The sequence below is a fragment of the Triticum aestivum genome, chromosome 2A (assembly GCF_018294505.1).
Source record: "Triticum aestivum cultivar Chinese Spring chromosome 2A, IWGSC CS RefSeq v2.1, whole genome shotgun sequence".
Classification (NCBI taxonomy): Eukaryota; Viridiplantae; Streptophyta; class Magnoliopsida; order Poales; family Poaceae; genus Triticum; species Triticum aestivum.
This window is the reverse complement of record NC_057797.1, coordinates 67,851,285-67,922,319: the sequence shown is the minus strand read 5'-3', so window position 1 is coordinate 67,922,319 and position 71,035 is coordinate 67,851,285. Positions and strand designations below refer to the sequence as shown.

The window sequence follows — 71,035 nt, the reverse complement described above, 5'->3', positions numbered from 1 at the left end:
GCTAGTGGCTGCAATAACCTATTTTTTAAAACTAGGCCACAATAACCATGGGCTAATATTTACTGTAGTGACACTGGGCCTCCTACTGGCCGTAGAAACAGTGGGCCTTCTACGGGCCGTAGAAACAATGGGCCTTCTGCGGGCCGTATTATCAATGGGCCTTATACGGGCCGTATAATCGATTGGCCAAACATGGGCCAAATAGACCGCATTATGGCCGTAAACGGGCTAGAGTTGAAATTGTCCGTTCATGGGCCGACCATAGCGGGTCATCGTTAATAGGCCGTATTTGATGACGCTATGAAATCGGCCCAACGTATTAATGGACCACAAAATGGGCCGACTGTAACCACGGGCTGAATTTGGCCCATAAGAAGAAAATGACAGTAACGGGTCATAAGTAAACGAATGCTGGAAATGAGCCCAAGAATAAATGAGCTCTGAGAAGGCCGAAAGATAACATGGGCTGGAAACGGCCCAACGGAATAACGGGCCGTTAATGGGTATAAAGTAATACACTGTTCATTACGGGTCAGTTTCACCACGGGCCGTTAATGGGTGTAAAGTGATACACTGTTCATTACGGGCTAGTTTCACCACGGGCCGTTAGTAGGCCAAGAGTTACATAGGGCCTCATATGGGCCGAAAGACATCATGGGCCATACATGGGCCAGAAGTGAAAACAGGCTGGAATCATATTGGATGGCCCAGATGACGCTACTGGGCCTAATTCAGATAGGGCGTAACGGGCCTTGGGTTAGCGGGCTGTAAATGGGCTATATTCGAACAGGCCGTTAACAGGCTTTCCATGGGCCGGCCCGCCAGCTTTTGACCAAGTCAAATGGGCTGGCCTTTTCACAAGAATGGGCCTCTGTTGGGCCGTGCCACATGTCGACGTATCATAGGCGCCTTCCGTCCAATGAGTGGTTGACATCTGTCCCAACGATGAGCCGACATGTGTTTCCTCCAGCCAATGATGATTTTGCACATGGAAAATCCCCGTTGGTCGGGGCTGTTAATGGGTTATCGGATCCAAAACCCGACCTGATAGCTTAACGGCATTCCGTCACAGTGGATGCCACGTGTCGGTCACCCTTGACGAAAGCTCTTCTGTGACGCGTGATTTATCGTCATGGAAGTGGACACTTCCGTGATGATAATTTTGGTAATGTCATGGAACACTTCTACGACAGCACAGGTATGACTATCTTGATTCTGTCATAAATTTGTCATGGATGTACATGCATGACAAAAAAAGCGACCTACTGTGACAAACACGTATCATCACGGAAGTGTATTTTTTTGTGGTGCTCCTGAATGTTTTCGGGGTATATGGGTATATATAGGAGGAAGAAGTACGTTAGTGGAGCTGCGAGGGGCCCACAAGGGTGGGGGGCGCACCCCCCTGCCTCGTGGCCTCCTCGCTTCTTTCTTGACGGCTACTCCAAGTCTCCTGGATCACGTTTGTTCCAAAAATAACTCTCCCGAAGGTTTCATTTCGATATTCCTTTTCTGCGAAACACTGAAATAGGCAAAAAAACAATTTGCATTGGGCCTTTGGTTAGTAGGTTAGTCCCAAAAATAATATAAAAGTGTAAATTAAAGCCCATTAAACATCCAAAACAGATAATATAATAGCATGGAACAATAAAAAAGTATAGATACGTTGGAAACGTATCAAGCATCCCCAAGCTTAATTCCTGCTCGTCCTCGAGAAGGTAAATGATAAAAATAGAATTGTTTGATGTGGAATGCTACCTAGCATAATTCTCGATGTAATTTTCTTTATTGTGGCATGATTGTTCAGATCCGAAAGATTCAAGACAAAAGTTTAATATTGACATAAAAATAATAATACTTCAATCATACTAATAAAGCAATCATGTCTTCTCAAAATAACATGGCCAAAGAAAGTTATCCCTACAAAATCATATAGTCTGGCTATGCTCTATCTTCACCACACAGAGTATTTAAATCATGCACAACCCCGATGACAAGCCAAGCAATTGTTTCATACTTTTGGTGTTCTCAAACTTTTTCAATCTTCAGGCAATATATGAGCATGAGCCATGGACATAGCACTACATGTGGAATAGAATGGTGGTTGTGGAGAAGACAAAAAGGAGAAGATAGTATCACACCAACTAGGCGTATCAACGAGCTATAGAGATGCCCATCAATAGATATCAATGTGAGTGAGTAGGAATTGCCATGCAACGGATGCACTAGAGCTATAAGTGTATGAAAGCTCAAAAATAAACTAAGTGGGTGTGCATCCAACTTGCTTGCTCATGAAGACCTAGGGCATTTTGAGGAAGACCGTCATTGGAATACACAAGCCAAGTTGTATAATCAAAGATTCCCACTAGTATATGAAAGTGACTACATAGGAGACTATCTATGATGAAGATCATGGTGCTACTTTGAAGCACAAGTGTGGTAAAAGGATAGTAACATTGTCCCTTCTCTCTTTTTCTCTCATTTTTTTATTTGGGCCTTCTCCTTTTTTATCGCCTCTTTTTTTCTTTTTTTCTTTTTTTCTTTTTCGTCCGGAGTCTCATCCCGACTTGTGGGGGAATCATAGTCTCCATCATCCTTTCCTCACTTGGGACAATGCTCTAATAATGATGATCATCACACTTTTATTTACTTACAACTCAAAAATTACAACTCGATACTAGAACAAAATATGAATCAAGAGTGACATGTATGTGAATGCCTTCGGCGGCGTACCGGGATGTGCAATGAATCAAGAGTGACATGCATGAAAGAATTATGAACGTGGCTTTGCCACAAATACGATGTCAACTACATGATCATGCAAAGCAATATGACAATGATGAAGCGTGTCATAATAAACGGAACGGTGGTAAGTTGCATGGCAATATATCTCGGAATGGCTATGGAAATGCCATAATAGGTAGGTATGGTGGCTGTTTTGAGGAAAGTATATGGTGGGTTTATGGTGCCGACAAAAGTTGCGCGGTACTAGAGAGGCTAACAATGGTGGAAGGGTGAGAGTGTGTATAATCCATGGACTCAACATTAGTCATAAAGAAATCACATACTTATTGCAAAAATCTATTAGTTATCAAAACAAAGTACTACGCGCATGCTCCTAGGGGGATAGATTGGTAGGAAAAGACCATCGCTCGTCCCCGACCGCCACCCATAAGGAAGACAATCAATAAATAAATCATGCTCCGACTTCATCACATAACGGTTCACCATACGTGCATGCTATGGGAATCACAAACTTTAACACAAGTATTTCTCAAATTCACAACTACTTAACTAGCATGACTCTAATATCACCATCTTCATATCTCAAAACAATCATCAAGTATCAAACTTCTCATAGTATTAAATGCACTTTTATGATAGTTTTTATTATACCCATCCTGGATGCCTATCATATTAGGACTAATTTTATAACCAAAGCAAATTACCATGCTGTTATAAAGGAATCTAAAAATAATATAAGTGAATCATGAGAGATCAATAATTTCTATAAAATAAAACCACCACCGTGCTCTAAAAAGATATAAGTGAAGCACTAGAGCAAAATTATCTAGCTCAAAAGATATAAGTGAAGCACATAGAGTATTCTAATAAATTACAATTCATGTGTGTATCTCCCAAAAGGTGTGTATAGCAAGGATGATTGTGGTAAACTAAAAAGAAAAGACTCAAATCATACAAGACGCTCCAAGCAAAACACATATCATGTGGTGAATAAAAATATAGCATCAACTAAAGTTACCGATGGACGAAGACGAAAGAGGGGATGCCTTCCGGGGCATCCCCAAGCTTAGGCTTTTGGTTGTCCTTTAATTTTACCTTGGGGTTCCTTGGGCCTCCCAAAGCTTAGGCTCTTGCCACTCCTTGTTCCAAAATCCATCAAATCTTTACCCAAAACTTGAAAACTTCACAACACAAAACTTCAACAGAAAATCTCATGAACTCCGTTAGTATAAGAAAACAAACCACCACTTCAAGGTACTGTAATGAACTCATTCTTTATTTATATTGGTGTTAAACCTACTGTATTCCAAATTCTCCATGGTTCATACCCCCCGATACTAGCCATAGATTCATCAAAATAAGCAAACAACACACGAAAAACAGAATCTGTCAAAAACAGAACAGTCTGTAGTAATCTGTAGGTTTTGTATACTTATGTAACCCCAAAAATTCTGAAATAAATTGGTGGATGTGACGAATTTGTCTATTAATCATCTGCAAAAATAATCAACCTAATCTCACTCTCCAGTAAAAAAATGGCAGCAAATCTCGTGAGCGCTAAAGTTTCTGTTTTTACAGCAAGATTGCAAAAACTCCCCCCACGTCTTCCCAAAGATTCTACTTGGCACAAACACTAATTAAAAGCATAAAACCACATCTAAACAGAAGCTAGATGAATTATTTATTACTAAATAGAACCAAAAAGCAAGAAACAAAAATAAAATTGGGTTGCCTCCCAACAAGCGCTATCGTTTAACACCCCTAGCTAGGCATAAAAACAAGAATAGATCTAGGTATTGTCATCTTTGGTATGCAATCCATAATCTAGGAAAGTGTTCCATGCCTTTCCTTAACGGAAATTGGAATCTAATGTTTACTTATTTCTTATCAATAATTGCACCAATCGTTCTAAGGAAAGGTCTACCAAGAATAATAGGACATGTGGGATTGCAATCTATGTCAAGAACAATGAAATCTACGGGCACATAATTCCTATTTGCAACAATAAGAACATCATTAATCCTTCCCATGGGTTTCTTAATAGCGGAATCCACAAGATGCAAGTTTAAGGAATAATCATCAAATTCACGGAAACCTAACACATCACACAAAGTTTTTGGAATCGTGGAAACACTAGCACCCAAATCACATAAAGCAAAGCATTCATGATCTTTAATCTTAATTTTAATAGTAGTTTCCCACTCATCATAAAGTTTTCTAGGGATAGAAACTTCTAATTCAAGCTTTTCTTCATAATATTGCATTAAAGCATCAACAATATGTTTGGTAAAAGCTTTATTTTGACTATAAGCATGAGGAGAATTTAACACGGATTGCAACAAGGAAATACAATCTATTAAAGAACAATTATCATAATTAAATTCCTTGAAATCCAAAATAGTGGGTTCGTTGTTATGTAAAGTTTTGACCTCTTCAATCCTAATTTTACCAATTTTTGCATCAAGATCTAAAAACTCCGAATCATTGGGACGCCTTTTAACTAAAGTTGACTCATCTTCAGTCCCATCATTATCAAGATTCATATTGCAAAACAAAGATTTAATAGGAGACACATCAATCACTTTTAGATCTCCATCCTTATTATCGTCTAGTTCTTCTGGTTTGGCGGCCATCTTATTAACTAAGGTGACCTGCTTATCCGAAATTTGGGCTATTAATTTTTCAAGATGAGCGAACTGAGATTTCAAACCATAAAATTCTTTAGACATATCATCGAGCTCTTTATTCATGTACCCCATAAAACTTTTTTGTTCTTTAAGCTCGTTTCTGAAGAAATTATTATGCTCAAACTACAAGGACATAAAACTTCTAACATTGTTTTCAATTTCTTCCAACCTTCTAAGCTGAGGATCAACACTTTTTGGTAAAGCCATCGCGGCAAACAATCCAACACACAAGCAAGCAAGAGGCAAGCAAAAAGAGGCGAATGGAAAAGAGGGCGAATAAAACGGCAAGGGTGAAGTGGGGGAGAGGAAAACGAGAGGCAAAAGGCAAATAATGTAATGCGAGGGATAAGAGTTTGTGATGGGTACTTGGTATGTCTTGACTTGATGCAACCTCCCCGGCAACGGCGCCTGAAATCCTTCTTGCTACCTCTTGAGCATGCGTTGGTTTTCCCTTGAAGAGGAAAGGGTGATGCAGCACAGTAGCGTAAGTATTTCCCTCGGTTTTTGAGAACCAAGGTATGAATCCAGTAGGAGCTAACACACAGGTCACCTAGTACCTGCACAAACAAACAAGAACCTCGCAACCAACATGATAAAGGGGTTGTCAATCCCTTCACAGTCACTTACGAGAGTGAGATCTGATAGAGATAATAAGATAATTTTTTTGGTATTTTTATGATATAGATTGGAAAATAAAAATTGCAAAAAATAGAAATAGCAAGTGGATATGAAAATAATATGATGGAAGATAGACCCGAGGGCCATAGCTTTCACTAGTGGCTTCTCTCAAGATAGCATAAGTATTACGGTGGGTGAACAAATTACTGTCGAGCAATTGATAGAAAAGTGCATAGTTATGAGAATATCTATGCATGATCATGTATATAGGCATCACGTCCGCAACAAGTAGACCGAAACGATTCCACATCTACTACTATTACTCCACACATCGACTGCTATCCAGCATGCATCTAGAGTATTAAGTTCATAAGAACAGAGTAACGCATTAGGCAAGATGACATGATGTAGAGGGATAAACTCAAGCAATATGATATAAACCCCATCTTTTTATCCTCGGTGGCAACAATACAATACGTGCCTTGCTGCCCCTGCTGTCACTGGGAAAGGACATCGCAAGATTGAACCCAAAGCTAAGCACTTCTCCCATTGCAAGAAAGATCAATCTAGTAGGCCAAACCAAACTGATAATTTGAATAGACTTTCAAAGATAACCAATCATACATAAAATATTTCAGAGAAGAATCAAATATTGTTCATACATAAACTTGATCATAAACCCACAAGTCATCGGATCTCGACAAACACACCACAAAAAGAATTACATCGAATAGATCTCCAAGAAGATCGAGGAGAACTTTGTATTGAGATCCAAAGAGAGAGAAGAAGCCATCTAGCTAATAACTATGGACCCGAAGGTCTGTGGTAAATTACTCACACATCATCGGAGAGGCTATGGTGTTGATGTAGAAGCCCTCCGTGATTGATTCCCCCTCCGGCGGAGCTCCGGAAAAGGCCCCAAGATGGGATCTCATGGGTATAGAAGGTTGCGGCGGTGGAAATAGTGTTTCGTGGTGCTCCTGGATGTTTTCGGGGTATATGGGTATATATAGGAGGAAGAAGTACGCCAGTGGAGCTGCGATGGTCCCATGAGGGTGGGAGGCACGCCTGCCCCCTTGGGCGCGCCCCCCTGCCTCGTGGCCTCCTTGCTTCTTTCTTGACGGCCACTCCAAGTCTCCTGGATCACGTTTGTTCCAAAAATAACTCTCCCAAAGGTTTCATTCCGTTTGGATTCCGTTTGATATTGCTTTCCTGCGAAACACTGAAATAGGCAAAAAAAACAGCAATTTGCACTGGGCCTTTGGTTAGTAGGTTTATCGCAAAAATAATGTAAAAGTGTAAATTAAAGCCCATTAAACATCCAAAACAGATAATATAATAGCGTGGAACAATCAAAAATTATAGATACGTTGGAGACGTATCACCTCCCAACAAGCGCTATCGTTTAACGCCCCTAGCTAGGTATAAAAATAAGAATAGATCTAGGTATTATCATCTTTGGTAGGCAATTCTTCAATAGAACACTTATAACCCTTAGGAGTTTCCTTCTTTTTATTAATGATCAAACTCCTAGGCAAGAAATCAAGAAAATCAATTGTAGCAAAAGGTTCCTTAATGATAGTGAAAAAGTTGGGGTGAACGCTTATTACTTTAAGATCCGCATTTTCCTTACTAGAAGATTCACCCTTTTTATTTTTAGGCACATACATAAACTTGGCAACTCTAGTAGTGGGAGGATTTGGAGTATTTTTCACGGAAGAAAAGGCAGACCCTAAGTTGGTAATAATATCCTCAAGTTTATCAATTCCTGTGGAATCTTGATCTATTTTTTCATTGACTATGGGTTATTTTTATTTTAAAAAAATCAGAGTAACTCCTACCATAGATCCATATTGGGTAATCTGGTTGCGGATCTTTTTATCCAAATTCTCAATCAACTCTAAAGTGGCAACTTTATTTTTAATAATTTCAAGCCTTTGCATCACATGTTCCAAAGTTAAAATAGTTCCATTAACCAAGAGAGGTGGTCAGCCAAACAAATCTATCATAGCATTATAAGAATCAAAAGTATGGCTACCCAAGAAATTTTGCATTATAGAAAAGCGAGTACTTATGAGAATATCTAGGCATGATCATGTATATAGGCATCACGTCCGCGACAAGTAGACTGAAACGATTCTGCATCTACTATTATTACTCCACACATCGACCGCTATCCAGCATGTATTTAGAGTATTAAGTTCATAAGAACAGAGTAACGCATTAGGCAAGATGACATGATGTAGAGGTATAAAGTTAAGCAATATGATATAAACCCCATCTTTTTATCCTCGATGGCAACAATACAATACGTGCCTTGCTGCCCCTGCTGTCACTGGGAAAGGACACCGCAAGATTGAACCCAAAGCTAAGCACTTCTCCCATTGCAAGAAAGATCAATCTAGTAGTCCAAACCAAACTAATAATTCGAAGAGACTTGCAAAGATACTAAATCATGCATAAAATATTCCAGAGAAGAATCAAATATTGTTCATAGATAATCTTGATCATAAACTCACAATTCATCGGATCTCGACATGCACACCGCAAAAAGAATTACATCGAATAGATCTCCAAGAGAATCGAGGAGAACTTTGTATTGAGATCCAAAGAGAGAGAAGAAGCCATCTAGCTAATAACTATGGACCCGAAGGTCTGTGGTAAACTACTCACACATCATCGGAAAGGCTATGGTGTTGATGTAGAAGCCCTCCGTGATCGATCCCCCCTCTGGCGGAGCGCCGGAAAAGGCCCCAAGATGGGATCTCACGGGTACAGAAGGTTGCGGCAGTGGGAATAGGGTTCCGTGGTGCTCCTGGATGTTTTTGGGGTATATGGGTATACATAGGAGGAAGAAGTACATCGGTGGAGCTGCGAGGGGCCCATGAGGGTGGGGCGCGCCTACCCCCCTGGGCGCGCCCTCCTGCCTCATGGCCTCCTCGCTTCTTTCTTCACGTCCACTCCAAGTCTCCTGGATCATGTTTGTTCCAAAAATAACTCTCCCGAAGGTTTCATTCCGTTTAGATTTTGTTTGATATTCCTTTTTTATGAAACACTGAAATAGGCAAAAAAAATAGCAATTTTCATTAGGCCTTTGGTTAGTAGGTTAGTCCCAAAAATAATATAAAAAGGTAAATTAAAGCCCATTAAACATCCAAAACAGATAATATAATAGCATGGAACAATCAAAAATTATAGATACGTTGGAGACGTATCAGGGCAAAAGGGACGGCGACGGTCGCTCCACCGACATGATGATGTGGTTGTAGATCAGAGCGCGCGAGGGTTTGCTTGGGTCGGCGCTCTGTTGATCTCTGGTCCCGATTGAGAGGCGGACGATGCTCTCCCGGTGGCGGTGGATCTTGGGGTGTGCTCTGCGGCTTCGATGACATCTTCCTCGCGTCGCGGTGCTTGACTGGAGGTGCGGCGGCGATGGTGGACTCCGGCGAGTGCTCCCTGGCTCGATGATGAACTCTCTGGCTCTGTATTTATAGGGGAGCAATCTTACCCGAGGGGCCTAAATCCTGCCGAATTGCGGAGATTTTAGGATCGGACGCGGCGGAGGTGATTCAGTCTAGAGTCGGAGGGGAGGATGGGGATGACGCGTGGGGTCTGGGTGTCAGATTTTAGGATGATCTGACGGTCGCGGCGAGCGTATCGATTCGGGGCGGCTTAACAGGCCTTGCACCTAAATGCTGAGCGGGCCGGAATCAGAGTTTACTGGGCCAGACACTGTTCGGTCCAGAGAAAAATAGGCTTTCCTATTTAACAAATCAACAACCCCCAATCAAAAAATTAATAAGTCAACGTCATCTAAAAAGTCAATGAAAATTGATTTGGCTAAAAAAATTGAATCATGCAAAGTTAGGTGAATCCATTGCTGAGATTAGTCGGAAATGGATATAACTAAGGCCACTAAGCTCGGTAGACTCAAAAAGTTTCATAGTGATCATCTTGACATGTTTCTGCCACCTGATATTGATATCCACCGTGAAGAATTTGTCAGTACGTCTTGCTCTATTTTTAATGTTGTTGCGCCTTCCTCTACATCCCACATTAATGGTGATGATGACCCCCACTTTTGGGTGGAATCCAGTGGAAGGAAAGGTTGTAGAAAATCTCTATCCACCAGCTTAAAATGGTAGTTGGTCTAATCTGGAATGGCAGAGGCTTAAATAAGCCTAAAAATGAGCTCATTACAAATAAAAACCCTAATTCACTGGTTTTCTTGAAACTAAGAAGTAGATTTTTCTAACTCTCGAATCTAAATATTAGATAAACTTGGTGAATTTGAGCGGAATTGGCTTCTTGGTGATTACGCAGCTGAGCGTATCCTAGTTGGCATAAAAATAATGTTTTGAGGTTATTGTGTTTAGTGCTTTGCTTTTCTTATTTCTTGGATGATTAAGTGCAAGTAATATTCAACTACTTGGGGGTTTATTTCTGGTTGTGGTTCTCCTTATGGTGAACATAAACTTGAATTATTAATGAGTTGCATAATGTTGGGGGGGATTTTAACCATGTTAGGCAACATAGGGACAAGAATAATGGTGTAAAAACTTTGGGCTAATTTGTTCAATGATTGGATTAACAAGTTTGACTATATTAAACATAAGAATGTTGGTAGGAGATTTACATGGGCCAATAACTAGGACAACCTCATCATGTCCACCAGAAACAGAGTTTTTATTTCTGCATAGTGGGAAACTTTATTCCCTGTTGTCCAAATGAAAACGATGCCTAGGGTTGGAAGTGATCGTACACCCCTGGTTATTGACACCGGTGCTATCTTACCACATAAAAATAAGCAATTTAGATTTGATAAGCGGTGGTTGCAAATTGGGGGTTTCAAGGATATAGTTTATAAAAACTGGAATGCCCCCTGCAACATCAATACACCAATTGTGAGATGTTAATTCAAAGTGAGGAGGTTGAGGAAGCACCTCAAAGGTGGATTGCTAACTGCGAAGCTGCTAAAACTTGAATTTAAGTAAAAAAAACTTGACTTATACAAGGTATTCCCTTGATATCTTGTCTCCATTAGGCCTAGGTTGATAGATGTCAATATGAACTTGTCGGAGTTCCAGAAGGACCAAAGGAGAAGATACCACCTGGAGGGGAAGGACTACCATGATTGCAAAGGAGATGAAGATGTGGACCCATGATCATAGTGCACCATGATAGAGTTATTGAGCCGCAAGACTAGCCTAGACCGGTAGTGATAGCTGTAGGGTTATCACCTTACAGTTGGGCTTTTTCTTACAAGTTTTGTTAGCACTTGTATAAAGCTTATACTTCAGTTCTTGTAAGTGGAAGATTGTACTATCTTGGCATGTAATGTAACTATGTAATGCAAATGGACCATTCACTGCTACCATCGTACTCCCTCCGTCCGTAAATACTTGTCCTAGAAATAGATAAGATGGATGTATCTATAACTAAAATAAGTCTAGATACAACCATTTCGAGGACAAGTATTTTCGGACGGAGAGAGTACTATTCTGATGGGCATAGTGTTGGTGAAAAGTTGTTTCCTAACGGTATTCCAAAGACTAGCACACTACACTATGTAGTCGTGTGCGAAAGTCTCCACATGGGGTCCCTCCCATATATGTGGGATTTGGGTCACTAAAAGATTTCGCGAGCATGTCTTGCATATCGCGCTCCCTGTGAGGATCCTTGAGCAACATGTTTCGCTTCTCTTATATAGTACCACCTCGCTTATTTACACGCAGTACTACCAATTTATATACGTTAGCAAGCTGAAGTCAACCAGTCATCTTGAGAATTACAAATAAGGAGGGGGCGGGGTGGTAACTAGTGGGCTCGTTTATCCTTACTAAGGAAGGAAAGGAAAGATCTGAGATTCGTGAGAGACATCCATGACGGAATTAACGGGGAGGAAAAGAGTTGGCCCGTTTACCATAGAGACATATATGGTGAAATTAATGGGAAAAAGACCCGATGAAGACCTAATTAAATCGGTGAACCTACATAGACCAATGACGCAACGACATGCTCTTTGCATGCATGATGATCCCTCCTTATTTAGAGGAGGACGTACGTACGTGGGCGAAGACTCGACGAAGACCTGGTTAAATCGGTGAGATGATCCCTCCTTAATTAAATGAGGACATACTTAGGCAAAGACCCGATGAAGACCTGATTAAATCAGTGAAGCTGCATCGAGAGAGACCGACCACTGCAGCCCCATGCTGCACGTATAACATACGTGGGCATTCATATAACATATATTTGCTACCCTTCGATTATATGCTGGACTTAGATTAATTCTCACATATGTAATGCTATTAAGCACTTCCAAGTTTCTTGTGTGTTCTGTCATTTTTATAAGAAGAATCTCATATACTACTTTTAAATAATTTTCTTAGGATATTTATACATCCAATGTGTATTTCTTATCGAGGATAAAACCAAATGTTGCATGTTTTAATACTAGTATATACTAGACGATCGGTGTTGAGCCACTACAATTTCAAATGTATATATACTAATATACTAACCATATGCTTCATTTAGTTCATGTATTGTTGGATTTGCATGTACAATATTTATATATTTTTTGTGACGCACGGGCATTTTTGCTAGTATACGTATAGGATTATATGCTTCTTGTGTTTTTTTTAGATAGATTATGCTTCTTGCATGGACTCCATAATTCCCCCCATCCAATGATCCAAAGCCTTGCATCGGAGTGTTTTGCGTTTTCTTCGCGCTGGGCCTGGCCCATCTATCCGGTCCCTGTGAGCGATCGCCGCTACAGGCAGGCTATGGCGCGATGCATATCACTATATCAGTAGTTCTCAGAGAAAGAAAATATCACTATATCAGTATACTGGAAAGAAAAAAAAAACTCCCCCGCACAAACGGCCTTTGCACAGGGCGAACAAGAACCCTAACCCCCAAATCCTCCAGCCCACTCTCAAATCTGGAGACCTGATCCCTAAATCAGACCATGGATTGACTATGCGGCAGCATGGCTTGAGATCCTGTCGATCCCGGATTTGGCGGGCAGCGGCGGCGAAACGGGGGGAAGCGGCGGCGGCCCGGAAGCTCGCCGGCAGGACAGGACAAGCGGAGGGTTGAGAGTGGCGCCTGAATTACTAGGTATGACATCAAAACTATTTAGCGTGCTATGGGTGGTCTCGTTTCTTCGTTTCCAGTAGTTTTCCTCTAGCCTTAGGAGCTGCGTGGAAGTTACAGATGTATACTCGGAGTCACAGCAATGCAAGTCAAGTGACTCGATGAAACTTCTAAAAGGATTCTCATCAAAACCAAAAAGTTTAAAAGGAGCCTTTAAAATTCTAGTAACAAACCTCCATGGCAGCAAGTAATCGTAGCATGTTTACGAAGATGTTCGCAAATCCTGCCGAAACAACACGCTAACCTCTAGATCCGAAGGAATAATTAACGTGAACGAACCGTAGAGCCTCAGCTTGTGATCTCCTATGTGTCGTGTCGCAGGAACTCATACGCCGGTAGAGATTTTTAACAAGATTTCTCTAAACTCGATAATGGCCGACGGGCCGGAACACGCATAGTGTCTAATTCATCTAAAATATCCTGACTTACAATGTCTCATACCCTGGCTTTATAGAGTAGCCGACTTGACAAAAACTTAGACGACAAGAAACGGCACGTACGTAAAAGCGAACCAAACTCTTATTTATATTAGGTAGTGCAAGCCTTTTGCATCTCGGCCACACCTCAACTAAACAACTCTATCCTAATATATTAGCAACCGACATCATCCCCAAGCTTGCAGGTGGCCCCCATCCAACAGCACAAAGACTCGACAAATCACCTATGGAAATACATCCCCACTTTCTTTCTCTGCGTGGTAGGAATAGGAGTAGATGATTACCAGCCTCTGCCATTTATACCATATAAGTGCAGCAGATAGGTCCTCCACTTTAATTAGTTTGTTTGCAAAATAATAATATCTCCATCCAGCTATCTCTCTCACGTAATCATGCAAAATAATAAAATACCTGTACGGCTTGCCTCCAAATATGTACGTGTAGAATCTGGCCTCTCCACAAGTATTATTATTGTTCTCCTTTATTTCCTGTACTATATATCTCACTTTGGTCCATACCCCTTCCGTTCTGCAAAACATAAACATGCATATATAGAACAGTAGCTCATCTGCGGTCTTGTAGCTCAATCGTAGATTTGTCGGAAGTCGGAACATATACACCGCCAGCTGCGACCTCTAATGGAGCAGCAATAGCTTGGTCCAGACCAGCAGCTTGTGTGTCGTCAATATTTGTACGACTAGAACTATAATTGGTCATGTCATTGTTTGCAACCAATAAGTTTCAAATAGTATTAGCAAGCTTGTTTATGTTGCTATCAATAGCTTGTCCTATTTTGATTTATTCTTTGTTGTTTGGCGTTTTATTCAACTATCTGAGTCACTGTAACTATTGTTCCCAGCTGCCAGCCATAGAACTACTGTTTACAGCCACTTCCATTGTTGGCGCTCCCTGCTTCAGTAGACTGGTATGTTTGTTCTGCCTCTATACTCTTCCTTCCGGCCTTTCATTCTGTCCTGCACTGATATTTGATCTGATTATTTCCGCTTTCCATCTCAACTTGTCAGAATGGCTTGCACACAGATGAAATGCTCCAAGAACGGGGCAACCTCCTCTGCTGACTTTCCAGATGACCTTATCGTCGAGATTCTGTCCCTGCTGCCTGTCAAGTCAGTGTGCCGATTCAAGTGTGTCTCCTCGCTCTGGTACCGCCTCATCTCCCAACACCGCAAGAAGCTGCCCAAGACCCTCTCCGGCTTCTTCTACCCCAAGCACAGGCTCAACGACGAGGGTGATTTGGTAACATTTCCCACTTTTGATGGTATTTTGGGGAACCAAGAGCAGCCATTCTCTGATTCCTCGTTGGCCTTCTTGACGGGATACAGGCAGATTTTGCCAAAGGACTGCTGCAATGGCCTTATTTTCTGCCTCTGCTGGAAGGACTCCCCAATAGACGAAGCCGATTATGTGGTATGCAATCCTGTCACTGAGGAATGGGTAGTCCTGCCTGATGCTGGCCATGAAAGCAATGCATTGGCATATCGTTTGGGTTCCGATGCAGCCATGTCACCCCATTTCCATGTGTTCCAGATCCTAGAGGGTGATGTTGAATATGGATATGTCTCAGGTGTTAATATCTACTCATCGGAGACAGGAGCCTGGAGTTACAAGGAAAATGGTTGGGGCGACAATGAGATTCAGATAGTTGACATGAGAGGTGTCTTTTTCAATGGAATGATGCACTTGCTCACCTATGAGTTTAAGATACTAGCGGTTGACACTGAGGGTAAGACATGGAGGACCATTTCTTTGCTGGAAACTATGATTCTGGGAAACTTTTTGTAGGTCCTCTTGCTTTTATCGGTCAATCCCAAGGGCGATTGTATGTTATAAATACGACAGACAACGATAGCTCCAAATTATCTGTCTGGACTCTTGAGGACTATAATGGTAATGAATGGACCTTTAAGTACAGCATCAGCATTGCACAACTTATTTTGGAGCTTTTTGGGGAGAAGGATCTCAACTTACAACAGGACTATGCTGATCTCATGTTGCAAAGGGACTATGCTTTGATCGCAATCCATCCTGAATGCAATTTGATATTCTTTGTTTGGAGGAGCAAGGATGTGCTAGTGTCATGACATGGACAGTGGTGAAGTTTGTGTTATCTGCAGTCTGAAAAGCCACTTCTCCGACACATTTCCTCCATATCTTCCCTATGTTCCACTTTACTCGCACATTGGCAGACCAAGGGTGGAAGCATGACTCCAGGGTGGGGGCTGACAGTTGTTACCGACAATGATATGGAGTCTTTTACAAGTGTTGGGCCTTCAGTTTATCACAACTAAACCATAGGGCTACAGCTTGGTATAGCTCTTAATGCTTTTCTTTTTTCTCTCTGTGGTTTTTGCTTTTGCTTTGGTTTAGTCCTGATATATCTATGAAATAGTTTCAGTCATTAAGACCCTCTAGTTTGACTTGACTGAAATTATTTACCAAGTCTGCTTGTTTTTGAGTGACCTGATTATATGTGCTACTCATTGGTTTCTTGCCTGCTCATTTCTCTTCCAGTATATCTTATCCATTGAAAAACCTTGAGTTCGATGTATCCTCAGGGAATAATGAAAAAATCTAAACGTATGTAAGAATGAATTGTTGCTTTCTCATGCTAATAGAAATAAGGCAACTTACAATGGAACATATGGACGTTGTAGCCAGGGCCGTCTCCAGGAATTTGGGGCCCCAGTGCAAAATGTGACACGGGGCCCAAAGGTTTGCAGAAAATTGTATAACTAATATAACTAGACATATTTTCACTTAATAATATAGTTTTGAATATGTGTTATTTCGTATAATATTTATCACATAGTAATGCGAAAGAGTAAACGTATATTCTACCGAAAAGCATCATCTGTCTAGTATTTCTTAAACAAAATCTTTAAATCTGTCGAGTCTATTCTCATAAAAGAAAAAATCGATTGAGTCTTTTTTGCAATGAAATATGCTAGTAGTATAGTAGAAAAGCACACACCAAAGAATGGTACTAGAATTAAAAATTAGATTGCGGGTAATGTCTCAAGCCTATTAATTTTGATTAAAATGAAGTACAGGCCTAGTGGAGTAGCACTGCTCTATTTGTAGGGATTGCATTCGGTACGATATGAAAACATCAAAAAAACCAGAATTGTATCAAAAAATATATAACCCTAACTAGTTTCTCGTCCGCATATTTTGAATCCGGGCTTATGGATTACGACTTACTCCCTCCATTCTAAATTACTCGTCGCAGAAATAGATGTATCTAGAACTAAAATACATCTAGATACATCCATACCTGTGACAAGTAATTCGGAACGGAGGGAGTACCTCGGAATATATTCTGGGATGATCAGATGAGACTGCTGCAGCAGGGAAATAGGTGCCCACGTTCGGCCGTACAGCGGACGCGCGGTGGCCGTCCGCCATCTATCGGCAGCTCGTCCCTTCGTAGAAGCAGGTAGACGGCGCCTCCCTATTTCTCTTTGGTGAAGTTGTTTTTTTTTTTCGGAGAGACAAAACTATCTATTTGATCTCGTGCATCCGGCTGGGGGCCTGTTTGCTGCGACTAGTGGAGAACGACGATATTGACTATGGGCCTCACTCGTAAAAAAAGACTATGGGCCTCACCCGTAACGATGAGACTGCGAGTTGCTGCATTCGGCTGCAGTTTTCTTGCGGTAGGATCAGGCGAGCCAGTTAAAAAAGTCAAACATGCAGCGCATGAACCGGATCATATCATGGTTTTTTTCTCTGATCGGGGCCCCTACGATTTGCGGGGCCCTGTGCGATTGCACCGCTTGCACACCCTCCTCGACGGGCCTGGTTGTAGCACGTATGCGTCGAGTTAAAGTATATGCATTAATGGATCTCTCTACAGTTTATCCACAACCCATCAAGGCCGCAATGTGATTTGTGGTTTATGGGAGACAGTGTGATGCCTTTATGAAATGTGCTTCTTGTACGTGAATCCTGAATCCTGGACGCAATTGCCAGGTCCGTATTTCCCATATATGTTGACCGCTACTTATATCAATCTTGGAAGGAACAACTTGAAGTTGTGTTACCTTTGGGAGTTTTTGCCTGACCTTAATGGTGTCCTTGCAAGGCCAGGAGCGTGTATGCCTCCGTTTTTAAAGATCACAGGAAATGGAGTGGGTTGAGTAAAGTCTATTTTAAACCTTGAAGTTGTATTGTATGTGTGGTCGAAATTAAACTGGGATCACTCACTTCTCTCACTTACTATGTGGGCCTACATGTCATATTCATTTCTTCCTACTGAACTTTTTAAATATATGATGAACTTTTTTTAATATACAAATTTTTTATAAAAAACATACTGAACAATTTTCTAAAGAATATTATTAAAATTAATAGGTTTTCAAATATGTAGCTCCTAAGAAATAACAACCATTTTAATTTTAAAAAATAACAACTATTTGGGAGGGGGGGGGGTGAGAAACAACCTAAAAGACTGAAGATTTTTTTTATATCGCTCACGGGCAAATTGTGCCACCAACCTGCTCTTGCTATCAGCCAAGCTTGCGGGTGGTAAATAAGAGCTCTTAAGAATGGGGTCAACTAACCAACGGTATCCCCGGGAGGAGTTCACAGCGGGTACGCATGGGTGAACCGCGTGATATGGCCAACCGCCGTCACATGTCATGCTTTGGGCACATCTGTGGGAGCACAATTTTTTGTCTCCATGCGTTTTTTTAAGATTTTGTTTGTTATTTCATAAATTTTCTCGACAAAAAAGATCCATACTTTTTTTGTGTGTTTTCCTCGCGTGAAGCACACTATGTGTTTTTTCTGATTTTTATTTTTATTTCCATTTTTCCAAAAGAATTAGTTTCTGATTTTTTTGTTTTCTGCTTTTTTCAGAAAAAGGTTTGTCCGAATCTATTAACATGAGATCTAATTTTGAAGATGTCAACGCAAGAAACGCAAGGATAATAATGGTTCATGGTTTGGGCGCAAGATTTAATAGATAAAAAGTTTAGGAAGAATGAATATACAAAAAAAAACCTAGGCTGTGACAAGTGTCGTACATACAGTACACCATTTGTCATCACAAAAAGATGTGAGGATGACATTTGCAAAGAGTATCCTTGACCAATGATTTCACAACAATTACTACAGTTTCTTTTTGACAATCTCGCTAAAGCTTTTTTTTTTTTGAGAAACCGCTAAAGCTTTATTATGTCAGTCACAAGATTTTAGGGCCGAGTTTTCTGCGGGCCGGTCTAATTTGGGCCGAAGCCCGTAGAGCGTCTTCTCCTTGCGTGACGCACTCCCCACAAAATCACAAACGGCCTCATACACACAGGAGACAGGACGAACAAGAACCCTAATCCCCAAATCCTCCAGCCCTCTCTCAAATCTTGAGACCCGATCCCTAAATCGGACCATGGATTGACTATGCGGCAGCATGGATTGAGCTCCTGCCGATCCCGGATGTGGCGGGCAGCGGCGGCGGTCTGGAAGCTCGCCGGCAGGACAGGACAAGCGGAGGTTGAGCAGCGGCGTCTGACTTAATAGGTACGACATCAAAACTACTCCCTCCGTTCCTAAATACAAGTGTTTCTACAGATTTCAATATAGACTACATACGGAGCAAAATGAGTGAATCTACCCTCTAAACTATGTCTATATACATCCTTATGTGGTCCATATTAAAAACTCTAGAAGACTTTATATTTAGGAATGGAGGAAGTACTATTTAGGTTAACTGCTATGGGCGGTCTCATTTCTTTGCAGCTAATACTCCTCCAGCGTTAGGTTCTGCGTCGAAGTAACAGATGTATAGTCACAGTCACAGAAATGCAAGTCAAGTGCCTCAATAAAAATTCTGAAAGGATTCTCAAAAACAAAAACAAAAAAGTTGTAAAAGGAGCCTGTAAAATTCTAACACCGTGTATCCATGTTAATAGTTAGTCGGCTAGACTACGTTTTTGAACTTGTACTTAATGGAGTGGTTGTAGAACAAAGATGTCACATTGTTAACCATGTTGGGCTAGCTTGGTTGCTGCACTGGAGCGATTTGCTTGAGACTCTACGTTTCGTGTTTGGTTGCCACACTGAGATGGCGCTAATTTGGAAATAAACCATTTATTCGTAATTACATTCCCGGAAGGGTTCCTCCTTGAACAAATGTCTCATTTATGGATACACTGGGAGCAAAATTGAAAACCCTAGCTAGTATTTATTCTGGAAAGATAACTGATCAAAGAGACGTAGCTTCACTCAGGCACGTCCGTCAGACTCAGGCGTCCGACTTGCAGCCCACCGTGCCTGGCACTCCATCCTCGAGGCGGTCGTTGGTGAGAATGAAGGAACCGATGAAAACAAAAGACTACCTTTACATTTAGCTTTCACAAAGTGTATTTAAGTCTTGACGTTTTGTCCTCAGGCGTTGTTTGCAACCAGTAAGTTTCAAATAGTATTAGCAAACTTGTTACACGCCGCTATCAATAGCTTGTACTATTTTGATTTATTCTTTGTTGTTTGGCAATTAATTCAACTATCTGAGCCACTGTAACTTTTGTTCCCAGCCGTCAGCCGCAGAACCGCCGTTGATAGCCACTTCCATTGTTGCCGCTCCGTGCTTCAGTAGACTGGTATGCCTGTTCTGCCTCCGTGCTCTTTCTTCCATCCTTTCATTCTGTCCTGCACTGATGTTTGATCTGGTTATTTTCGTTTTCCTTCTCAACTTGTCAGATTGGCTTGCACACAGATGAACCGCTCCAAGAACGGGGCAACCTCTGTTGCTGACCTTACAGATGACCTTATCATCGAGATTCTGTCCCTGCTGCCAGTCAAGTCAGTGTGCCGATTCAAGTGTGTCTCCCGGCTCTGGTACAGCCTCATCTCCCACCCTGAACACCGCAAAAGGCTTCCCCAGACCATCTCCGGCTTCTTCTACCCCAAGCACAGACTCAATGATGAGTATGATGTGATAACATTTCCCACTTTTGATGGTATTTCAAGGGATCAAGAGCAGCTATTCCCTGATTCCTCGTTGCCCTTCTTGACCGCATACAGGCAGATTTTCCCAAAGGACTGCTGCAATGGCCTTATTTTCTGCCTCTGCTGGAAGGACTCCCCAATAGACGAAGCCGATTATGTGGTATGCAATCCTGCCACTGAGGAATGGGTAGTCCTGCCTGATGCTGGCCATAAAAGTGATGCAATAGCCTACCGTTTGGGTTTCGATGGAGCCATGTCACTCCACTTCCATGTGTTCCAGATCCTAGAGGATGATGAGGACTATGGATATATCTCAGGTGTTAATATCTACTCATCAGAGACAGGAGCCTGGAGTTACAAGGAAAATGGTTGGGGCGACAATGAGATTCAGATAGTTGAGATGAGAGGTCTTTTTCAATGGAATGATGCACTTGCTCACACGTGAGTTTAAGATACTAGCAGTTGACACTGAGGGTAAGACATGGAGGACCATTTCTTTGCTGGAAACTATGTGTGATGAAAACATTTATTTAGGTGACCTTGCTTTTATTGGTCAATCTCAAGGGCGACTGTATTATATAAATATGAGAGACAATGATAGCTCCAAATTATCAGTCTGGATTCTTGAGGACTATAATGGTAATGAATGGATCTTTAAGTACAACATCAGCACTTCACAACTTTTCGGGGAGCTTTTGGGGAGAAGGATGTCACGTTACAACGGGACTATGCTGATCTCTTGTTGCAAAGGGACTATGCTTTCATCGCAATCCATCCTGAATGCAATTTGATATTCTTTGTTTGGAGGTGCGAGGATGTGTTACTGTCATATGACATGGACCGTGGTAAAGCTCGTGTTATCTGCAGTCTAAAAGAGCACTCGTATCATACATTTCCTCCATATCTTCCCTATGTTCCATCTTTCTCACGCATTGGCAGACCAAGAGTGGAAGCCTGACCCCAGGGTAGAGGCTGACAGTTGTTACCGACAATTATATGGAATCTTTTACAAGTGTTGGACCTTCAGTTATCACAACTAAACCATGGGGCTACAGCTTTGGTATAGCTCTCCAATGACTCCTCTTTTTTTCCCTCTGCAGTTTTTGCTTTTGCTTTGATTTAGTCCTGATGTATCTATGAAATGATTTCAGCCGTTAAGACCCTGTAATTTGACTTGACTGAGATTATTTACCAAGTCTGCTTTTGCTTTGATTATTTACCAAGTCTGCTTGTTTTGTACTGACCTGATTATATGTGGTAGTCATTGGCTTCTTGCCTGCTCATTTCTTCTTCTCCAGCTTATCATATCCATTGAAAAACCTTGAGTTAATTGTATACTTAAGGAATAATGGAAAGAATGAATCATTGCTTTCTCATGCTAATAAAGATAAGGCAACTTACAATGGAAAAAATGAACGCTCAAGCACAGTATGCGTTGAGTTAAAGTATATGCATTAATAGATACAACAACAACAACAAAGCCTTTAGTCCCAAACAAGTTGGGGTAGGCTAGAGGTGAAACCCATAAGATCTCGCAACCAACTCATGGCTCTGGCACATGGATAGCAAGCTTCCACGCACCCCTGTCCATAGCTAGCTCTTTGTCGATACTCCAATCCTTCAGGTCTCTCTTAACGGACTCCTCCCATGTCAAAATCGGTCGACCCCACCCTCTCTTGACATTCTCCGCACGCTTTAGCCGTCCGCTATGTACTGGAGCTTCTAGAGGCCTGCGCTGAATATGCCCAAACCATCTCAAACGATGTTGGACAAGCTTCTCCTCAATTGGTGCTACCCCAACTCTATCTCGTATATCATCATTCCGGACTCGATCCTTCCTCGTGTGGCCACACATCCATCTCAACATACGCATCTCCGCCACACCTAACTGTTGAACATGTCGCCTTTTAGTCGGCCAACACTCCGCGCCATACAACATTGCGGGTCGAACCGCCGTCCTGTAGAACTTGCCTTCTAGTTTTTGTGGCACTCTCTTGTCACAGAGAATGCCAGAAGCTTGGCGCCACTTCATCCATCCGGCTTTGATTCGATGGTTCACATCTTCATCAATACCCCCATCCTCCTGCAACATTGACCCCAAATACCGAAAGGTGTCCTTCCGAGGTACCACCTGGCCATCAAGGCTAACCTCCTCCTCCTCACAGCTAGTAGTACTGAAACCGCACATCATGTACTCGGTTTTAGTTCTACTAAGCCTAAACCCTTTCGATTCCAAGGTTTGTCTCCATAACTCTAACTTCCTATTTACCCCCGTCCGACTATCGTCAACTAGCACCACATCATCCGCAAAGAGCATACACCATGGGATATCTCCTTGTATACCCCTTGTGACCTCATCCATCACCAATGCAAAAAGATAAGGGCTCAAAGCTGACCCCTGATGCAGTCCTATCTTAATCGGGAAGTCATCGGTGTCGACATCACTTGTTCGAACACTTGTCACAACATTATTGTACATGTCCTTGATGAGGGTAATGTACTTTGCTGGGACTTTGTGTTTCTCCAAGGCCCACCACATGACATTCCGCGGTATCTTATCATAGGCCTTCTCCAAGTCAATGAACACCATATGCAAGTCCTTCTTATGCTCCCTATATCTCTCCATAAGTTGTCGTACCAAGAAAATGGCTTCCATGGTCGACCTCCCAGGCATGAAACCAAACTGATTTTTGGTCACGCTTGTCATTCTTCTTAAGCGGTGCTCAATGACTCTCTCCCATAGCTTCATTGTATGGCTCATCAGCTTAATTCCACGGTAATTAGTACAACTCTGAACATCCCCCTTGTTCTTGAAGATTGGTACTAATATACTCCGTCTCCATTCTTCTGGCATCTTGTTTGCCCGAAAAATGAGGTTGAAAAGCTTGGTTAGCCATACTATCGCTATGTCCCCGAGACCTTTCCACACCTCAATGGGGATACAATCAGGGCCCATCGCCTTGCCTCCTTTCATCCTTTTTAAAGCCTCCTTCACCTCAGACTCCTGGATGCGCCGCACAAAACGCATGCTGGTCTCATCAAAGGAGTCATTCAGTTCAATGGTAGAACTCTCATTCTCCCCATTGAACAGCTTGTCGAAGTACTCCCGCCATCTATGCTTAATCTCTTCGTCCTTCACCAAGAGTTGGCCTGCTCCGTCCTTGATGCATTTGACTTGGCCAATATCCCTCGTCTTCCTCTCCCGGATCTTAGCCATCTTATAGATGTCCCTTTCACCTTCCTTCGTGCCTAACCGTTGGTAGAGGTCCTCATATGCCCGACCCCTTGCTTCACCAACAGCTCGCTTTGCGGCCTTCTTCGCCATCTTGTACTTCTCTATGTTGTCTGCACTCCTATCCAGGTATAGGCGTCTGAAGCAATCTTTCTTCTCTTTAAGCGCCTTCTGGACATCATCATTCCACCACCAGGTATCCTTATCTTCGCTTCTCCTTCCCCTGGACACTCCAAACTCCTCCGAGGCCACCTTACGAATGCAAGTCGCCATCTTCATCCACACATTGTCCGCATCCCCTCCTTCCTCCCAAGGGCCCTCCTTAAATACCCTCTCCTTGAACACCTGAGCTACCTCCCCCTTGAGCTTCCACCACTTCGTTCTAGCGACCTTGGCACGCTTATCCCGCTGGACACGAATCCGAAAGCGGAAGTCAGCAACCACCAGCTTATGCTGGGGTACAACACTCTCCCCAGGTATCACCTTACAGTCTAGGCACGCACGCCTATCTTCTCTTCTCGAGAGGATGAAATCAATCTGGCTAGAGTGTTGGCCACTACTAAAAGTCACCAGATGTGATTCTCTCTTTCTAAAGAGGGTGTTAGCTACAATCATGTTGTAGGCTAGAGCAAAGCTTAAGACATCTTCTCCTTCTTGATTCCTGATGCCATAGCCAAAGCCCCCATGCGCCCCTTCAAAACCTGTGTTAGATGTACCCACGTGGCCATTGAGGTCTCCTCCTATGAAGAGCTTCTCACCAATCGGTACACTCCTAACCATGTCTTCCAAGCCTTCCCAGAACTCCCTCTTGGTGTTCTCATTGTGGCCTACTTGCGGGGCATATGCGCTGATAACATTGAGAACCAAGTCCTCAGCTACCAGCTTGACCAGGATAATCCGGTCCCCACGTCTCCTGACGTCTACCACTCCATACTTGAGGCTCTTGTTGATCAAGATGCCTACGCCATTTCTGTTTGCAGCCGTCCCCGTGTACCACAGCTTGAAGCCGGTATCCTCCACCTCCTTCGCCTTCTGTCCTCTCCATTTGGTTTCTTGGACGCAAAGGATATCAACACCTCTCCTCACTGCTGCATCAACTAGCTCCCGAAGCTTCCCTGTCAGAGACCCTACGTTCCAGCTACCTAAGCGAATCCTCCTAGGCTCGGCTAGCTTCCTTACCCTTCGCACTCGTCGAGTCAAATGCGAAGACCCTTGCTCATTTTCCACTACATCCGGGCGCCGATGTAGCGCGCCACTAAGGATGCGACGACCCGATCCTCGCTCACTTGCCACCGTATCCGGATCAAGATACGGGGCGCCACTTGGGGGGTGACGGCCCGGCCCTTGCCCATTTTTCACCACACCCGGGTTCCGATGTGGCGCGTCGCTGAGAGGGTTACGCCCCAACGAAAATCTTTTGGGTTTCATCTCCATAAGAGTGGCTGAGTTTTTACGTTGGCTCGCCAAGCCTATCACAACCCTCCTCCTTTACCCGGGCTTGGGACCGGCTATGTTGAGACAACATAGGCGGAGTTAAAGTATATGCATTAATAGATCTCTCTACAATTTATCCGCAACCCCTGGAGGCCACAATGCGACTCGTGGCTTATGGAAGAGTGGGAGACAGTTTGATGCCTTTATGAAATGTGCTTCTTATACGTGAATCCTGGACGCAATTGCCATGTCCATATTTTCCATATACATTGACCGCTACTTATACCGATCTTGGTAGGGACAACTTGAAGGTGTGTTACCTGCGAGTTTTTGCCTGACCTTAATGGTGTCTTTGTAAGGCCAGGAGCGTGTATGCCTCCGTTTTTAAAGGTCACATGAAATGAAGTGGGTTGAGTAAAGTCTATTTTAAAGCTTGAAGTTGTATGTATGGTTTACCCCTAAAAAAAATTGTATGTGTGGTCGAAATTAAACCGGGATTACTCACTTCTCTCACTTACTATGTGGGCCTACATGTCATATTCATTTCTTCCTACTGATTTTTTTTAGTATACGATGAACTTCTTTTAATATAGAACAATCTTTTCTATAAAAAACATACTGAACAACTTTGTAAAGAATATTATTAAAATAAATAGGTTTTCAAATATGTAGCTCCTAAAAAACAACAGCCATTTTTTGGGGGGTTGAGAAACAACCTAAAAGACTGAAGATAATTTTTTTTAAATCGCTCACGGGCAAACCGACAACCTAAAAGACTGAAGATAATTTTTAAAAAATCGCTCACGGGCAAACTGTGCCGCCGACCTACTCTTGCTCTTAGCCAAGCTTGCGGATGGTTAATAAGAACTCCTAAGAATGGGGTCAACTAACCAGCGGTACCCCCGGGAGGAGCTCACAACGAGCGCACATGGGCGAACCATGTGGTGCGACCAACCGCCGCCACGTGTCGCGCTTTGGGCGCATTCATGGGAGCACAATTTTTTTTTGTCTCCATGCATTTTTTTGGTTTTTCGGATTTTGTTTGTTATTTCATAGGTTTTCTTGACAAAAAAGATCCATCTTTTTGTGTTCTGTATTTCCCCTCGCGTCAAGCACACCATGTGAAAAGTGCATATGTGCTTCACAACTATGCCTAAAAATTGTCCGCGTTTTTGAAATTTTCAACAAAAAATGTCATGTCCTCAAATTTTGTTTTTTTAATGTTTGTTTTTTATAATATTTCCATTATTTAATTAAATTTCATGATTTCAAATTTTCCCATTTGGAACATACATTGTTTTGTGCTTTGTTCAAAACCGAATAAAAAATGCTTGGAAAATCGGTCCGGGTCTCTACAGTGGCTAGAGTGGAATGGCAGGTCCAGTCGGAGTTTTATGTGGGCTGGTCTAATTTCGGCAGCCCGTAGAGCGTCTTCTCTCTTCTCCGCACAAACGGCCTTCTCCGCTTCACACAGGCCGAACAAGAACCCTAATCCCCAAATCCTCCAGCCAACTCTCAGATCTTGGGACCTGATCCCTAAATCGGACCATGGATCGACTATGCGGAAGCATGGCTTGAGATCCTGTAGTCGATCCCGAATGTGGCGGGCAGCGGCGACGAACCGGGACGAAGCGGCGGCGGTCTGGAAGCTCGCCGGCAGGACAGGAAAAGAGCAGCGGCGTCTGACTTACTAGGTACGACATCAAACCTATTTAGGTTAACTGCTATGCTATGGGTGGTCTCATTTCTTCGTAGCTCATACTCCTCCAGCCTTAGGTTCTGTGTGGAAGTTACAGATGTATACTCACAGTCACAGAAATGCAAGTCAAGTGACTCAATAAAAATTCTGAAAGGATTCTCGTCAAAAACCAAAACATAATAAGGTGTAAAAGGAGCCTGTAAAATTCTAACACCATATACACCTATCCGAAAGAAATTTCAGTACTCCCTCCGATCCATATTAATAGTTATAGTAGTTGGCTGGACTTCGTTTTTGAACTTGTACTTAATGGAGCAGTTGTAGAACAAAGATGTCACAATGTTAATGCATGTTGGGCTAGTTTGGTTGCTGTGCTGGAGCGATTTGCTTGAGCCTCAACTATCCGTGTTTGGTTGCACCTCACTCAGGCACGTCCGTCAGGCTCACGCGTCCGACTTGCAGCCACCGTGCCTGGCGCTCCATCCTCCAGGCGACCGTTGGTGAGAACAAAGGAACCGGTGAAAACGAAAGACTGCCTTTACATTTTACTTTCACAAAGTGTATTTAAGTCTTGATGTTTTGTTCCCAGGCATTGTTTCTAACCAGTAAGTTTCAAATAGTACAACTTGTTACACGTCGCTGTCAATAGCTTGTACTATTTTGATTTATTCTTTGTTGTTTGGCATTTTATTCAACTATCTGAGCCACTGTAACTATTGTTCCCAGCCGTCAGCCGCAGAACCGCCATTGATAGCCACTTCCATCGTTGCCGCTCCCTGCTTCAGTAGACTGGTATGCCTGTTCTTCCTCCGTGCTCTTCCTTTCATTCTGTCATGCACTGATATTTGATATGACTATTTTAGTGTTCCGTCTCTACTTGTCAGAATGGCTTGCACACAGATGAACTGCTCCAAGAACGGGACAACCTCCGCTGCTGACCTGACAGATGACCTTATCATCGAGATTCTGTCCCTGCTGCCCGTCAAGTCAGTGTGCCGATTCAAGTGTGTCTCCCGGCTCTGGTACCTCCTCATCTCCCAACACCGCAAAAAGCTGCCCCAGACCATCTCCGGCTTCTTCTACCCCAAGCACAGACTCAACTATGAGGATGGTTTGATAGCATTTCCCACTTTTGATGGTATATCAAGGGACCAAGAGCAGCTATTCCCTGATTCCTCGTTGTCCTTCTTGACGGGATACAGGCAGATTTTGCCAAAGGACTGCTGCAATGGCCTTATTTTCTGCCTCTGCTGGAAGGACTCCCCAATAGACGAAGCTGATTATGTGGTATGTAATCCTGCCACTGAGGAATGGGTAATCCTGCCTGATGCTGGCCATAAAAGCGATGCATTGGCGTACCGTTTGGGTTTCGATGGAGCCATGTCACCCCACTTCCATGTGTTCCAGATCCTAGAGGGTGATGAGGACTATGGATATATCTCAGGTGTTAATATCTACTCATCAGAGACAGGAGCCTGGAGTTACAAGGAAAATGGTTGGGGCGACAATGAGATTCAGATAGTTGACATGAGAGGTGTCTTTTTCAATGGAATGATGCACTTGCTCACATGTGAGTTTAAGATACTAGCAGTTGACACGGAAGGCAAGACATGGAGGACCATTTCTTTGCTTGAAACCATGTGTGTTGGAAACATTTGTTTAGGTCCTCTGGCTTTTATTGGTCAATCTCAAGGGCGATTGTATTTTATAAATATGAGAGACAACGATAGCTCCAAATTATCAGTCTGGATTCTTGAGGACTATAATGGTAATGAATGGATCTTTAAGTACAACATCAGCACTTCACAACTTTTTGGGGAGCTTTTTGGGGAGAAAAATCACATGTTACAACGGGACTATGCTGATCTCTTGTTCCAGAGGGACTATGCTTTGATCGCAATCCATCCTGAATGCAATTTGATATTCTTTGTTTGGAGGTGCAAGGATGTGCTACTGTCATATGACATGGACCGTGGTAAAGTTTGTGTTATCTGCAGTCTAAAATATCACTTGTATGACACATTTCCTCCATATCTTCCCTATGTTCCATTTTTCTCGCGCATTGGCAAACCAAGAGTGGAAGCGTGACTCCAGGGTGGAGGCTGACAGTTGTTACCGACAATTATATGGAGTCTTTTAGAAGTGTTGGACCTCCAGTTATCACAGCTAAACCATAGGGCTACAGCTTTGGTATAGCTCTCTAATAACTTTTCTTGTTCCCTCTGCAGTTTTTGCTTTTGCTTTGATTTAGTCTTGATATGTCTATGAAATGCTTTCAGTCATTAAGACCCTGTATATGTTGACCAAGTTTGCTTGTTTTGGACTGGCCTGATTATTTACCAAGTTTTTATGGGAGACGGTGTGATGCCTTTATGAAATGTGCTTCTTATACGTGAATCCTGGACGCAATTGCCATGTCCATATTTCCCATATATGTTGACCGCTACTTATGTCAATCTTGGCAGAGACAACTTGAAGCTGCGTTACCTTTGCGAGTTTTTGCCTGACCTTAATGGTGTCCTTGTAAGGCCAGCAGCTTATGCCTCCGTTTTTTTAAAAATCACATGAATTCTGTAGAAATTTTGTGGGACTAGTAGTTCCTGAGGTTTTTATGTTTGACATGTACGCCTGCATGTTTGCCGTGCTAATGCATGTTAACCCATGCATAGCAACATTTTTTGCATGCATAGCTGAAACAACTTTTAACAAGACAAACATCTGACGAGAAAGGTACGCAGCTATTAACACTGAGAAGCGATACCATAGCTGTTGTTTTAGTGTTGTATGAATATCAATATATGGATCCATTTAAATTCCGCGCGAGCCCGAAAAGGAAGTCCTTTCGAAATGCTGCATGGCTTTTCCACTGCAAAACTGTTTTTTTTTTCTCTTTTCAAAAAGGTGCCGCACACACACCTATTGGGTGTTGTGACTTGTGACCCAAGATGCTGTGTTGCCAAGAGACATGAGAACTCGAGGTCGATGCACCCAAGTACATGAGGACTCGAGGACAATGCACGCAAATGTAGTGCCAAAAAACGTCTTACATTATGGACAATGTATGCTGCTGCTTGTAAACTTCGTTTCTGCGACCGTGTTATTACTTATTACCGACCACTGCAATAATCGGAAGCGGTGTTGCTGAAAAAAGAGGCGGGGGCATGTGAGCTCGGGATCAAAATAGCACTTCCGCGCTATACGAGACTATGTAATCTTCTTCCGTGTACAACTTAAAAGTAAAGCGTGTGTGTGTTGACCAGTAAGTATCTTACTACGCCTACTATGGCTAATCACAGGTTCCGGGAGCAGAAACTGAAAAACTAACGGTCGCAGTCAGCACGCACTGGTTGGCTGAGTGGCTGTACTATTAGCGGGTCGCTATCCAGCAGCCGCAGGACGGAAGTTGCAAAGCTGGAGCTAAAACCAACAGCCAAACGAAGCGAAAACCGGGGCACCCTGCCGGCTGCCGCCACCAGTATCCACTGTCCATGATCCATCCATTCCGGTTTTTGGCCGTGGCCCTATATGTACGCCCCTCGATGGCGCTGCTCATCAGATCACACACAGCAAACCTGCCAACCAAAAGCAATAGTTTCCTTGCGATGGCGGAAACCAAGACTGCGCCTGCGGCGGAGGATGGCAGTAGGAAGAAGACGGTGGTGCTGGTGGCCGTGGACGACAGCGACCACAGCTACCGCGCGCTCGAGTGGGCCGTGCGGCACGCGGCGACGGCCGGCGTGGCGGCCGAGCTCGTCGTCGTCCACGCCAAGCCGCCCGCGTCCTCCGTCGTCACCTTCGGCAGCCCTGGTGCCTGCCATAGACCCATTTTGTAGCCTTTTTTAAGGGGAAAACATGGCTTGATTCCGTCTCTCTGCTTCGGAATTTTCAGCCGCCGCCGGGGACGTGGTGAGGGTGGTGGATGCGGACCTGCGGAAGAGGGCCGAGGACGTCGTTGACAGGGCGCGACGCCTCTGCGTCGCCAACTCGGTAACAGCCACGACCACCGTTCACCGCATTGCTCGATCGGAGACATTTGCTCAAAGTGTACTGCTCATGCCAAATCGCAGGTGCATGGTCTGATAGAGGTGATGGAAGGAGAGGCGAGGTACGTGCTCTGCGACGCCGTCGACAAGCACCACGCCGATCTGCTCGTCGTCGGCAGCCATGGCTACGGTGCAATCAAGAGGTAATTAACTGATGATCTGTTCCGCATGCTGCTGGCTAATAGCCATGGGTTTTATCTGAACATGGACGCTTCTTGCAGGGCATTTCTCGGGAGCGTGAGCGACTACTGCGCCCACCATGCGCACTGCTCCGTCATGATAGTCAAGCAGCCCAAGACCAAGAAATGATCGCGTCATTGTGGCGCCGATCCTGTTGTATCTCTTGTAAAATCCGTAGTTTTGTGTGCGTGCAAGTGATGTCAAACAAATAGTACTATGTAAACAGTGTCGCGAAAACTGAACCAATACCTCAAATCCAGGTTGTATTTTCAGCATTACAAACGGCAATGTTACTGTATTCAAATATCTTCCGAGTCAACGACCATAGATAATAATCCAAGTAAAAATGCTGACAATGAAAAGAGTACATAAATCTCAAGAATCCATCCAAACAAGTTTTTACAGAAACAAAGGAACCTAGAATAACCGAACACAGAGATAGTACTATAACAGCGGATGCAGAAGTCGGCGAAGACAAAATATGAAGAATTTGAAGACCATGGCTCCGCCTCTCACCGCCCCTAACCTCGCATCAGTTTTACTCTGATTTGGCCTGAAAATGCAATTGGATACTTAGTATAAGAGCAACAAACACTTCCCAATCGACAATAAGTGAACACAAGTACAAGAGTTATATTACATCAGGAGACCGGGAACGTGATGGGCTCTTGCTTGGATCCCTCTTGGGGCTTACTGCTTCACCATTGACGACGGGCTGAGCAAAAACAACTAAGGTAAGTTTCATAAACAGATATTGCGAAAGTACGATTGAGAATACTTACAGATGCAGCGACAGGGGATCGGGATTTAGCTGGTGATCTGCAAAAAGTTCCAGAAAACAAGAGAAATCAATATCCAGAATGGGGCTTTAATAGCTTGCTTCCAAGAACCTCCATCCTCCCCGGCATTCCAATCGCCAAATGCAAGTAAAATGGGTTCACAGAAATTAAAAGCAATCAGTTCCTTGTGTCAAAAAACATGCAGTACTGAAAGTGTTTTGTGTCAATGTTACGGCATATACGCTAGAACAGCCCTCCAATTTGAAGCCTGTGAAGGAGCCAGTCCTCGCGTACTCAAATCTGAGCAAATACCATTGTGCCGTCATAGTCCAAACCGTCAATCCTTAATGCTCTACTTCCAGAGTTCCAAACCTCTATGCCCAAGCTCTGATGTAATCAGTTACAGTCCATTAGGTAAAGAAAAACAATAGATGATTTTTAGCTTCCAGTTCAATTCCCAGTTTATTACCATACCTCGGTCAACCAATGGAGCTGGTGCAAACTGACCAAATCCCCATCCTCAATTTCCTAATATGCAATCCCTAGATCGCCGCACAATCCCTCATCTAAGGAAGAAATGATTCGAGGCTTTAAGAAACACCGGACACTAGCCAGTTCAGTTAGACAAGAAACATGTGACACCAGAGCGTGATAAAACTTGTGAAAGTTTCCAAGCAACCAGATAGATAATAATTATGCCACTAGTTTTCCATTTAACACTAGGAAAAATCAGCAGGTTTAACCAGAATATCATACATAAACCCAATATGCCAATGCAAGAGGGTTATGGTGTATTGCCACCTGGCAACATGGACATTTAGAATGTCAGATTTGATGCATCTTTTGTTGATAAAGATTGCATCAATGAGAAACAATATTTAGGATTTTCCAGACTATTATTTCATGTTTCAACCAGAACATACTTCTTTTGTAATAGATGTGCCAACAAATCAAGCAACATTTGATTATAAAAATAATTGCAGTGATGTCTACTTGTTCCATCTTTCTTTTTCTTTTTCTTGGGGTAGGAGGAGGTACGCAGGCCATAGGAGCTCAGTTACCTTGATGGAGAGCGTTCCTTTGACGGTGACCTTGAATGGGAAGAAACTGATCTCGACCGAGATCTTGACGCTGAACGGCGTGATGGTTTTTTCTTTGGACTGAAAGCATATCCAAATTTGGTCAGTGGTCAGTTACATTATACAGGACCAACAGAATTAATCAAAGACTGACCTTGGACTCCTGCTGTAGCTGCCACTTCGGCTTCTGCTACGGCTGCGTGAATAGGAGCGGCTGCTTTTTCCAGCATACTCCTTCACCTTCAGAAAACAACAAGGTGGTCCATTTGTTAATTTCAAAACAAGTCAATGCCCAAAACTGAACTACAAATAGACGTCTCGGTGTACCCTTATAGGCGCTCGAGAGAAGGCATTTTTAAATTCAGTATCATCAAGCTTCCTTATCTGCAAAAGGTTAATTCCAGAAAATTATTTCTCCACCTTTATGAAAAAGTAAAGACAGCTCAAAAACCATATGTTCAACTAGATTATATAAGTGTGACGAAAAATAAGCATTCCATGTAATGAAAATTAGCAAGGCACCAGAAGTGACACCGAAAAGGAGAAGCAGAACTTACAGCATACTTCATATCATCATAGTTTGTATAATCAACAATTCCAATAGTACCTATAGCAAACAATGATGTAGGTCAAAAAAAGTAGCAGCAACATAGCATACATGACTTTACAGAAAGAACCATTGTTACAGCAGCTTATTAATTTAATAGAAACAGTGTAGAAAAAATTGTCAGTGCAATTGACAACACAAAAAGGCTAGATTAAATGTTCTAACAATGAGTCATCTTTTGTACTAAGCTCGACAATGTGCATGCTGGGCATATTAAAGGCGTAGTGCACAGCATGAGCCTAAAATGCTAGAGTATCCAGTGTAATGAATACATTTTAAATCTTTGTAACATGATCTGGATAAAGACATCAGTATATCAGCATTTACAAAAAAATAATAATAGCAGAACTACAATTAAATATAGATCAGGAAATAAAGTTAGTGAAGTGATTTCTCTAATAATGCTATGATGGAAGAAGAGAACTGCAGCAGGGACCCAAACTAACTCACCACCACCCTCACGGTACACCTCAGAGAAACAAACATCACCAGCCTTTCTCATATGGTCCTGATAAAAACATTTATGAAGCTTCAGAGAATGAAGAGTGAAAACATGATAAGGCGAAAAAGAACAGAAAAGTTGACAGAATATATGATATTGTACTCTTTCTACAGACCTTTAGATCTTGCCATGATGCAGAAGAAGGTAGTCCAGTAACCAGAACTGTCAAATGGCAGGCACACGAGTTCAGTTTATAGACAAAGAATATGAGCAATCAATATTATGTTTAGATATATATTTTGCGTACCACGATACTCCGTATGCCTAGAGACACCACCACGGCGTCCCCCACCACCATAGCTGTTCGGAAGGGATGAAGAGTTGGCCCTCCCGCCATGTGCAAGTTCAACCTGTGCATAGTAAGGATTAGAAATGTGAACTGAGAAGAGCAAACTACAAAGAAAACATTGCACCTACCCTAAGCCGATTCCCATCAAAGTTGTAGCCATCTCGGCCATGAATCGCATCTTCAGCATCACGGGGATCTTCAAACTACACACAAAAAGTAGCTTTCGTGACCTCCAACAAATCTAACAGTAATCAACCAAGAAGCAAATATAAAACATATTCGACAAGTTACCTCAACAAAAGCAAAGCCAGGAGGCCTTGGGGGGACCTTCAAGTCAATTTCAACTATCCGTCCATACTGCAAGAAATATTTTTAACATCAGATCTTCACACAGAATTCAAGTATAAAACTCCAATCAGCAGATCAAATTAGTAACTGCGCATTATTTTCTTAATAGTGAGTGGCACAACCATAATGCTATCTTATACCACTCAAATTAAAAGACGGGAATTAACTGAAGTACTATTACAGCAAAACTAAACAATATTCCTATGTTCCAGGAAAAATACACTAAATACATCTGTCACTGTTTCATCACCTTCGATATATACATATAGTAATGGAAGTGGGAATACCAACCTTGTAGAAGAGATCCTCCACCTCCCGCTCCCTGATATCCCCTGGGAGGTTCCCAACGTAAATGGTCCGGCTCCAGCGCCTACTCATCCTTCCTTGCTTACTGCAACCTATCACGCCCAGAAGAGCACAGCACAGTTATTACTACTAGAAAGAAGACTGACAGGAATATCTGAATTCAGATACAGCAAACAAAACAGCGAACACAACTACAAACAAATTCACACGGCGAACAAGCACACTGAGAAATTGATGGCCTACTTCAGGCCGGTAAAAGCACGAACAAAACTAGATTTCCCGACAAAAACAGCCTACGATTTCAATCCCCAAGAAGGGGCGTTCAAGGCGCGAGAGATCCCCGCCGTCCTGCCACACCCGCGCCCACAAACCCTAGAACACCGAGATTCTCCAGAGGAAATCAAAACCGCGAGGGGGCGGAGGCGCGGCTGCAGATCCGCGCGCCCGCACCAAACCCTAGACGAACAGAGCACGCCCCCGAGTACAAACCGCCGACGAATTCAGCAGAGGAGCGGGCCAATCGGCGTGGGGAGTTGACGGAGGGGGCGGGGGGGAGGGGAGCGTACCGGAGGAGGGGCTGGGTTCGCTGCGCGCGCGGCGTCGTCGCCGGCCGGGGGCGAAGGGGAACAGGAGAAGATAGGGTTTACGGGCGGGCGGCTTGACCTGCCGAGCGGCCGAGCTATAGAACAAGCGGCGTGCGGGTTTGGTCGGTCCGCGTCTCTATGCATGTGGGTCCCGCTGATGTGGGTCCGGCGTAAGGCGTAACGGGCGCGGGCCGGAGTCTAGTCGAGCTCGGAGTTGTTCACGATTGGGCCCAACGGGCTACTCGCAACGAGAATCTCACATTCTCTTCCAAGCTTCTTCCAAAGGGCATCCCTAAAAAAAAAGAACTACCAACGCAAGAACTACATATGAGAGGTTGGATTGGGTCATGATGGTGCGAAAATTTCTCGCATAGGTGGTCCCGTAAGACGCATGGTCGATATAGCTGATAGTTGTGGCCGAACTCAGCCATGATAACTCTGGATCTGCAAACAACTTAGTACACGAAATTCAAACCAAACTCAAGACAAAGATCAAAAGCGCTCAGCTCCCCGGCAACAGCGCCAGAAAAAGTTTGAGCCATGATAACTCTGGATCTGCAAACAACTTAGTACACGAAATTCAAACCAAACTCAAGACAAAGATCAAAAGCGCTCAGCTCCCCGGCAACAGTGCCAGAAAAAGTTTGAGCCATGATAACTCTGGATCTGCAAACAACTTAGTACACGAAATTCAAACCAAACTCAAGACAAAGATCAAAAGCGCTCAGCTCCCCGGCAACAGCGCCAGAAAAAGTTTGAGCCATGATAACTCTGGATCTGCAAACAACTTAGTACACGAAATTCAAACCAAACTCAAGACAAAGATCAAAAGCGCTCAGCTCCCCGGCAACAGCGCCAGAAAAAGTTTGATGTCTTGCAAGTGCATAGGGTTTGGTTGTAGCTTTTTCGAAGTAACAGTATCGATTCCACAAGGAGCACATGAATCAATCTTTCGTCCTTTGAAAGGTTCAAATAAAGTGCCTATAAATTTTAGTGATCCAAAGCAGTGGTAAAGTGATGAAAATGATGTTGCAAGTGTAAAGATAAATAATGTTGGAAATATGAGCAAATTACTACGAGATTTAATCCAAATAAACAGAAGATAAATCATGACCACAGCAGCAGAGATTAAACTAATCATGCGAACTAGCATAGCAGATGAATATATCACATCTAGGGCACATACTAGAAGCATGAATTCTACCACGATCTCGAACAGGAAGGATAGAATCACATACGATGCAGCGGGTGCAGCACCGCCGGCGTTGACATTGTCGCCCATGTCGTCGAGGATGAGGTTGCCGAGGTCGGGGAAGAAGTCGTCGTTCGCGAAGTCGTCGCTGCCAGCAGTTGCGCGAGTGCGCTCCCCAAAAACCTGATCGCCCCTCTCCCGTACAGGATCACGAGAGGCGGGGTTCCGGAGGCCTGCTGTCCCTTCTCGCGGTGCACGCCGGAAGGAGGGATGGAGAAGACTTGCTTGGCGGCGCAATGATCTGGAACGGTGGTGAGAAACCATACGAAGCGCGCGGCTAGGGTAGACGTCTGCCTGACTATATAGTGCGGGCCGGGTAGGTCGTGGGAGTAAACCCCACGTCCGAGTCGTCACGATCCAAAAGAATCGGAAACGGTTTAGTAATTAACGCGTCCGTTAATTATTAATTAATGACTCATTAATTTTCCCATGCAGCAAAAATATAGACAACGTGCATAGCTCTGTCCTCGGCTCGGCTCAATCCCGCAACCCGCGCCGCGCCGCGGCGCGGCGCGTCGTGACGAGGCATGGCGTTGCGAGAAGGAGGAGCGCGCGTGTAGGTCTCCTCTTCTCATGCTCATACAAGTGGTAGAAGAGCTCACCTTATAAAGAGGTGCAACTCTCTCTCAACTTCCGGGGTGGGACTAAACTTTAGCCTCACTCACTCCACTCACATGTGTGCATGAATGGGCCAAGAGAATTTCAGAATTTTAGTTGGGCTTTGGGCCAAAAGCCTACTAGCAAAATTCCAACAATCCCCCACAAAGTCTCATTGGCACATCTCATCATTTAGTTCCAAAACATTGTTTTATATATCGGTGCTTAGTGGAGACTGTGAAGTTGAACTTCCACTTAGAAATTTATGCTACACTAGATCACAACTTGAATAGTGGACTATGCCTTGAACTACAAGTTTTCTGTGAAACTAGTTTCACACAAATTCTTGACCGATACTGGGCTGCCGCAAGGCTTCCCCGCGGGTGGAGCGTATACGTCATACTCCAGGGCCTTTCATGAATTTATTAGAGAACACCCAATTCTCACAGACTGCGACGTTAACAGTCAAATTCATATAGGTGTGTTCCTCAGAAGATGTTCTGCAGGACAACATCTCTGCTTACCCGAATAAGCCACTTGGAACACATTAAGATAAGTATCAACCTGCCATGCAGATCAGGAGAGTATTGCATCTTCACGGAGTGGGATAATTAATATAGGGATACTCTCCTCCCAGCTGACCAACAGCTTGTCTCCCACTTCTACTTCACGGGATCTCCGATCACATAGAGTGGGTTACCACTATGGACAACTCATGCGGTGGGTCTCAAACCCATCTCCATCGATGCATTATCTATCACATTACGTGATAGACCCTTTGTGAAGGGATCTGCCAAGTTTTTCGACGTTTGGATATAATCCAACGTAATAACTCCGGAGTTCCTCAATTTTCTGACAGATTTTAGTCTCCTCTTCACATGCCTTGAGGACTTCATATTGTCCTTAGAACTGTTTATCTTGACGATCACAGTTTGATTATCACAGTTCATCAGGATAGGGGGTATTGGTTTTTCAACCATAGGTAAGTCCATCAAGAGTTCACGAAGCCACTCTGCTTCAACAGTGGCAGTGTCTAATGCTGTGAGTTCTGCTTCCATAGTTGACCTCGTTAAGATGGTCTGCTTGCAAGACTTCCAGGAAACAGCGCCACCACCAAGTGTAAAAACATAACCACTTGTGGCCTTAATCTCATCAGCATCAGATATCCAGTTTGAGTCACTATAACCCTCCAGTACCCTTGGATACCCGGTGTAGTGAATCCCATAGCTCGCGGTGCCTTTCAAATAGCGCATAACTCTCTCAAGCGCATGCCAATGATCATCTCCCGGTTTTGACACAAACCGACTCAGCTTGCTCACAGCAAAAGAGATGTCAGGCCTCGTGGCACTCGCCAAATACATAAGCGAGCCAATAATCTGAGAATACCTCAGTTGATCTCTAGCAATCCGTCGATTCTTTCGAAGCAACACACTAGCATCATATGGAGTTGGAGAAGGCGTGCAGTCGCTATACCCAAAACGACTCAAGACCTTTTCCACATAATGAGACTGAAGCAGTGTGATCCCACCATTCTCATCTCTCAACAGCTTGATGTTTAAGATAACATCAGCTACTCCTAGATCCTTCATCTCAAAACAGCGAGATAAGAAATCCTTAACCTCCTTGATTAAATCAAGTTTGGTTCCAAAGATCAATATGTCGTCGACATACAGACAAAGAATAACTCCTTCGCCCCCACCATAGCGATAGTACACGCACTTGTCACCATCGTTTACTACAAAGCCGGCAGCAGTTAATGTTCTTTCGAACTTCTCATGCCACTCCTTAGGAGCTTGTTTAAGGCCATATAAAGACTTTAATAACTTGCACACCTTTCCTTCCTGACCAGGTACTACAAAACCATCTGGCTGATCCATGTAAATTTCCTCCTTCAACTCTCCATTGAGGAAAGCCGTCTTAACGTCCATTTGATGAACGAGAAGACCATGTGAGGCAGCCAGTGATAGTAGCACCCGAATTGTGGTCAGTCTAGCCACGGGTGAGTAAGTATCAAAGAAGTCTTCACCTTCTTTCTGGGTATAACCCTTGGCCACAAGCCGTGCCTTGTACTTTTCAATCGTACCATCAGGTCTAAGCTTCTTCTTGAACACCCACTTACATCCTACAGGTTTGCACCCATAAGGACGGTCAGTGATCTCCCAGGTACCGTTAGCTAAGATGGAATCCATCTCGCTACGTACAGCTTCCTTCCAGTAGTCAGCATCAGGAGATGCATAGGCTTCTGAAATAGTCCTGGGTGTGTCATCCACGAGGTACACAATGAAATCATCACCAAAAGACTTTGCAGTCCTCTGTCTCTTACTCCTCACAGGAGTTCCATTGTTACCCTCAACAGGATTCTCAACGTGTTCCATCGCAATGGTGGGTTCAGGAATTACAGTGAATTCCTCACTAGATGGAGTAGGTATCTCCTGATTTGATGAACTCGACATATCCTTCATAGGAAATATGTCCTCAAAGAAAGTTGCATCATTTGATTCCATAATCGTACCAACATGCATGTCGGATACCTCAGATTTTATTATCAAAAATCTATAGCCGATGCTATGAAAAGCATAGCCCAGAAGAACACAATCCACGGTTTTTGGTCCAAGCTTGCGCTTCTTGGGAATTGGTATATTGACTTTCGCCAAACAACCCCAAGTACGTAGGTAAGAGAGTTTCAACCTTTTCCTTTCCCATTCCTCAAATGGAGTCATGGTCTTATGCTTTGTGGGAACTCGGTTTAGGACATGACACGCAGTCATTAGCGCCTCCCCCCACCATTCCTTGGATAGACCCGAAGTGTCTAACATGGTGTTAACCATATCAGTTAGAGTTCGGTTCTTTCTTTCGGCTACCCCATTTGACTGGGGTGAGTAGGGAGGCGTCCTCTCATGGATTATACCATGTTCCGCACAAAACAGATCAAATTCATTGGAAAAATACTCTCCACCACGATCGGACCTAAGCCGTTTAATTTTTCGATCAAGTTGGTTCTCTGCCTCAGCTTTATAGTTTTTAAAGAAAGTCAAAGCCTCATCTTTTGATTTCAGAAGATACACATAACAATATCTAGTGGAGTCATCAATCAACGTCATGAAGTATCTCTTTCCACCTTTTGTCAACACGCCATTCATCTCACAAAGATCAGAATGTATAAGCTCTAGTGGCGCCAAGTCTCTTGCCTCTGCAGTCTTATGGGACTTGCGAGGTTGCTTAGCTTGCACACATACTTGGCACTTGGAGCCTTTGACAGTAGAGATTTTCGGAATTAAATTCATATTGGCTAACCGCGTCATGCAACCAAAGTTAATATGACAGAGTCGTGAATGCCAAATATCAGACTCATTATTGTGGCAAACATTATTAATAACTTTAGTGCAAATATCTGACAAAGATAGGCGGAACAAGCCTCCGCACTCATAGCCTTTTCCAACAAATTGTCCACACTTAGAAATTACAACTTTATTGGATTCGAAAACCAACTTAAAACCATCTCGACATAAACGGGAACCGCTAACGAGATTTTTATTGATGGACGGCACATGATGAACGTTCTTCAGACGCACAGTCTTCCCCGAAGTAAACTTCAGATCGACCGTACCAACACCTCGAACGATGGCATGTGACCCGTTCCCCATCAGCACGGGTGAAGTCCCTGTTGCCTGGTAAGAAGAAAACATGGAGGCGTCAGCACAAACATGTACATTGGCACCGGTGTCAATTAACCAATCAGGGGATTGAAATACTGAAAGGATGGTAGGAAAAATACCGTACCCTGATTCCTTCATATCAGTATCACCGATGACAACATTAGCGGACTTGCCGCTCTTCTCATGTTCGCGCTCCTCAAAGCGGTTAGGACACTTCGGAGCCCAGTGATTAGGATCACCGCAGACATGGCAAAGTCCCTTCCCCTTCTTATGAGAATTCTTCTTGAAGTTGGTAGAATGTGATGGCTTGTTCTTTGTATCAAACTTGCCTTTGCCCTGAGTTTTGTTCTTATTGTTTTTGAACTTGTTGGGCTGGGAGTTCTTCTTCTGTACCATGTGGGCACTAGAACCTCCCTCGGCAACTCGAGCACGTGTGTCCTTTGCTCTCGCCTTCTCTTCAACATCAAGAGTACCAATGAGATCCGCAACGGAAAACTCCTGTCTCTTGTGTTTCAGGGAAGTAGAAAAATTGTTCCACGAAGGTGGAAGCTTGGCAATGATGCCTCCGGCAACAAATTTGTCCGGCAACACACACTTGAAGTACTCAAGTTCTTTTGCGAGCGACTGTATCTCATGAGCCTGCTGTACAACAGGGCGCTCATCAGTCATCTTGTAGTCATAGAATTGCTCCATGACGTACAACTCGCTGCCGGCGTCCGAGGCACCAAACTTGGCCTCGAGCGCAGCCCACATGTCCTTGCCGTTGTCAAACGACATATACGAATCCACAATGGAGTCATCAAGAACACTCAGAAGAGCGCCTTTAAAGAGGGTATCGATCTTCTCAAAAGCTTCCAGCTGTGCTGGATTAAGATCGCCCTCAGGCTTGCCCTTGGTGGCATCATAGCAGCCCATGGTCTGAAAGCAGTAGACTGCTCTCGTGCGCCACCTCTTGTATTGCGCCCCCTTAAAGGCAGGCGGCTTCAGATGCGCAGCAAAACCACTCGGAGTAAATTGCCTATAATCAGGTTTTTGGATTGTTGGAAATATGAGCAAATTACTATGAGATTTAATCCGAATAAACAGAAGATAAATCATGACCACAGCAGCAGAGATTAAACTAATCATGCGAACTAGCATAGCAGATGAACATATCACATCTAGGGCACATACTAGAAGCATGAATTCTACCACGATCTCGATCAGGAAGGATAGAATCACATACGATGCAGCGGGTGCAGCACCGCCGGTGTTGACGTTGTCGCCCATGTCGTCGAGGACGAGGTTGCCGAGGTCGGGGAAGAAGTTGTCGTTCGCGAAGTCGTCGCTGCCAGCAGTCGCGCGAGTGCGCTCCCCAAAAACCTGATCGCCCCTCTCCCGTACAGGATCACGAGAGGCGGGGTTCCGGAGGCCTGCTGTCCCTTCTCGCGGTGCACGCCGGAAGGAGGGATGGAGAAGACTTGCTTGGCGGCGCAATGATCTGGAACGATGGTGAGAAACCATACAAAGCAGCGGCGGCTAGGGTAGACGTCTGCCTGACTATATAGTGCGGGCCGGGTAGGTCGTGGGAGTAAACCCCACGTCCGAGTCGTCACGATCCAAAAGAATTGGAAACGGTTCAGTAATTAACGCGTCCGTTAATTATTAATTAATGACCCATTAATTTTCCCATGCAGCAAAAATATAGACAACGTGCATAGCTCTGTCCTCGGCTCGGCTCAATCCCGCAACCCGCGGCGCGGCGCGGCGCGGCGTGACGAGGCGTGGCGTGGCGAGGCGAGCGAGGAGGAGGAGCGCGCGTGTAGGTCTCCTCTTCTCATGCTCATACAAGTGGTAGAAGAGCTCACCTTATAAAGAGGTGCAACTCTCTCTCAACTTCTGGGGTGGGACTAAACTTTAGCCTCACTCACTCCACTCACATGTGTGCATGAATGGGCCAAGAGAATTTCAGAATTTTAGTTGGGCTTTGGGCCAAAGGCCTACTAGCAAAATTCCAACAAATAATTCAGCAATAGTAAATAACTAGAATTGTATATGAGAGGCTTGAGACAAATGGGATTAAAGCGTTCCCGGGGAATCCGGAATCCCCTCTGGTGTGCATCTATAGCAGTGCCTAAACACAATGCTACCTCGAATTCCTAAGCCACTTTGCATCTTTCTCTTAGTGGGCAGAGCCGGTGCGAATACGTGCATACACATGGCAGCCCAGTATCACATACGCCACCATCATCCTTCCCCACTCCGGCTATCAGACGGTGATTAAGAGGAAAAAGTTCCCTATGGACGCAGCCAAAGTGATCTCCGTTTTACCCCCTACTGCAACGATCCACTACAAAACGGAGATGGAGCATGTCACGTCACCCACCTCGCCAACCACCCGGTTCGCCAACAGTAATGACCTTCCGTTCAAAATTGACATATGTTGGATGGTCGACTCCACCCAACATCAAGAAGACCATTAACATGAATATGCAAAGAGGATATTAAATCTTAATATCAACGATCTACTACACACTAGGGTTCATCCATGTCTCCGAGAACTAAGGGATCTACTCACTCATGAAGGCAACACACGTCATACCGTCAAAGATGGGAAACATGAACGTATCACACATGTAATACACAAGTTATTCCTCTAGGGTTCTTGATATTACAATAGGAGAAAGCTGGATGGTGGTGTTGGAGCCTCTTCATCGGCCTCCTCTTTGCCGGTTCCTCCATCCGAGTTACTCGGTGGCTAGGGTTCCTGCTTTTGGATGAGTTTCTAATGTCTCTGTGCGTCTGATCCACGATCCGTCTTCATGGGGTGAATGTAGTTGATCGGGCTGCAGCGAAGGCACTCGTATGGAACGCCGTTTTTTGCTCTGGAGGCTCTGTGACGACTCCTTTGCCGAATTTGCTTCTCTCTTTTATGGCATGTGATTATAACTTTGATTGTGTGATTCCACTACCATTTTCTGAGATTTCTTGCATATAATAATATTTGGTCCAAAAAGCTTTATCTGAGGAAAACGACAAAAAGAAGTGTGTAAATGCGTTAAAATCCCACAAAGCCTACGGAGTAGGCACAAAAATATCAACAAAATAGTCACATAATTTGGACTCATTAGCCACCATAAGAGGAAGCGGAAGGGGAACCACCTTGTCCAAGGATGCGCAGGCGGTGCGACACCTCCCTCTTTCGGCCCCGCTCCGGTTCCACCCGTCAAGGCCGCGGGCGGGAGGAAGAATACCCCCTCCATCGGCCCGGCCGGTGCGCGGGCGAAGGCCCAAGGAAGAAGGCAACCATGATAAGAGGAAGGGCTCATCCTCCGCCTCCGGTCGGCCACGACATCCACATTCACGGTGACTCTGCTGGCCATGCCTGCAACGTGTTTGATGGAACAACCAGGAGGTATAAATTTCTTATTTTTTGCTTGGTTTGCTCCGATGATCTATGCTTTAGAAGTCTAGAACACTTGTTTGAGCTTTTCCCGTTATATTTTGTAGCCGAAGTGTGCCCTCCACATATACCGAGATGTTGGCCAAGAGCGAGGTGGATTTGAGTGCCCCCCTTGGTGATTTCTATGGGACTCACATTGATGTCGAGCCGGAGGTGGATCAAGAGAATGTCGGTGATAATGATGTGAAAGTGATCGATGAGGCTAACTATGATGCTAGGGTGGGGAGGACGGGAAACTACACGGAGACACATGATGTGTGCTTAGTTCAAGCATGGGATGCCATCTCTCCTGGAGCAATGGTCGGCAAGGATCAAAGCTATGGAAATTATTGGCAAAGGAGCAAAGACAAGTATCACCAAATGATGCCATTCCCTTCCAGCCAGACCTTGAAGTCACTCCAAGGCCGTTCGGACACCATCAAGAAAAATGTTGGGGAACGCGGTATTTCAAAAAAAATCCTACGATCACGCAAGATATATCTAGGAGATGCATAGCAATGAGAGGGGACAGTGTGTCCACGTACCCTCATAGACCGAAAGCAAAAGCGTTTAGTAACACGGTTGATGTAGTCGAACATCTTTGCGATCCAACCGAACCAAGCACCGAATGTACGACACCTCCGCGTTCAGCACACGTTCAGCTTGATGACGTCCCTCGATCTCTTGATCCAGTTCAGGACAAGGGAAAGTTCCGTCAGCACAATGGCGTGGCAACGGTGATGATGAAGTTACAGGCGCAGGGCTTTGCCTAAGCACTACGATGATATGACCGAGGTGTGTAACTGTGGAGGGGGCACTGCACACGGCTAAGAGAAGACTTGGTGTGCCTTTGGGGTGCCCCCTCCCACGTATATAAAGGGGGAGGAGAGGAGGCCGACCCTAGAGGGGGCACACCAAGGGGTGTGGGGAGTCCTACTAGGACTCCCTAGTCCAAGTAGGATTCCCCTCTCCTTTTTCCTTTTTCGGAATAGCAAAGAGGGAAAGAGAGGAGGAGTAGGAGAGGGAAAGGGGGGCGCCGCCCCCACCCCTTGTCCAATTCGGATTGGCAAGGGGGGCGCGTCACCTCCCTGGCCAGCCCTCTCTCCTCCACTAAGGCCCATGTGTGGCCCATTAACTTCCCGGGGGGTTCCGGTAACCCCCGGTACTCCGAAACTTATTTGATACTTCCCGAAACCATTCCGGTGTCCGAATATAACCTTCCAATATATGAATCTTCACCCCTCAACCATTTCGAGACTCCTCGTCATGTCCGTGATCTCATCCGGGACTCCGAACAAACTTCGGTCATCAAATCACATAACTCATAATACAAATCATCATCGAATGTTAAGCGTGCGGACCCTACGGGTTCGAGAACTATGTAGACATGACCGAGACACATCTCCAGTCAATAACCAATAACGGAACCTGGATGCTCATATTGGCTCCTACATATTCTATGAATATCTTTATCGGTCAAACCGCATAACAACATACATTGTTCCCTTTGTCATCGGTATGTTACTTGCCCGAGATTCGATCATCGGTATCATCATACCTAGTTCAATCTCGTTACCGGCAAGTCTCTTTACTCGTTCCGTAATGCATCATCCCGTGGCTAACTCATTAGACACATTGCTTGCAAGGCTCATAGTGATGTGCATTACCGAGAGGGCCCAGAGATACCTCTTTGATACACGGAGTGACAAATCTGTTGGGGAACGTAGTAACACTACAAAAAAAGACACATCCATGACATTTGGGGCCGAACGATTTTTTTGTCATACATATAACACTTCTATGTCGATAATTGTGACAAAACCCGGTATCATCATAGATGTGGTGGGATCCTACTTCTATGACAAAAAATCATGACAGAAAATGGGCTTTTCATCCTGGGCGGGCCGGAGATGCAGCTGCATGACATTCTTTGGGCCGTCCATGACGGAAAAAACTGTGGTAGAAGCGAGGGCGAGGAAAATTTTGGGGAGTTCCCGGTTACGGTGGGAGGTCGGGGCCGAGCGATGCGCGTTTCTCTCGTACACGTACGCGCGTGTGTGCGAGGCGTTGGCTCTAACTGAACCCGAGCGAGGCATTGGGCTCTAACTGAACCCAAGTGATTGCACTGCAGGCTACGCATTACTGAACCCGAGCGATCGATCGATGGCTGTTAACTGAACCCGATCGAGCGATTCCTTCGCTACTGCTGCTAACTAAAGCCGATCGATGGGATGAACAGTGAGCGTTGCGGGGGGGGGGGGGGTTGGATGAACAGTGAGCGGTGGCGTTGCCTTTGGATGAACATGACCCCGTGGTGTGGTGGAGGGCTGGATAAATAGTAGACGATGGAGGGGTGCCCGTGGAGGGGTGGATGAACAGGACCCCGTGGTGTGGAGGGCTGGATGAGCAGTAGACGGTGGAGGGTTGGTTGAATAGGACCCCGTGGTGTGGAGGGCTGGATGAACAGTAGATGGTGGAGGGGTGCCTGTGGAGGGGTGGTTGAACAGGACCCCATGGTGTGGAGGGCTGGATGAACAGTAGACGGTGGAGGGGTGCCCGTGGAGGGGTGGTTGAACAGGACCCCATGGTGTGGAGGGTTGGGTGAACAATAGACGGTGGAGGGGTGGTTGAACAGTAGCCGGTGGAGTAGCGCGCGGTGGAGGCTAGATGAACAGGAGCCCGTGGAGGCTGGATGAACAGGAGCTCGTGGAGGTTGGAGGAGGTCGACGGTGGAGATGAACAGTATCTCGTGGAGTCCCGTTTTGCGGTACACCACACCCCTCCTGATGAATAGGACCCCCGTTTCGACCGTAGCGCTCCAAGACAAGTATGTTTCCTCCGTTTTGCGGTACACCACACCCCTCCCGATCAACAAAACCCCCGTTTCAACCGTAGGAGGTCCGTTTCCTCCGTTTTGCGGTACGCCAGACCCCTCCCGATGAACAGGATCCCGTTTCGAACGTGGCCGGTCGAACACAAGGCCGTTTTCTCCGTTTTGCGGTACGCCAGGCCTCGTTTCCATCGCCTATTCCATCCAAGCCCTCCCGATGAACACGACCACACATTCCGTTTCAACCCAGCCGGTTGGCTCCCACGCGTTCCGTTGCCTCCCCATGAACACGACGCATTCCGTTGCCTCCCCATGAACACGACGACGATGTTGTTTCTCCCTTCCGACCCATCCATGTACACAAGCCCTGGCCGTACGTATGTGCGAGTAGGCGTTCAAGACCCCGCCCGTATGTACACATACGTGGCCGTATTTTCTTTCTTGCACCCTGGCCGCTGTACGTACGTGTACATGCTACGTGCACGCCTCTACTACGACACGTGCGCGCCTCTACATCGACCAGTATGTACGTACATGTTCGCGACCAGAATGACAACGCTACGTACGCTTCGACCAGGTGGGTCCCGACTGTCAGGAACTTCCTTGCCTGCGAAGATGTAGCTGGTGGGTCCCAACAGTCAGGGGGCGAATCGTTTTCTTTTTGCCCGGACGCACTTCCTTGCGTGCGAAGATGTAGCTGGTGGGTCCCAGCAGTCAGGGGGAAATGTTTTTTTCGCAAAATACAGTGGCCCGTCCGGTGGGTCCTAGCTATCAGGGGGAGGAATCATTATTTTCCGCGTAATAAGGAGGCACTTCCTTGATGCGGCCGTGGACCCAGCTGTCAGCCTCTCCACGTACAGTCCACGTCCGATGGAAGTCGTTCCTTGACCACGTTGACCACGCCGCGTCGAGAGCACCAGGGCGGTGGACGACGGCGAGGCCTAGGAAGGGGACGACACAGAGGCAGGGAAGACTCGACAGTTGTTTCTCACGCGGAGGGGAGTACGACTGTACGAGGGTTTACTGGTTCGTCTGCCGTCGCCGGAGAATAACAGCAGGTGTGGATGAGTAGAGGGATGGCTAGGCCAGCGATGGGAGTACGGTCGGGCGGTGAGGCCTGCGCGGCACCACAGCCGGCCGCGAGGAGGAGGGAGCAGGCAGTCCCGCCGGCGCTTATTTGAGCAGCTGGAGCAGGAAGAGCAGAGATTGAAGAAGCACGACGGCCGTTGGATGGACATCCAACAGTCAGTGCTTGTGCGTCAACTTTTTTTTAGGAAAGCCTCAAATCTGTGGAAAACAACATACAACTCATCTGCCATTATTTCTAATAATTTACAACCCATTTGCTAATTCTTAAGGTTTTTTTTGGAGCCCATATTCTTTTTGTTAGCATTACAGCCCATATTATGGCAACGGTTAAAAAATTATACGAAATTTTGCATATTTTGATGCGGTCCAAACTGTTTTTAATCCCGAAATTTCGTCTCACATTCAAACTGATTTTAAAAATAAATGTATATCAATATAAAATCCAACAAATTCTCCACGCATAAAAATTAATGTAATTTAAAATCTTGAAATGAAAAAAGATATTTGAAACTAATTGCCGGTTTGATGTGTTTTAAAAATGTACAACCCATTTCTCATTACTGATGGGCCATTTTCTCGGCCAGCCGAATGAAAGCTCTCCTCGTCTTGAAAGATTTGCAGCCCAACAGGCGTGACAAAGCGACTTACTTGGCAAATCACAAAAAAACTGGGTTGTGACCGTGGACCCAGTTGTCAGCCTCTCCACGTACAGTACTCTTCCGATGGAAGTCGTTCCTTGACCATGTTGACCACGCCGCGCGGAGAGCACCATGGTGGTGGACGACACCGAGGCCTAGGAAGGGGACGACGCGACAGTGGAAGCCCGCGCGGAGAGGACTACGAGGGTTCACTGCTTCGGCTGCGGTGTGAGGCTGACGTCGCCGCAGGGCCTGGCCAGCGGTGGGAATAGTAGGGGCCGGTGAGGCCTCTGCGGCAGCACAGCTGGCCACGGGAGGCAGGAGCATGCGGCACGACCGGTGCTGCTTCGGGCGGCTGGAGCAAGAAGACCGGAGGTTGAAGAAGCACTATGGCCATTGGATGGACATCGTACGGTCACTGGAGCTAGAATCGTTCATATTGACTAAGTTGACAAAACCCTTCATCCCCGTCAACTTAGTAGGCCCACAAGTCAGCCTCCCAGCAAGGTGGGTCCCAGCTAGCCGGGGGAGTATTCATTTTTTTGTGCGTAATAAGGAGGCACTTCCGGTGGGTCCGAGCTGACAGCGGGGGGAACGTTTTTTTCACGAAATACGGTGACCCGTCCGGTGGGTCCCAGCACTCAGGGGGAAACAATTTTTTTTCACAAAATACTGGTGGCCCGTCCGGTGCGTCCCTGCTGTCAGGTGGAGGAATCATTATTTTTCGCGTAATAAGGATGCACTTCCTTGCTGCCGCCGTGGACCCAGCTGTCAGCCTCTCCACGTACAGTCCACGTCCGATGGAAGTCGTTCCTTGACCACGTTAACCACGCCACGCCGAGAGCACTAGGGCAGTGGACGATGGCGAGGCCTAGGAAGGGGACGACGCGGAACCGGTGAAGACGCGGCACTGGATGCCCACGCAGAGAGGAGTATGAGGGTTCAATCGTTCGACTGTGGTGTGAGGCTGCCATCGCCGCAGGGCCTGGCCAGCGGTGGGAATAGTAGGGGCGGTGAGGCCTCTGCGGCAGCACAACCAGACATGGGAGGCAGGAGCAGGCGGCACGACCGGCGCTGCTTTGGGCGGCTGGAGCAAGAAGACCAGAGGTTGAAGAAGTACTACAGCCGTTGGATGGACATCGTACGGTCACTGCAGCTAGAATCATTTATATTGACTAAGTTGACAAAGCCCTTGGTACGTCAACTTAGTAGGCCCACAGGTTAGCTTCCGAAACAGTGCGCGCCAGATGTCAGGGGGAGGAATCATTTTTTGGGCGGGTGAAGCTAGAATATCCGAGATTGAAGAAGAAGCACGACATCCGTTGGATGGACATCCAACGGCCACTGCTGCTAGAACCGTGTGTTGACTATAAGTTGACAAAGCCTTGCATACGCGTCAACTTTGTTTTTTTAGGGGACGTGTCAACTTAGTAAGGCCAGAAGTGTGTGGTAGAGAACTTATAACCCATTTGAGATTTGTAAGAATGTGTAGCCCATTTTTGAATTCTAATGGAATTTACTATAGCCCATTTACAGTTTGTTAAAAGTACAACCCATTTCAACCAACCGTTCAAAACAGAATTCAATAAAAATTTCCCACATTTTGATGGGATCCGAAATATTTATCCCAAAATTTCTAGTCAGATTAAATACAATTTCAATATAAATTTATATTACGTAAAAATCCAACGAAACATTGCGCTCGCAACAATTAATGAAATTAAAATTTTCAATATCCAAAAATAATATTTTATAAAGTAATCACGTGTTTGGTGCATTTTTTTATAGTTACTGCCTAGTTTTTATAACTACATCCCATTTATTATTTCTTAAAGCCCATTTTCTTGTTAAGCCTAATGTATCCCTCCTTGGAAAGATTTGCAGTCCAGCGAGGCGGAGAATAACAACTTGACCTTGCGTGGGTATTCCTAAAAAAAGTATAGCTGGGCTAGCCATTTTCAGCTTGAAAAAAGTTAATATCTGGCCTGGATATCTGACCTGGGCTAGACGGGCCACAGCCCGCCCAGTTAATACCTGCAGCGATGTTTCCGTTGTTGTTCAGAGGACAAAAATTAATATCTGGGCTAAACATCGAAAAACTCTGTAGTGCTCACACCTCAAAAACACAAATACTGCTCGAGCTGCTTGGTCCCAGCTATCGGCCGCTTCTTGTGCAATTCTCTCGTTTATTGACTACTACATAGGTTGACAATGGTGTGGGACCGTGATGTCAGGAAACCAGCGGGAAGCAAAATAAATTACTCCAGCGAGCGCTTCCACCTCTGCCTCGTTGTCTCCCGTGGAAACCCCTTTCCTCCATTTTTTTTGCTCGGGCAAGGACCAATGCATGCAGCACGTCCATGCGGTTATTAGGCAAGAAATAAAAGCACTTTGCATGCTATGAATTACGATGGCCTGCATGGGTAGCTAATAAGGCATCCTCTTAACTGATGTGATTAAATGTTGTGTTTAGAAGAGAGAAATATTCTTCTTTTCCACCAATCTGCTTGCACCTAGGTCGTGATGCACCTTCTAATACGACTTATTCACCTAGACGGAGGGAGTATAGTTTTATACATATACATATACAATAAGGAGGCACTTGCGTACGTGAGGCTATGGACCTGGTGGGTCCCCATTGTCATCCTCTCCAAGTAAAGTCATCTCTTCGCCCGCGCGCGCTTTCCGCCCGAAACAGTCAGCGCCGTCCGCCCCGCTTCCCGGTGCAGGCGATTGCTCCGCCTTAAAATGACACAAGTGCCGTCCGTCCGTCCATCTGCCGCCCACATTAATGATACGCGGTTGCCGAGGTGACTACTCTGGCGCCACATGTCCGTCCCTCCGCCCGCCCACCATTGCTATATAAACTGCTGCGCCGGCCATAGCCGCAGTCATCCGCATATGTTCCCTTTCTCCTGTCCACACCACTACTGCCCACCATGGCTTCCTCGCGCTCCAGCGCTCTTCAGGACGGGCAGACGACGGACCACAAGGAGATGGCAGCCATTGCTGCCGACCGGCTGGCCGGCAGGCAGACGGAGGACGACGACATCCCAATGGAGAACATGGTAGTCGACGATCCAGCGCCAACCCCCTCCTCCGCGCCATCCTCGCCGGTGCATTGCACCATGACCATCAGCGAGGCCCGTGCCCAATATATGGATAGTGTGAGGCAGATGCGTCAGGAGCAGTTCTGGGAGGCGCAGGCCGACGCCGCCTACAACCACCATCTCCTCCAGGAGCACTTGCAGGCGGAGGAGTAGATCGCCGTGGAGCGGGCGGAGCAGGAGGCGCTGCTCGACTCGTACCACTCCGCCCGCAAGGGCCGCCTCGAGTATTGGCGGTACCGCATGCAGGTGGCGGAGGCTGCGGCCGCCTACAAAGAGGCTGAAGGAGTCCTGGATTAGGGGGTGTTTGGATAGCCGAACTATACCTTCAGCCGGACTCCTGGATTATGAAGATATAAGATTGAAGACTCCGTCCCGTGTCTGGAAGGGTCTTTCCTTGGCGTGGAAGGCAAGCTTGGCGATACGGATGTTCAGATCTCCTACCATTGTAACCGACTCTATGTAACCCTAACCCTATCCGGTGTCTATATAAACCGGAGGGTTTTAGTCCGTAGGACAACATACACATCAACAATCATACCATAGGCTAGCTTCTAGGGTTTAGCCTCTCTGATCTCGTGGTAGATCTATTCTTGTACTACCCATATCATCAATATTAATCAAGCAGGACGTAGGGTTTTACCTCCATCGAGAGGGCCCGAACCTGGGTAAAACTTCGTGTCCCTTGCCTCCTGTTACCATCCGGCCTAGACGCACAGTTCGGGACCCCCTACCCGAGATCCGCCGGTTTTGACACCGACATTGGTGCTTTCATTAAGAGTTCCTCTGTGCCATCGCCGTCAGGCCCGATGGCTCCTACGATCATCAACGACGATGCAGTCTAGGGTGAGACCTTCCTCCCCGGACAGATCTTCTTTTTGGCGGCTTCGCACTGCGGGCCAATTCACTTGGCCATCTAGAGCAGATCGAAAGCTACGCCCCTGGCCGTCAGGTCAGATTCGGAAGTTTAAACTACACGACTGACATCCGTGGGGATTTGATCCTCGACGGATTCGAACCACTGCCGAACGCGCCGCACTGTTATGACGAGCATGATCTAGCTCTGCCGCCGAACAGTGCCCTGGAGGCCGCACCCGCATCGGCTCCGACCCCTAGTTCGGAGCCGACCGCGCCGATCGAGGATGGGCGGTTGGACGCCACCTCGGGGGCTGCAATCCAAACGGCGATTGAGCCGAACACCAGCCCCGTACTCTGCGAGGCTCATGACTCCAAGGAGCCGGACTCCTCTCCGGACTCCGAACCCTCCGCGCCCCTGCCAGTTGAATCCGATTGGGCGCCGATCATGGAGTTCACTACCGCAGACATCTTTCAGCACTCGCCTTTCGGCGATATCCTGAAGTCACTAAAGTCTCTCTCTTTATCAGGAGAGCCCTGGCCGGACTACGGTCAGCAAGGTTGGGGTACGGACGATGAAGAAATTCAAAACCCACCCACCACCCACTTTGTAGCCACTGTCGACGACTTAACCGACATGCTCGACTTCGACTCCGAAGACATCGACAGTATGGACGCCGATGAAGGAGATGATGAAGAACCAGCGCCTACTAGGCCCTTGAAAGCCACCTCGTCATATGACATATACATGGTGGACACCCCAAAAGAGGGAGAGGGCGATGGAACAGCAGAGGATGACCCCTCCAAGAAATAGCCCAAGCGCCGGCGTCAGCGGCGCCGCTCAAAATCCCACCAACAAAAAAACGGTGATTCTAGCACGGGAGATAATAATACTCCAGAGAGTGCCGAAGAAAACCCCCTCCAGCAAGGTTTAGCACAGGAGGATGGAGAAGCTAGCCCTCATGAGAGAGCGGTAGAAAGAGAGGTCGAGGACGATAATTATATGCCTCCCTCCGAAGACGAGGCAAGCCTCGACGATGCTGAATTCGTCGTGCCAGAGGATCCCATTGAGCAAAAGCGTTTCCAACGCAGGCTTATGGCCATGGCAAGAAGCCTCAAGAAAAAACAGCAACAGCTCAGAGCTGATCAAGATTTTCTAGTTGACAGATGGACTGAAGTCCTTGCGGCCGAAGAGCATAAACTCGAACTCCCCTCCAAGAGCTACTCAAAGCGCAGGTTGCTACCCCAATTAGAGGAGGAAGCACTTGATGCGTCCGACCGGCCACCTCGTGGCCGCAACAGAGAGGCCTCCCGGCCCTCCACTCAAGCCGCACCCTGTACCAAGGCACGGGAATATGCGCCGGACTTACGAGACATGTTGGAGGACAAGGCAAGGCAAACACGATCGATCTACGGATCGCGTGGGCATCCCACGGCTCGAGACAGTAACCGTCACGCCAGCCACAAATTCGGCAGGGCCGAACACCGTAGACAAAGCTCATTAGAGCTACGTCATGATATCGCCCAGTATAGAGGCGCCGCACACCCACTGTGCTTTACAGACAAAATAATGGATCATCAAATCCCCGAGGGTTTCAAACCCGTAAACATCGAATCATATGATGGCACAACAGACCCTGCGATATGGATCAAGGATTATCTCCTTCATATCCACATGGCCCGCGGCGATGATTTTCACGCCATCAAATACCTTCCACTCAAGCTTAAAGGACCAGCTCGGCATTGGCTCAACAGCTTGCCAACAGGATCAATCAGTTGTTGGGAGGACCTGGAGGCCGCATTCCTCGACAATTTCCAGGGCACTTATGTGCGACCCCCAGATGCCGATGACCTAAGTCACGTAATCCAGCAGCCAGAGGAATCGGCCAGACAATTCTGGACGCGGTTCCTAACAAAGAAAAATCAAATAGTCGACTGTCCGGACGTGAGGCCCTACCAGCCTTCAAACACAATATCCGTGATGAGTGGCTGGCCCGGCACCTCGGACAGGAAAAGCCGAAATCTATGGCAGCACTCACGACACTCATGACCCGCTTTTGCGCGGGAGAAGATAGCTGGCTTGCTTGTAGCAACAACATGACCAAGAACCCTGGTAGTTCGGACACCAGGGACATTAGTGGCAGGTAGCGTCGCAACAAGCAGAAGCGCCGCATTAACAGCGACAATGCTGAGGATACGACAGTCAATGCCGGATTCAGAGGCTCTAAATTCGGTCAGCGGAAAAAGCCATTCAAAAGGAATCCTAGGGGCCCGTCCAGCTTGGACCGAATACTCGACCGCCTGTGCCAAATACATGGCACCCCCGAAAAGTCAGCCAATCACAGCAACAGGGATTGTTGGGTGTTCAAGCAGGCATGCAAGTTAAGCGCTGATAATGAAGACAAGGGGCTGCATAGCAATGACGATGAGGAGCCCCAGCCACCGAACAACAGTGGACAAAAGGGTTTTCCCCCACAAGTGCGGACGGTGAACATGATATACGCAACCCATGTCCCCAAAAGGGAGCGGAAGCGTGCGTTAAGGGACGTATACGCGGTAGAGCCAGTCGCCCCAAAGTTCAACCCATGGTCCACCTGCCTGATCACCTTTGATCGAAAGGACCATCCCACTAGCATCCGTCATGGCGGATTCGCCGCATTGGTTCTAGACCCAGTTATTGACGGATTTCATCTCACTAGAGTCCTTATGGACGGCGGCAGCAGCCTGGACCTGCTTTACCAGGATACAGTGTGGAAAATGGGCATAGATCCCTCGAGGATTAAGCCCACCAAAACGACCTTTAAAGGCGTAATACCAGGTGTAGAGGCCAACTGCACAGGCTCAGTCACACTTGAAGTGGTCTTCGGATCTCCGGATAATTTCCGAAGCGAGGAGTTAATCTTCGACATAGTCCCGTTTCGCAGTGGCTATCACGCACTGCTCGGGCGAACTACATTCGCCAAATTCAATGCGGTACCGCACTACGCATACCTTAAGCTCAAGATGCCAGGCCCTCGTGGAGTAATTACGGTCAATGGAAACACCAAACGCTCCCTCCGAATGGAGGAGCACACGACGGCCCTTGCAGCGGAAGTACAAATCAGCCTCTCCAGGCAGTTCTCCAGTCCGGCCATTAAACGTCCGGACACCGTTAAGCGCGCCTGGAGTAACCTACAACAAGACCGCCTGGCATGTTCCGAGCAGGCGTAGCAATGCGGCCCTAACCCCAACCCTCGCAAAAAGGCGACGCTAGTACTTCGCGTCCATAACTACGCTCTGGGAATACCATGGGCATAGGGGGAGGGGCACCATCACAGCACGCCCAAAACACGACTTAAACCGCACCAGGGGCTGCCGATTTTTTTTACTTTTTTCTTATTTCCAGGACTCTACTCTTTGGAAGGCCTGTTCGGCAGTTCAATTGCCGCACAAACGATGCAAGGACCAGGGAAGCAGACAAGCCATGCTGCATTACGGAAATCTCAGGTGGACTCTATCACGAGCAGTATACCTGTTTCGCATACTATTCCGCAGCTTGCCCCTGGAGCAGACATGTTAAATAGTCCAACTTTTTGTTTATCGCATTACTTGTATCGTTCTGCTTTGATCGCAGCTATTTTAATAAACAATGCATAGCTTTTGTCTATTTTTTGCATTACCTTTTTATATATATATATATATGTTCCTTAACGACATGTTACACCCGTACATGTTGGTACGGCCAAAATACGCCAGGGGCTTTAGTACCCCTCAATATGGTGTGAGAAGTCCGAACACTTTCACAAGTGCGGCACCCCGAACTTATAGCACTATATGCATCGGCTCCAAATCATGTCTTGGGTCAATAGTTGGGTTTGCTCGGCTCCTATGTTTTGGTGCCTTACGTTCCGCTATATCGGCTAAGGTAGCACTAGGAGAACCACTGCGATTGTGCCCCAATTGAGCTGGGCCGAGCACCTCAGTGGAGAAAGCTAAAACTGACTGTCATGATGAAGCGAGAGCTGATCGCTGTTCGAGAGGTTTTTTCGAGTCCCTAAAGACTTATGCCACTTAGGGCGAGGAGTCGGCTCTGTCCGGCCAAGGCATGGATAGCGCCCTGAACTTGGTCTTCCGAATACTAGGGGCTTCGCCGAAATTTAAAATTATAGAATTCTATGGCTAAGTGAGAGTGTTCACGCATTATAGTCCGATTGCCTCGTTCGTTGGGCTGAGTGCCTCCCTCGAAGGACCCAAATATGGGAAAAAGAGCGCCCAGGTTTATCCCCGAACACCCCAGTATTAGCGGCAAGGGGGCAGAAGCCGACGACTCACCATCTCTCAGTATTGATAAACAGCCGCACAAAAGGTAATATTTTAAATTCAAGCAGCATTGCTTAGCACATATGAACAAGTTTTCAGCGCACAGGATAACACGAGCGGGTTTTACTCAAAAAATACATCCTTGGTACATTCATCCGCAACAAGGCGGGCACCCTTCAGAACATCCTTATAATAATTCTCGGGCTTGCGATGCTCTTTCCCCGGCGGTGGCCCATCCTTCACAAGCTTCTCCGCATCCAGCTTGCCCCAGTGCACCTTAGCACGGGCAAGGGCCCTACGGGCACCTTCAATGCAGATGGAGCGCTTGATATCTTCAAGCCTTGGACATGCCTCCACCAGCCGCTGCACCAGCCCGAAATAGCTCCCAGGCAGAGCCTCTCCAGGCCACAGCCGAACTATGAGGCCCTTCATGGCCTGTTCGGCCGCCTTGTGGAGCTCGACCAGTTGCTTCAGCTGGTCGCTCAGGGGCATGGGGTGTCCGGCCTCAGCATACTGAGACCAGAACACCTTCTCCGTCGAGCTGCCCTCCTCGGCTCGATAGAATGCGGCGGCATCGGATACACTCCGGGGAAGATCTGCGAACGCTCCTGGAGAACTCCGGATTCGGGTAAGTAACAGGTAACTCACGTTTATGTGTTTGCTTTGCATAAAGAATGCCTTACCCGCCGCTATCTTCTTCACCTCATCCAACTCCTGGAGGGTCTTCTGGGATTCGGCCTTGGCAGATTTGGCATTTTCAATAGCCACCGCAAGCTCAGACGCTTGTGTCTTTGAGTCACGCCCCAAACTCTCATGTTTTTTCATGAGAGCCTGGAGCTCTTGCCGCACCTTGCCAACCTCGGCCTCATACTTCTCCCACTCGGTGCGCTCCGAGGCCGAATTCTTCTCGGCCTCGTCCAGCGCTTGCTTAAGGGTCGCCACCTCAGACGTGGCCCCTACAATAGCCACGATAATCCTGTCATTTTTTGCAATTGCACCTTTTATATATATTTAACAAGGTATTTCTTACCTTCATTGTCCTCGAGCTGCTTCTTGGCACGCTCGAGCTCTTGCTCGGACCTTTCGAGGTCCTGCTTTAGCGTGTCCACTTCCGCAGTCAGTGCGGCGGACGCAAGCAGGGTAGCCTGCACATGCATATTGACTCATTTTTGTTAGACTCCTGCGAATTTTCTTTGATCCTCTATTCGACTTTTCTTCCCGAACGCCAAACAGAGCATCAGGGGCTACTGTCTATGCGGTAATATTATTTACGCATTCTTACTTACCTCAAAGCCTGTTAAAAGGCTTGTACAAGCTTTAGTCAGTCCGCTCTTGGCGGACTGAACCTTCTGGATCACCGCACTCATAATAGTGCGGTGCCCCTCGTCGATGGAGGCGCCTTGGAGCGCCTCCAGCATATTGTCCGATGCCTCCGGTTGGACGGAGGTCACCGGCACGGCGGGCTTGCTCCTCTTGGAAGGAGGTCCCCCGCCGGACTCTGGAACCTTTGAAGATTCCGGAGCGGTGTCCGGCCTAGGGCCGGACTTGGAGCCTTGGGGGGTTTCATCCCCTTTACTCCTGGAGTCCGGGAGGTCACCTTGCGGTGCCTCCGGGACCACCTCCTCCCTGCTTGGAACCTGTTGGGACAACACCTCGGTGTCGTCCGTAGGGCGGGGGGAGGAAGCCGTCGGAAGCGAGTTCACCTCCGATGAGTCCAGTGAGCCGCTCGACGATGCATCGAGTCGGTCTTTGGGTGGGCTGCATAAGCATATTCGACATAAGGGAAAGCTGTGCAATAAACGAATACAATGAATTACTTTGGTATACGGATACTTACGATTTTGCTAGGGGCTTGGCCCTGGGCACCCACTCCTCTCTGCCGCCGTCGGTGTCGGTGGAGTAGTCCGGAGAAAGGGTTTTTCCCTTTCTTGGACCCTTCGGCCTCCCCAGTTGGGGCGACCTTCCTTTTCTTCCCTTCCCTCGCTGGAAGGGGAGGGGTCTCTTCTTCCTCCTCCTCGTCTTCATGGGAGGAGTGCGCCTCGGATTCGTCGGATGGTGAATCGGACACCTCCGGGCGTTGGGCACTCTTTCGAGTCCCCGTGGCCTTCTTCTTGGCCCTCTTCTCCGGCACCACATAGGGTGTCGGAACCAGCAGCTTCGCCAATTGAGCGTCCGCTGGGCCTTCGGGCAAAGGCGCTGGACAGTCGATCCATTCGGACTTCGCCTGCCAATCCTGTCAAAGGTAAGGGAGTTTAGATCCCGCATAGAGTCAAACTATGGAAAACTGATACCCTGTAAAAGGAAAAAACAGCTTACCGCGAGCGCGTGACGCTGCACGCTGAATCCGCGATCCTCGGTAGCGGATGCGGGAGCCTTGGCGCCCTTGAAAAGCATCCTCCAGGCATCTTCGTACGTCGTGTCGAAGAGCCTGTTTAGAGTTTGATGCTGCGTCGGGTCGAACTCCCACAGATTGAAGGCCCGTCATTGACACGGGAGGATCAGGCGGATGAGCATAACCTGGACTACGTTGACAAGCCTGAGTTGCTTGTTCACCAGGGATTGGATGCATGTTTGCAGTCCGGTCACCTCCTTCTGGTTACCCCATGATAGGCCCGTCTCCTTCCAGGACGTGAGCCGCGTAGGGGGGTCGGATCGAAACTCAGGGGGTGCGACCCATTCGGCGTCGCGCGGCTCGGTGATGTAAAACCACCATGATTGCCACCCCTTCAGGGTCTCCACAAAGGAGCCCTCGAGCCACAGGACGTTGGCCATCTTGCCAACCATGGCACTGCCACACTCCGCCTGGCTGCCGCGCACCACCTTCGGCTTGACGTTGAAAGTCTTAAGCCATAGGCCGAAATGGGGGCGGATGCAGAGGAACGCCTCGCACATGACGATGTACGCTGAGATGTTGAGGACGAAGTTCGGGGCCAGATCGTGGAAATCCAGGCCGTAGTAGAAAATGAGCCCCCGGACAAATGGATGCAGAGGGAAGCCCAGTCCGCGGAGGAAATGGGGAGGAATACCACCCTCTCATGGGGCCTAGGAGTGGGGATGAGCTGCCCCTTTTCGGGAAGCCAGTGCGCGATGTCACTAGCCAGATATCCGGCCTTCCTCAGCTTTTTGATGTGCCCCTCCGTGACGGAGGAGACCATCCACTTGCCTCCCGCTCCGGACATGACTGGGGAAGGTTGAGGTGGTAGTGCGGACTTGGGCGCTGGAGCTCGGGTGCGCAAGAATGGATAGGCAAAGGAGGAAGAAGGCGTGGGTAAAAAGGTGGATCCTTATCCCCTTATATGGGTGGACGCAACTATGTGTCCCCACTAGCCTGGTAAAACTCGCTTATCTCCAAGCGCCGTAATCTATGACACGTTTACCCACGCTTGTATTGATGAGAATCCCGGAATAAGGGGACACGATCTCTGCTTTAACAAGACGTGCCAAGGAAACCGCCTCGCGTAACGCGCTAAGATGGGACAGTAAAACGGTTCGAATAAAAGCTTGGCCGTGGTGTGATGTCACACTACGGAATACGTCAGCAGATTAGATTTGTGTAAATATTATTCTCTCTATGGAAATATGTGGAAACTTATTTTGCAGAGCCGGACACTATCTTTGTGTTCAAAATCTTCTATGAAGTACTTGGAGGAGGAACCCGCCTTGCAATGTCGAAGACAATCTGTGCGCCGAACTCGTCGTCATTCAAGCCTGGTTCAGGGGCTACTGAGGGAGTCCTGGATTAGGGGGTGTTCGGATAGCCGAACTATACCTTCAGCCGGACTCCTGGATTATGAAGATACAAGATTGAAGACTCCGTCCCGTGTCCGGAAGGGACTTTCCTTGGCGTGGAAGGCAAGCTTGGCGATACGGATGTTCAGATCTCCTACCATTGTAACCGACTCTATGTAACCCTAACCCTATCCGGTGTCTATATAAACCGGAGGGTTTTAGTCCGTAGGACAACATACACATCAACAATCATACCATAGGCTAGCTTCTAGGGTTTAGCCTCTCTGATCACGTGGTAGATCTACTCTTGTACTACCCATATCATCAATATTAATCAAGCAGGACATAGGGTTTTACCTCCATCGGGAGGGCCCGAACCTGGGTAAAACTTCGTGTCCCTTGCCTCCTGTTACCATCCGGCCTAGACGCACAGTTCGGGACCCCCTACCCGAGATCCGCCGGTTTGGACACCGACAGAGGCTATCAAAGAGGGCGATGAAGCGGGCAATGCACTGTTTGGTGAGATCGAGGACGAGGTAGAGGACAATGCCGGCTCCGACGAGTCCCTGCCCCGCTAGCGTCGATGAGGCCCTGCTCCGCCGAGGCCCTGCGACGCCAATAACGAGGCAGAGGACACCGCTGGCTCCGCCGAGGCCCCGCCCCGCCAACAATGAGGCAGAGGACATCGCTGGCTCAGCCGAGGCCCCACCCTGCCGGCAACGCGGGGGAGGATTTCCACCGCTCCGCTGAGGCGCCGTCCGCCGGCAACGAGACAAAGGACATCGCCGGCTCCGCCGAGGCCCCGCCTCGCTGCCAACGAGGCCGCGCCACATAGAAAATGAGGAAGAGTAGAACACGGTAGGTCGCCGCCGCTCGGGTCCAAGTAAGGCCACCGCTGCTACCCTCCTATTGAAGCCAAGCTAGGCGGGGTGACCATTGACGGCCGGTTAGCTTCTTGGCGGCAACGTGGAGTCGGGGAGTTCTGCTGGAGAATAACGCTGCTTCTACTTAACTGCTGGTGTAGTTGGCTGACTGACACGTGGGCCCAACAGGCCACATGTCAGTTACGCAACTGCACCTGTAGTTAAGTCATTAAAGCTTCTGTTCGGCTCAGCGGGACACAAGTGGGTAGCTTCGGTTAATTACTTATACCTCCAACGCACCCCTTTTTAGTTGAAGAATGTATGAAATGTAATGAAATCTGGCATGTTTATATGAAATCCGACCGTGTATGAATGAATTTATTTCGATCAGTTCGAATTCCTGTATCACTGGCATTGGATGAACATGCAAAACAACACGTACTAGCATTATTCCCAGGGTGATCACCTCGATTGCAGCAGTTTCACATGTACTCCCACCCGTCCTTTCTAGTCTGCATACAAGTTTTGTCTGCAGTCAAAGTATCTCTACTTTGACCAATCTTATACAAAAAAGTATGCACTTTCACAACGTGCGAAGTAAAAAGGAACAGAAGGAGTACAAAGAGTTTGAGCAGCTTTTTAGCGTTTCTATACATTGCAATCAAACACACAGGCCTGGCAATTCATAGAGAACATTCAAAACAATGGATGATTATGCATCTCAGCGACTCACATGTCAGAGGCAATATTTACTTCACAACTAAAGAATAAAGAAAAAATTGATCGACGCTGCTGACAGCAAAGGGCGTCCCATTCAAAAATATCAAACGCATGTCTTGCTAAAATCAATGAGCAAAATTTGACAAGGTTGTCCCATTCCAAAATATCAAATGCCTACGATTGTGGAATGGGCAGGGTTTGCCATCAATTCGGACATTGACATGGCACCTCGTGCTAAATAAAATAGCTGTTCTTTTTGTGCAGTTTCACCAAAATCAACCAAATTCACGCGTAGCTTGTATGATTTCGCCCTTATATGTTGCAACGCCTTGAACTTATCGGCACCTCCTTTCTTGTGGTGGAAATGAATGATTTGATGTATTCATGAACATTTTGTGCAGTTCCCATTGAAATCAAGATGAGCACCCCTGTTTGCACAAATACAAAAAAGTGATTAGTATAGAGCAAACTGTACTATGAATTGACAGTTTCAACAGGCACATACATGGTCCATGTAGAGCACACTTTTAGAAAAATGGAACTCATGAGAAAGAATCCTAGAACAACATTGTACTCGCGCATCACAGCAAAAAAATGGAGATTTTGTCAGTCCTTCTGAGCTGAAGTTAGTTTGGTCTTGTGGGGAGTAATGTAACCATCCTTCAACTGCTCCTTCGGATGATAAGATAGACATGGCTTCTTCATCCTGGCATAATCGGAACTAGTCACTTCACGTACTCCATATTCTTCTTCAGAGGAAGATGATCCTGTTGTGCAAAGACAAGAGGACTACTAAATGCTAGCATCACTGTTTGCTCGGAAAAAAGGAAAGGAAATATTTAAAACAACACAGATGAAGCACTTCTCAAGGACAATACCACTTTTTCATGACAATATCTAAACAGTAGCACAACACCAATAGAGATGACAAAGCTCAATCACATGGATGAAATCAGTGAGCGAGTACCAACCTTTGTCAGGAGGCTTATTGTGTAGAGTATACAGATGAAGCAATTCTCCGGAACCATCTGTTGCTATCTACGGTGGTGGCCATGCTTACTATATACTCCTCGATTAGTTTAATGGTTCCAACATCTTCTTGTGTAGTTCCACTAAAATATATGGTATCTTCAAAGAAGATCCCTATTTGCACAAGTAGAGATAATTACATATTACATTAAGAGTGGCATCAAATCAGTGGAAAAACAATTGCTCATTCCAGCCATAGCAATAAATTAAGATGCAAAACTATATCATTACTTGTGTCATCACAGTTCCAGTGCTTCATTACAGCACCGGGAGTTGATTTTTGTTTTTCTTCCCCTTGTTCTTCCCCTTCACCACTTGGTTCAATAACAAACAAGCTTCGCCTTCAATGTAAGATTTGGCATGTCAATTAGGGAGCATAAGTATAGTGCTAAACTTAATTTTCCGATGAAAGTGGCAAAATACAGGCCAGCAGTTGTGAAATATCCTTATCTTACCTCAATGGGATATTATGGTGCACATACAGATTGGAAGTCTTGTCTCCATTTGTGCAGTTCACTAAAATCAAGCAACATTATCGTACAAGTAGCACAACATATGAATGCACACTGCAGAATCATGTGAAAGAAGGCTAGTACTGACCTCTCATGATGCGGAATTCAAACAACTCACAAGAAGAAGATCTGAACCAAATTCGCCTTAACGGATAGGAAGTAAGATCTCCTCTGTGCAGTTCCACTAAGATCAAGCAATCAAGCAACGTTGTCGGTGTGACATTTTGGTTGAACTGCACAAAACACTCTTAGAACAAAAGTGTTTTGTGAAGTGCAACAAAAGGTCACAATGGCAAAGAGGTGAAGCAGATAACCCTGTTTACACAGAGGTGCAAAGGAAACAATTAGTGGTCAATAATGGTGGATGACACAGAAGACAACAAAAAGAAGCATCTACCTTATCTAAATGGGAAAGAAAGCAAGACAGTAGCATTTCTCAAACGGTGGCATTGATTAATATTAACATAAAGATTATATTAACAATAAAATTCGTTAAACATGTAATTTGCTTTTAACTGTGGCATTGCATCAATTTCCCAGTGGCATTATTAGAGGGTGTTTGTTTATAGGGACATTTTGGTGTAGGGACTAAAAAAACTCTGTGTCAGTCCCATCTAAACCAAAGAGGAGGGACTTTTAGGGACTAAAAGTGGGCATTTGGGACTAAAGAAAGAAGACCCCGAGGGAGTCTTTTTGGGACTTTTTCCAACAGTTGCCCCTGCCACGCATCGCACCTTGTCTCTATTAGTTCATTACTAGGGGTAACATGGTCTTTTAGCATGTCATTTAATAACCTCTGGTCCATGTTTAGTCCCTGGAACCCAGCATGTAGGGACTAGGGAGTTTTTAACCAAACATGGCCTTATATTAACAACAGCTAATGAGTTGCACGGGACAGTGGATGCACCAGCACCATGTGCATCTACCGATGTACTGTGGTCATGCACAGTTTGTTGCAACAAAGAACAAACAACCAAGGAGCATAATTGTGTTGGTCCCAGTTTTGTTATCTTTAGACGCCTTTCCCTATGTGAGCGCAGCAAATCTAGTCCTACTCAAACTCTACAGCCTTGTCCCTTCCTTTCCATTTTGAACTAGTACTTTCGCCCCTTCCTTTCCTCTTTGAACCACGTCCTAGATTTATGCGATACAACTTTCCCCACTACTTTCCCCCATTCCTTTCCTCTTTGAACCATGTCCTAGATTAATGCTATACAACTTCCCCCCTTCATTTCCTCTTTGAACCACGTCCTAGATTCATGCTATATACAACTTTTCCCACTACTTTCCCCCACTCCTTTCCTCTTTGAACCACGTCCTAGATTCATGGTATACATGCAGCTAGAGCAATGCATGTGGAGTAAGTAAATTATACCTTAAGGTTCTTGGGGCGTGGATTGGTGGGCGACGGGACGACGGCGAAGAAGAAGGGGTCGGAGGCCCTCCCGCGCCGCTGCTAGGTGGAAAGTGAACAGCTACGCCGGTAGTCCCTCACCGACGGCGACAGTGTTAAGCCTCCTTCCCTTCCCGGCGGATGGATCCTGCCGGCTCTTTGAGCAGCAGTGAGGGGAGAGAGAGGCCAACGAAGTCTTGTTTAGATCTGGAGAGGGCGAGAGAGTGTGAAGAGAGCAACTACAAGCGCTGAGGCTCCAGCGGGAGAGGGCGAGAGAGTGTGAAGAGAGCAACTACAAGCGCTGAGCCTCCAGCGTGTATATATACTGGAGAGAGAGTGTGAAGCATGCAAACCCTAGAAAACATTTTGACCAGTCAAACAATCCTCCTGGCACAAATTATGCTCAAGTGTAGTTATCGAACCCGAGACCTCAAGTTTGATGAGAGAACAGGCTAATCAGCTACACAACCCTCCCGTTATGTTCAACGAGAGGAAAATAACCTTTTATACATTTCTGCATTCGTGTGACAAGCATGCCGTGTTTTTTGTGTGTGTGGGAGTCATTGGGATTTCAATCATAATCGTGTCATGTGGCTTTGGTGGTAAGACTATCCACAGTGGTGCAGAAATAATGCAGCCTTAGTCACCTTACCTCTCTCCACGTAGTACGTTGGGTCCCACCAGTCAGAGGGTGAAACAAACAAATTAATAAGAAAAATTAAAAGCGCCAGCGGTGTATCTTACCTCACACATCTTGCTACCGCTCGGGAACACTGTCCAATTGATCCCTCTGTTCGCTCACGTACTATTTTAAGTGAATCCTTATTATAACATGCACACAAATTTTGGGTACTTGTATTCGACTTAAGTCAGTGTGCCATCGTATCTCGTATACTTACTACTCCCTCCGTCTAGGTGTAATAAGTCACGTTAGAAGGTGCAACGGGACCAAGGTGTGCGCGCGCGCGCGCGCGCGCGTGTGTGTGTTTAACACCATGTGTGTGTTAGAGAGAGCAACACATCGACCTACTCCTATAGAGAGATGTTGTGTAGTGTACGATTTTAGCCGCGGGAGTCGGTGTATCCTCTCGTTTCCGGGCGTGTCTGGTAGGGACATGCGGACAGCTGCCACGCCCACTCCTGACCAGCCTGGCCCACCCAAAGCCCCTCCATCGCCCGCACGCGCTTCCCGCTCGAAACGGTCAGCACCGCTCCAAAGAATCAGTGCCGCATTCATGCCCGGACAGAGCGGACGTGACCTCTCACTGGCGCAGGAGTGATGGTTGCTTCGTCCGTCCAATTTACTGCTGGGTCTATGTGATTTGTCGGCTCATTGGTCTATGCAAAGAAGTAGAGAAATATCCACATGGAGTAATGTGGGCAGCTGGAGCAGTGGTGCAGCCGGCTGTAAAGGGAGTTGTACCTAAGGGACATAGCTCAACCTTGAGGAGGGCGGCAGGAGGCGGCAACTGCCCACGTCGCGGCAGTGAGCAAGGGACAAAGGCAACCTCACCGACTTTGTGAGAGAGAACGGCGGGGACCCCTGATCGGGACGTGCCGACAGTGGGTTTTCACCGTCGGCGATGACCACCGCATCTACACTAAGCATCCACCCCTTCCCCAAGAGGACGTGATCCGCCGGGATGTTAGAGATGTGGCCACATTCGTTTTGTGCGAGAGAGTGTGAAGAGAGCAACCCCATCAAGCAACCGTGTAGGTTGGCCCGTCCTGACTATGTATAGTGGAGTGGTTTCCTTTTCTCTCCATATGAACCTATCATATTGCGTATGTGCCACTGAAGAAAAAAAACTTTATTTATAAATGACGCGGCACCTACTACTCGTTCTCCTATAACCTTGCGCTTGGTATCTCTAAAATATTAACCTTGTGATTGGCTCTTCGCCTCTTCGGGAAGTCGAGCAATAATGGTAGTGCAGTATATATTGTTCTGGCTATATGAGATCGAATGAATTGCTGCACGTCCACCACGTGGGCGAGGGTCGAGGGGCAAGGGAGAGTGCTACATACGGAGCAAAATGAGTGAATCTACACTCTAAAATACGTCTATATACATCAGTGTTTGGAGTATGTACTAGTAGTTCATATTGAAATCTACTAAAGGACATATATATTCCAGACAATATGATATAATCTCTATAACCAAGGTAGTAGGGACGAGGAGTAAACGGAGGGAGTAGTAAATTTTTCTCCTCGTCCTGCGAGCCACCGCGCACATGGGCGAGGGAGCGGGCGTAAGGTGTAGTAAGCAAGCTTCACCTCATCCTGCGAGCCACCGCGCACGTGGGCGGGGGATACGGCGTACTAAGCAAGCTTCTCCTCGTTCTGCGAGTTGACGGGACACATCAAAATTACTCCAATGTATAGAGCCTTGCCTCTAAGGTAGGCCCCACATGGTTTGCCTCTTTTTTAACATAACACGTCAAGTCGCAATTTGTTTGTTCACCCGTGGTAGACGATCCTCCCTCCACCAAGTGGACAACCAGTACACATGCCAAATTACCACGTGGGCTGCCTTTTTCATACAGAAATGAGCTCCACCGTGTACTCGCGTGGGTGTGGTTGGGAAAGAGACGGGAGTACGTGCGCCGTGCATGCACCTCTTCTCTTCGTGCACGTCTCCCACCTACGTGGGTGTGTGTGAGAGATACAAACCGCGTTCGTGAGTGTTTTTTGTTTTGGGGTGGAGGGTGGGGTGGGGGGTTGATTTCATGAATTATTTGTGGGAATATGTGTCGATGACATCTCAAACAAAATTTTGCATGCAATGTGTGTGAAATGGAGGCCTATCCATATCATACATAGAGGGTCGGGCAATCCACGAGAAGAGAGGGAGGGGTCATAGCTATTGATAGAGTCGAAGAGAGGATCAAGTGGGTGGGTGCGAGATCAATGAAGAGAGCCATCGAAATTGTGTGTGTGTACAAGTCAAAGATATAGGGCGACTGACCTACCGGAACGTTAGAGGGCACACGTCAAGTTTGTGTGTGGCAGGGAGACATGACTAGAGCGCTTGATGTATCGGTCTGTGTGTGTGGGGGGGGGGAGGGGGGTGGTGGGAGGGGTAGGCAGAGGCCTAACTATAGAGGTAGAACGACTCGTATATGTGTTGAGAAGAAGAGACCCAGCTATGTCTTGAGGGAGATCGGTCGACATCCATACATAAATGAAGGACGGGAAATATGATGGGAGAGAGAGAGAGGAGAGAGAGAGGGAGGGAGAGGGAGGGAGAGGGGTAGAGTGTCGGATGGGTGATGGAGTTGCTTCTCGAAGATGGTGGGAGAGGTCTACTAGACAAACCGAGGGTGGAACTGCAATGTTATCAATGAGAGTGGAGATGTGTTTCTGTGTGTGCCTTGTCACGACCGGTTTTCCAATAAAAATATTTATTGAAAAGCCAATCTTTTAAGTCCAGTATGAGAGAAATCCTCCACACTGGCAGACAAATTCTTGATACAATAAGCCAGTAGCATAAAATATATTACAGGGTCGAACTACGGTTGCTCAACCAAATTATTACAAGCACGCCAATAATCATACATAATGGCGGACAGAACACAGTGGTGTGGAGACATACTACTGACTCAAGGATAGGCTGGTGGTGGAAAAACACAGCGGGGAGAGAAATACAAGACTCTACGTCTGTCATCTCATCGAGCGTCGAGGAGAGGCTTGATGAATTTATTTGGTAGCGGAAGCGGATATAAAACAGTGGCCAAATCCAGGGTCGCACAAGACTGACTGGGACTCCTCTAAGTGTCGGACTCGCTATCGAACTCTTCATCCATGAGATCGCCTTCGTCAGCATCTGGCCAAATCAACAAGCCAGTGAGTACTTTGAAAGTACTCGCAAGACAGTTCGGACGTAAGATATAACAAATGCATGCATGGATGCAACATGATTAATTCCTTAATGCACAATAAATAAAACTGGCATAACGGGTAAGTAAAAAGGGAAAACGGCGGTAGTCCGCCTGAAATTCCACAGAACATAAATAAGGACCGATCGGGTGTCTGAAGCGACGCCTCGAAAGGTGAACAAATAAAAATAAGGAAAATGATGCCACAGTCGGGCATCTTAGCGACACCACATAAAGGGCTTTTAAAAGAAATGCCACGGTCGGACGTCTGAGCGACATCGCAGAAAGGGCTTTAAAAGAAATGCCACAGTCGGACGTCTGAGCGACATCGCAGAAAGGGCTTTAAAAGAAATGCCACAGTCGGACGTCTGAGCGACATCACAAAAAGGGCTTTAAAAGAAATGCCACAGTCGGACGTCTGAGCGACATCGCAGAAAGGGCTTTAAAAGAAATGCCACAGTCGGACGTCTGAGCGACATCGCAGAAAGGGCTTTAAAAGAAATGCCACAGTCGGACGTCTGAGCGACATCGCAGAAAGGGCTTTAAAAAGAAATGCCACAGTCGGACGTCTGAGCGACATCACATAAAGGGCTTTTATTCACAAGTAAATAATACACATAATAAACATTCAATTCATGAAAACAAACGGGTTAGTCCATCCACAGGAGTGATCATTTAACCGGACTTAGCACTCATGCGATTCACCGGAGTCTCTGTCATCAAAGCTGACAATTGATTAGGATAAGAAGGAACGAAACTTGACATGGAAGAGATGATTTGGAGGAATATATGACTCTGCAGAGTTTGTACAAATTTTTTTTCCCACAGTCAACGGATTTCCGTAGTCACGAAGGACTAGTTCCGTTTACGGTATTTCAGAAGAAAACACAGCTAACCGGTACACACCCATCCTACCTCTCGATGCTAGGAATCACCCTAGTCATCGTCCAAGAAAAACTTTTGAGACGGGGAGATCACAATCTCGAATAGCATGGGATCAAATTTATATACGCGCGCTCTAAGGGGTGCCCCCCTCTTGGTCCCAACCGGAAACACCCATGCCCCCTGACCGGATGACTGGCTTTAATCCAGGGCCATGGAACCATCATCACGGCCTCTCCTCTTTGGTGTGTACCATGAAAGCGGTTTGAAACTTACTAAACCATATTCCTTGCGGAAAACATGTGGTAGTACAAGGAAGGAAATGATAGGTACTGGACCGATATGGTTTGACACTGAAGTCACATAGTCTGGCGTAAGACTGGCATGCTACAACACTGCCGTCGTACCCATCCTCATGCCAACACATGGCCATTCATATTCACATTCATCCACGTATGGATCATCGAACTCACTTACCTCCTTATCACATAAAATAACGTTCATCGGTATACTCACCGGCATGCCATGAAACTAACTAAATGCAAAACATGCCAAGACACTCATCATATCAAAAGTTCAAACATGC

At 46.2% G+C, this 71,035-nt stretch overlaps 4 protein-coding genes and 1 pseudogene across 17 annotated transcripts; 4 read left to right on the top strand and 1 right to left on the bottom strand.

The window, feature by feature from the left end:
• The first annotated feature begins 12,912 nt into the window (after positions 1-12,912).
• On the top strand, positions 12,913-16,171 carry LOC123187535 (F-box protein At5g07610-like; annotated as a pseudogene).
• Positions 16,172-18,943: 2,772 nt separating this feature from the next.
• Positions 18,944-21,832, top strand: LOC123187533 (F-box protein At5g07610). Of its 2 annotated transcripts, XM_044599420.1 has the most exons (4): positions 18,944-19,189; positions 20,203-20,268; positions 20,369-20,596; positions 20,693-21,832. In XM_044599420.1, the coding sequence occupies exons 3-4, from the start codon at positions 20,385-20,387 to the stop codon at positions 21,060-21,062; spliced, it is 582 nt and encodes a 193-aa protein (XP_044455355.1). In that variant the 5' UTR covers positions 18,944-19,189; positions 20,203-20,268; positions 20,369-20,384; the 3' UTR covers positions 21,063-21,832. The 2 variants fall into 2 exon arrangements, with proteins under 2 accessions (XP_044455355.1, XP_044455354.1); XM_044599419.1 differs by having other exon boundaries at positions 20,369-21,832.
• Positions 21,833-26,706: 4,874 nt separating this feature from the next.
• Positions 26,707-29,337, top strand: LOC100286391 (F-box protein At5g07610). 11 transcript variants are annotated; one of them, XM_044599413.1, is made up of 4 exons: positions 26,707-26,977; positions 27,411-27,482; positions 27,709-27,774; positions 27,867-29,337. In XM_044599413.1, exon 4 carries the CDS (start codon positions 27,868-27,870, stop codon positions 29,068-29,070), a length of 1,203 nt encoding a protein of 400 aa, XP_044455348.1. In that variant the 5' UTR covers positions 26,707-26,977; positions 27,411-27,482; positions 27,709-27,774; position 27,867; the 3' UTR covers positions 29,071-29,337. The 11 variants fall into 11 exon arrangements, with proteins under 11 accessions (XP_044455348.1, XP_044455349.1, XP_044455347.1 ...); XM_044599414.1 differs by having other exon boundaries at positions 27,411-27,500; XM_044599412.1 differs by having other exon boundaries at positions 27,411-27,587.
• Positions 29,338-30,435: 1,098 nt separating this feature from the next.
• Positions 30,436-31,511, top strand: LOC123187532 (universal stress protein PHOS34). The gene is made up of 4 exons (XM_044599407.1): positions 30,436-30,789; positions 30,872-30,969; positions 31,050-31,168; positions 31,247-31,511. Exons 1-4 carry the CDS (start codon positions 30,471-30,473, stop codon positions 31,332-31,334), a joined length of 624 nt encoding a protein of 207 aa, XP_044455342.1. The 5' UTR covers positions 30,436-30,470; the 3' UTR covers positions 31,335-31,511.
• On the bottom strand, positions 31,444-35,837 carry LOC780668 (serine/arginine-rich-splicing factor SR34). Of its 3 annotated transcripts, XM_044599405.1 has the most exons (14): positions 35,682-35,837; positions 35,101-35,207; positions 34,753-34,818; positions 34,590-34,664; positions 34,420-34,522; positions 34,288-34,334; positions 34,121-34,178; positions 33,621-33,670; positions 33,391-33,447; positions 33,218-33,303; positions 33,046-33,144; positions 31,988-32,024; positions 31,846-31,920; positions 31,444-31,758 (listed from the first exon to the last, which is right to left on the bottom strand). In XM_044599405.1, exons 2-14 carry the CDS (start codon positions 35,185-35,187, stop codon positions 31,744-31,746), a joined length of 855 nt encoding a protein of 284 aa, XP_044455340.1. In that variant the 5' UTR covers positions 35,188-35,207; positions 35,682-35,837; the 3' UTR covers positions 31,444-31,743. The 3 variants fall into 3 exon arrangements, 2 of the variants coding, with proteins under 2 accessions (XP_044455340.1, XP_044455341.1); XR_006494029.1 differs by lacking the exons at positions 31,444-31,758; positions 31,846-31,920; positions 31,988-32,024 and adding exons at positions 32,042-32,371; positions 32,459-32,550; XM_044599406.1 differs by lacking the exons at positions 31,444-31,758; positions 31,846-31,920; positions 31,988-32,024 and adding an exon at positions 32,041-32,550.
• Between the last annotated feature and the right edge of the window lie 35,198 nt (positions 35,838-71,035).

What these genes read in the sequence shown, in the direction of transcription:
- LOC123187533 (XM_044599419.1), top strand. Translation starts at nt 20,385, where the DNA reads ATGAACCGCTCCAAGAACGGGGCAACCTCTGTTGCTGACCTTACAGAT.
- LOC100286391 (XM_044599409.1), top strand. Translation starts at nt 27,868, where the DNA reads ATGGCTTGCACACAGATGAACTGCTCCAAGAACGGGACAACCTCCGCT.
- LOC123187532 (XM_044599407.1), top strand. Translation starts at nt 30,471, where the DNA reads ATGATCCATCCATTCCGGTTTTTGGCCGTGGCCCTATATGTACGCCCC. An exon ending in GCCTCTGCGTCGCCAACTCG is followed by an intron (nt 30,970 to 31,049) that starts GTAACAGCCACG and finishes GCCAAATCGCAG; the next exon opens with GTGCATGGTCTGATAGAGGT. An exon ending in GGCTACGGTGCAATCAAGAG is followed by an intron (nt 31,169 to 31,246) that starts GTAATTAACTGA and finishes CGCTTCTTGCAG; the next exon opens with GGCATTTCTCGGGAGCGTGA.
- LOC780668 (XM_044599405.1), bottom strand. Translation starts at nt 35,187, where the DNA reads ATGAGTAGGCGCTGGAGCCGGACCATTTACGTTGGGAACCTCCCAGGG. An exon ending in TTGATGGGAATCGGCTTAGG is followed by an intron (nt 34,523 to 34,589) that starts GTAGGTGCAATG and finishes TACTATGCACAG; the next exon opens with GTTGAACTTGCACATGGCGG. An exon ending in AGCTACAGCAGGAGTCCAAG is followed by an intron (nt 33,145 to 33,217) that starts GTCAGTCTTTGA and finishes ATATGCTTTCAG; the next exon opens with TCCAAAGAAAAAACCATCAC.